Below are 72,089 nucleotides of genomic sequence, written 5' to 3' on the forward strand. Positions count from 1 at the left end.
AAGATGATCTTATGCTTTTGTCTTGCATTCTTTTAATATGGTGTATTACATTAATTAATCTTCAGGTATTAAACCAATCTTGCATTCCTGCAATAATCCCACTGGTCATGGTGTATAATCCTTTTTACATGTTGCTGCATTCAGCTTACCTATATTTTTGCTCTAATCTCTTAACTGGTTTGCCTCTTTCTACTGTACTCCATATAGTCTGTTCTCAGCCCTCTGGCTACAGTGTTGTGATTATGTCATTCTTTTCAAAATGCTCCAGGGACTTCTTTCCCACTCCAGAGTAAAAGCTAAAATCTTACAAGATCTGATATAAATGAGCCTCCCAATTCTTCTAGATCACATTTCCTGGCACTCTGTGCCTCATCTACTCTGCTCTTCCTATACTAGTCTCTTTGATATTTCTCAGAAATCCAAGAAAATTTGCACCTCAGGGCATTAGCACTTGCTGTATTCTCTTCCTTGGTTGTTTTCCTCCCATATGGCTTATTCTCTTACTTCCTTCCGGTCTCTGTTCAAATGTTGCCTCACTAGAGAAGCATTTTTTAATCACTTTATAAAATAACAATGCTTTTACCCCCAAGTATGGCATAGTATTCCCCATTCTCCTTACTTACTCTTTCTTGATAGCATATTTTACCATCTGACATTATATATATGTTTCTATGCTTACTTTGCTTACTATCTGTCTTTCCTCAAGTACAGCATAAGCCCAAGTAAGTATATTTATTGGACAGGTAGTATTGATTTATTACTATGGGCAATGTTCTAAGTGCTGGAGATAAAATGAAAAAAAAATCCAGATAAAATCCCTGCCCTATGGAGCTTATCTTTTAGTAGGAAGAGACATTCAATAAACAAATATAATTAAAATATGGAGTATGTCAGTAGTGATGAGTACATAGAGAAAGATTTTGCAAGAAATATGGAGGTCACTAATATTCTTGGTAAAAGCAGTTTTAATGGAAGATGGATATGAAATGCAATTGGAATTGGTTCAAGTATGAATGAGAGGAGAAAACTTAAAACAGATGGTACAGAAAATTATTTTAGGGATCTTACTACTAAGGTGAATAGAGAAATGGGGTATGAAGAAAGAACATATTTGTACATTGATCCAAACAATCCCAGTAGAGATAGAAAATAGGTATTATGGGAGACAGAAGAGAAAATTGCTGAGCTATGTCCTTTAGTAGTTCTTGAGAGAGGATGTAGTCTAGTTCCCTAGTGAAGGGACTGGACCAGGAATATGGACTATATGGAGATGATGTAGGTAGGTGGTATGTTTGTTAAATGAATGATTCACTGTTGATCATAATAGTAAAGTACTTGTCCCAGGAAATTCCAGCAAGTGGCCTCACATCGTGGAGCTTTCCCTGATCTCCTTTGTAAACTGAGATCATCTTTGTATGTGATATAGTCAACTAGGTTACAGTCCACAGTATTAAATCTGGGTTCAAGTGCTGACTTGTTCTCATTTTCTGAAGACTGGTGCAACAGTTCTTTTACTTGGAAGCATTTTAATGTGATGTATCAAAAACCAACTCAAACTATGTAAGTTTAAAAAACACATTCATGACTTTTACCAACATTTCCACTTCTAGGAATTTACCCTATAAATATACATGCACAAGTGTACAAGGTTATATATACAAGGAGGTTCACTGCAGCATTAATTGTAAAAGCAAAAAAAATGGAAATAACTCCAACATCAATCATTGGTTACATCAACTAGGGTACAGACATACCATGAAACTCTCTTCCTTTATTACAAAGAGTGAGTTACTTTGTCTAGAGGGTACCTCTGGCTTGAAAAGACTTCAAATTTTTACATCATAGAATTCTAATTATATACAATTCTTTTACAATAAGCATGTGTCAACATATTAACTTTACTGTTAAAAAATCCCATATACGACCCTTCAAAGATATGGTAATGTTTTCTTTTTAAACTGTGTGGTGGGGCCACGGGTGTTCATTGTATTAGAATTCTTCTTACCATACACATATTTGTAAATACCATTTTGTATCTATTCAATATTTAATAAAACATTATACCCATGATATCTGATTATTTTCTTGTTAATGATTTCTCTTTTGAAAAGGCTAGTGCAAATAAATCTTTGTCAAAGAGTTGGGGGTTCTACTAGCTGAGGTCAGTTCATTCAGCTTTCTCTATGTCTATCAAGAATTGCCCACATAGATTCTCTCGAACATGGGAAGAAAGAAATCAAACTTCTGGATATCACTGAATATTTGTTATAGATGGTAGCCTTAATTTTTTGGTTTACAAGGTTTATTGACTGCTAAGGACTGAATTGTGTCCTCCAAAAAAGATATGTTCAAGTCCTAGCCCCCTGTACCTCAGAATATGACCTTATTTGGAAATAAGGTTATTGCAGATGTAATTAGTTAAGACGAAGTCATCCTGGAGTCGCGTGGGCCCCTAATCCAATGCAACTCGTATCCTTATAAGAATATGGCCATGTGAAGATAGAGACATAGAAAGGATGCCATATGTTGACAAGGCAGAGACTGTAGTTGTATGGCTGCAAGCCAAAGAATGCCAAAGATTTCCAGCAAACCACAGAAGCTAGGGAGAGGCAAGGAAGGATTCCCCTACAGGTTTCAGAGGGAACATGGCCTCGCCAACACTTGAGTTTGGATTTCTAGCCTTCCAGACTGTGGGACAATACATTTCTGTTATTTCAAGCCACCTCAATGGTGCCATTTTGCTAAGAGCAGGACTAGCAAACTAATAAGCCTGCCCTATATTTATAGTTATTATCAATATTATTGTGACATCAGACCATAGTCATCAATCAGATTGAATGCATTTCACATCACGAAGCCAACAGACCCTTCTCTCGTTTGAGAGATCCTGTGAAATATAGCATTGGAAATGTCTGGAAGGACACTCTCCAAACTGTCAGCAGTGACAGTTCCCTATAAGGAAGGAAATCAGAGGCTTAGGTGCATAGAAATGAGGGACTTTTAACATATTGCCATCTTAAAAAACAAATATATTTGTTGCATCATTAAAAAGAAAAAAAGATTCCTATGCAGATTGGGAAGCCAATAGGAAAGGAGCAAAATATTGTGTGTACATTTCACATGCTACTAAAATACTTATTGTAAGTTAAGCTAGTCTTTGATAAAAAGTGAACATGTGTGATTTAGGGCTCAGAGACCATATATATTGTTTGTGACCATGTAATTATTGAAACACTGTCTTGGGGAACCTGGGTGGCTCAGTCGTTAAGCGTCTGCCTTCGGCTCAGGTCATGATCCCAGGATCCTGGGATCGAGCCCCGCGTCAGGCTCCCTGCTCAGTGGGAAGCCTGTTTCTCCCTCTGCCCACCCCCTGCTTGTGTTCCCTCTCTCACTGTGTCTCTCTCTGTCAAATACATAAATAAAATCTTTAAAAAAAAAAAGAAAAAGAAACACTGTCTTTCACTCTCAAAAGTGTTCCAGTTGGACAATAAATTATATGGTTACCTTACCTCTTTTCAGATCCTAGTTTCCCGTTCGAGTCACCAAGAAGGATTTTCATGTTCAAAGCCAAATACATCAGCTAAGAACAGCTCAGCAAACAGAGGTGCCAGGGAAAATTTTACTAGCAGAGAAAAGCAAACTCAGGAGAGCAAACACTGGGACTTTTGAAAGGTATGCACCAATGCAATTTTTCAATTTCTGTGAAATTGTATCTTTTATCTTTAAGATCAAGGAAATTTTGCATTCTCTAAATATTTATATATTTGGAACAGTAGAAAAATAATGCTTTTCTCACCATACAGCTGAATTACTTTATTTTTCCTTTCAAATCATCTTTAAGTAAAATTAGATTGGCAGTCCATGGATCTTATGCTCTCCCCCATCCCCAAATGCCTGAGATTCCTGCCTTCTCATCTGAGAGGTACAGCTCTAATCCTGGAGAATGCTTGAGCTCCTTTATTAAATGCCTGGGTGTTCAGTAGAAGACTTAACTGAACGTTTCACTGCTTTCTAGTTCAATCACATCATCTAATAAGGGGAGACCCCTCTGGATAAATGGCTCTTAGTAAATGAAGTGGTTGACTTTGCCCAACCTTTTATTTCACGTGAGCGAGGAAAACTCACAAACCCCTTTCACTTGCTTTAGACTAATACACGTAGAAAAACTGACTTAGTTATCAGGTAAACAGAGATATATATTTTATTCATTCATTCATTCATTCATTCATTCAGTTAATCAGTCAGTCCAAAGAGCACATCTCATAGCTCTGCACCTCCAGGCTTGGCCTAGCACCTGGCACAAGGGCAGTCCCTGAATATGAACTGAAGATCAGGCACAAGTGTCAAGAGAGAAAAAGAGCACGGACCTGGGAGTCAGGAGGCTGGATTCTAGTCCTACCTCTACCAGGAACCTGCTCTGCATGTCCTTAAGGAAAGGAATTCAACATCTTGCTTTTGTCCCTTGTGTCTGCTAAACTGCAGAAAGAGGAACACAGGATCTTCTGTTTCATCATAACACAAAGACTTAGAATTCAGACCTATTCCCTTAAAATTATGTGCCAGTACTATAAGGTTATACAAGACTTATATCAAGAGTTTCTTGGGGCGCCTGGGTGAGCTCAGTGGGTTAAGTGTCGGACTCTTGATTCCAGCTCAGGTCACGATCTCAGGGTCCTGAGATCGAGCCCCACATCCAGCTCCGTGCTGAGTGTGGAGCCTGCTTGAGATTCACTCTCTTCCTCTCCCTCTGCCCCTTCCCCTGCTTGTGCACTCTCTCTCTCAAAACAAATAAACAAACAAAAATAAAAATAAAAAAACAGAGTTTCTTATAGCAAGTGTTTCTGCCCTCATGGAGTCCGTTCTCTGCTGAGGAAAACAGACTAGTCAGTAGATGACTTCGGTCTAGCGGTAAAACACTAAAAGGGATAAAGAAGTAGAAAGCAGATGTTCCCCAAAAGGTATGGTGCAGTGAAGAGGGAAGCAGGGAGCCAGTGTAACTGACAAGAGTGGTAAACACACAGGCACACACACTCAAGGTTGTGAGCAATTTGACATCAGGGACTATGACTTATTCATCTTGTTTCTCCAGCAGTAAGAACACAGTAGGTTCACAAATCATTGAATTATGAACAAAAAAATTTTAAACATACTTGTGCTGACAAAGGACATATATTCATAAGCTTGCTTGTCGCTTCTCATTTCAACCAATCTGATCATCTTTTTTCTTCCATTTGCTCCCTTAAAGAAAAGCAGACGTTTTATTATAATTTTATATGCTTTAAAACTTAAAGAATTTATTAATATTCTACCAGTTTGGAGTTAAGATAGTTTGGACAGAGATTAGACTACAGTTACCTTTCTGTTATATGAAACCAGGATTTGTAGTGAAAATTAAAATGCAACTCCGAGTTTCTTTTAGGTACTTAAAGAACAACTTTTTAGTGTCCTTCAGATAGTTTGGCAATACTTATCAGAATTGCAAATGCATGAAACCTTTGATTCAACAATTCTACTTTTATAAATGTATTGTATATACTTCCTTGATCTTGGAGCTACTTTCTTACAGCAAGAGATAACAAAATAACCTAAATTAATGAGGAGGATCTTTATTTTCTGATCTGAAACTATCTTCAAGATACATTGTGTAAATTGCTAAGTAAAACAAACAAAGGGTAGGACACAGTATGCACACACACACTTGGCTTGTATGTGTACAAACTATTTGTGGAAAGATACACAAAAAACTGGTAGCTTTGATTGACTTTGGAGATGGAACCAACTGTGAGAAGGGGATTATTTATACCTTTTGTTCCTTTAAATTTTTAAATATTTAAAAAACATGTTGTAATTCTGAATTTTATTTTAAAGATTTAAAACACTTCTTAATTAAAAATGTAAAATGCTTTCAAATCTACCATTTGCTTCAAAGGAGAGAAATTGAATATCTAATTATCAGGGGAGCCAGGGAGAATTACTTTTCATCGTCTACATTTTTGCCCCTTTTAAATTTTGTACCATGCATATTTAGGGGAAAAAAAGGAAGTACCTTTGAACATGTTAGAACTTCCATATCACTTTGTTAATTAAGTGATTATATAAATTCCTAAATACAGTCAAACTAAACTTAAAAATCATATAAACCTTCATAATTATATATTCTAAATTTATTATAATTCAAACCGACCATCTACATTCATATCTTTGGGGTTTTATGGTTTTGCTACTGATAGTAATTTTTCAAAACTGTCACTCATAGCTCTATACTTCTAGATATTAATATACTTAAGATAGTAAAAGCTTATTTTAAAATCATATGTCTCTTATTTAACCTTTAGGAGTAAATTGTAGAAGCCACAGAATTAAGGTTGACATGATGTTCTCTGAAATAAAATTAATGAAATAGTAAATCTATTACCTGACAAGCCAGCTGTTGAATATATTCAACGTGCTCATTGTATGATCACTTCTGATTGTCTTTCTAATCTCTACACATCCCATTTGTCCAGAAGTTCAAGCCCAGAGGCCTTTCATGAATAATAGCTTGGGTATCAGTATGCCAATCCCAACCACTCACTAAAATTCAGTCTTAGAGTTTACCAGGATTTATATGGCCCAAATAAAATTGCCAAAGTGATTTTTCATGGTTATATTATGCAGAGAGATAAGCTGTTCCTATGATGTATCCATGAAATGATGTTGAACTCTTCATCAGTTCATATATGAGATCTAAATGAGATCGTCTTTCAATATTTAAAGCAATCGCTTAGGCCCTCCTATTCAGATTGGCAACACTCACTGTTTCCTCAGTCTGTCTATCTTGGATCACTCACGAATCCTAGGCTCAGGCTTCTCCCTTCCAAATAGACAGTCCTGTCAACACCACCAGAAGAACTGATGAATCTGATCATTTCTGACTACACAGAATTTTCTGCTGCTGCTATTTCCATTATGGCCACAGGGTGACACTGTTGAGAACTGGTGGTCATACTCATCCAAAGCTAGGATGCCACCATGTAATGCTACCAGTATCTCAATGTCTTAATAAAAATAGCTTACACTTAATTGGAACTCACTATGGGCCTATGCTGTATTATGTCTAATCACATCATCTTATTTAAATCTCACAATATGCCTGTGACTGTTATTATTATCCTTCTTTTATAGATGCAAAAACAGATGTAGAAAGATTAAGTAAAATGACCAAGATCACAAAGTAGTAACTCTAACCCAGGCTTTTGTTTGTTTGGTTTTCGTTTTCCTTTTTTTTCTTCTAACCCAGGTTTGACTGACTTTCTAGTCACCATGATTATAAGTCCATCCCCTCAATATGTTCATGCTTGTTGACCTTGTAATTCCACTTCTAGGATTAGAGAGGCACATAAAAGTTTATGTTAAATGCAGTATATAATGTAGGGATATTATTGGAGACAATCTAAAGGTTCAACAAGGAGACACTAGTTAATTTATAATCCATCCACAGATTAGAATATTAATAGATTAATTTATTAAGTGAATTAAGCTAGTCATGGTTCTAAACATTTTGCTTCTTGACTCAGTCAACCCCCCACAAAACCCTAGAATAGAGCTATTATTATCATATTTCATCTAGTCTAAGATACCATCATTATAAAACACTCCCTTATTTTATGCGCCACTAACAAAAATGCTGCCAATTAATCTAGGATACAATGCTTTCTCATCATCATGGTGAAGTACACTTTGATTTCAGAGATTTTAAAATTTGGGGAAAATGTTTATCTTAGATTCGATAAAATAAGCTATTATCATGTCTCATTTTATGGGTGAGGAAACTGAGGCACAGCAAAATTAAATAATTTGCCTGAGGTTAAAAAAAAAAAAAAGGCTGTAAGTAAAGGTAGAATAGTGATCGGGGTGACCCACAGTCCCAGTTTGGTCGATCACTGTGTGTCTCTCTCCTCCTCTGTCTGAAGGAAAAATATAATATTTTAACAATATTAAAAAAAAAAAAAACAACCCAGGGATGCCTGGGTGGCTGAGTTGCTCAAGTGTCTGCCTTCGGCTCAGGTCATGATCCCAGGGTCCCGGCATCAAGTCCTGTGTGAGGCTCCTTGCTAAGCAGGCACCTGCTTCACCCTCTGCCTGCCACTCCCCCTGCTTGTGCTCTCTCTCTCTCTAACAAATAAATAAAATCTTAAAAAAATAAAAAATAACCACCCCCCCCCAAAAAAAACCTACCAAGATCCTCAAAGAGAGTAATTCAGGCACCTTAGAATACACAGAGGACTTTTGGACAAGCCTGAAATCATAGGAAACATTTCCATCAGGGCTATAAGAACGCCTTCTATTTGGTGAATTACCTAGAGCTCTGAGCTACAGAGTTGCCTTCAGGGAAAGAGCTCTGTATCTTCTTCACTACCCTCTGAAATGTTTTATGTAAATGAGTAGCATTGACAACTTTTCTCTTTCCTGTAAGATTTTTTTTTTTTCTAAGTGATCACTGCTCTTTTGGGAACATGAATGGTCAATTAGATTTAACCTCACATACCAGGGCTTGCAAACAAATGTTTTGAAAATGTGTGAACACCAGCTTTTGTGACTGCAGTTTGACTTCGTATATTCTAGCCTGAGTGTTTTTTCTCTTTTTGGGAGGCTAGGCTTTCTAAAGTTGGTCCAGGGACCTGACTCTTTCCTGAGAAGCATTTGGCGAGATATTACAATACAAGAGTTCTGGGCTTTACCTGCCCACTTATTGAATCGGACTATGCAGGGGTGGGATTCAGGAATCCGCCTCTTTTACAAGCCGTTCGGTGTGCTATAACTGGGGAACCTCCCCCGAAGACGATCACCATGTGTGTGTGATCCCATGGAAGTCTACACTTTTCTGAAGAAGTTGTTTTACCCCATGAAAAACACGTCACGTGATCTAGTCATTGCTAGAGTTACTTTTCTCCCCAGAGAACAGGTTAGTGCTTTTTTGCCGTATTCAGAATAATAATTATAATGATGATGATAATAATAATAATAGCTATATTTGTTAAATTTGCTTATACTTTTTTTTTTTTTACTTAGGTTACAGAGTTCTATGGATTCACGTATATGTGAATTTTGATTGTGGAGCCAACTTTAATACTGAGTTCTATGACCTTAGACCCTAACAGGCCCACATACTCAGACACATAGTCACCGGTGTAGAGATACTCATTTCCCTTCTTGCCACATTTAATACTAACTCATATCTTCTTTTCCTTAAAAAAGGAAAGGAAGAAAGAAGAAAAAAAAGATCCTTTGAAGAGGCAAGAGGGAAGGGAGATGGTTTTGCCATGTTTCTTTCCTCTGGGTGTTGCTCCCTCTCAGGGCCTGGGTCACTGGTCCCTTTGCCCACGCCCCTGGAAATGCCACTGCCACCAAGCTATAGGAAGACTGTCTTCTTATGGGCAGAAACATCTTCCCCGGGGCTGCAAGACAGAAGAAACCAGCCTCTAGTGGAAGACTGGTATCTGGGAACAGAATGATCCTACCCCTCTGGATGGAGCCAGCATTTTCTCCCCAGATCAAGCCACTTCTGCTTGGTCTGCAGCCACCCAGCTGGGTTAGAAAAAGAGAAGCCTGCCTGATGAGCCTCATAGCTAAAGGCTCCAAGACGTCAAAAATTAAGCTTATTCCAGGGGCGCCCATGTGGCTCAGTCGGTTAAGCATCAGCCTTTGACTCAGGTCATGGTCCTGGGATTTGGGGATTGAGGCCCACATCAGGCTCTCTGCTCATATACCTCTCCCTCTGCTCCTCCGCCTACTTGTGCTCTCTCTCTCTCTCTCTCAAATAAATAAATAAATAAATAAAATCTTTAAAAAAAATTAGGCTTATTCCAGTCTGTTCCAGTGTTCTAAAAAATAAGTACTCCATGCAGTTCCCTGAAACATAGAATAAGCCTTTAAATTGACCTTTCCAAAGAGACAGTTAAGACCTTCCTAAAACCTCTACAAGCTATGGAAAACTTTCAGTAATTTCTTAGTTGGGTTTTTCTTTAAAAATGTCCTGTTTCTTATCAGTTTTAGATATTTTTCCAAGAACCCCAGGGAGATTTGCAGTGGGATAATCCAGTTTACATGGTAAAAATGAAACCACAACCACGTAGCTTATGATGCAACAAATAAAGTATAATAAAAGAAGCGCTGAAGAACACCGGAAGGTTTGGTATCTTAAGAAGAAAAACCACAGCAAGATGGCTTTGACCCGCTGACATCGTTCCTCAGGTTTCTCCACGCACTGACCCGGGGTTTCTGTTTCTAATCAGAGCCCTATTCAGGTGAAAGAAAAACCCAACCACCACCAAATTCTACTCTACACCCCATGCCTAGAAGATGTGAAATTTTATCACTGGATGTGCCATTTTTCCCCTGTACTCTCTTACTACTTTCTCCATTCAAACATTGGAATAATAGCCATATTTACTAAGCATCCTCACTTCCTAAATAAGGCAACTACAGCTCAGAAGGATTAAGCAGCTTTTCCAAATCACACAAGTGAAAGGAGGAAAAAAAAAGACATCTGGACATCACATAACACTAAAACATGTTCTTTCTTTCGCCCTAGACTTGCATCAGGAAAAAAAAAAAAAAAGATCATGCAGGTGATTATATTTGATTACAATGTATTTATGGGAACTACATAGAGCAACATTTCTTTATATTACTCTCCTCTAAAAGGAGCTGTGTGTTACAATGATAAGAGACAGGATCTGTGGGTCAAAAAAGCTAGCCTCTGAACATGGTTCTGTTATTTGCCAGTAACGTGACTCTGGCTAAGTCACTCCCTTGACCTCATTTTCATCATTTATAAGTTGAAGGTGTTGGATGAAATCACCTCTAGGATCTTTGCTTACTTTGAGAATCTATCCATGTCAACTAATAATACAACTGAAGCATGGATTTAAGTGACAAACAGCTATTCCTACACAGCAACTCTGGATGTGTACCAGGTTGCATTAGACATCATTCTCTTTATGTGAGGGCTACATTCTCAGAAAAGTCCTCTCTGACCTACGCAAGGTCTAGTCCATAAGCATCCCTCACACCCTCTAACTTCCTCCACTCTGTTCGTTTCCTACAGGGCGCTTGTCACAAACTATACTCCTGTATGTGCCTCTTTCTCACCGAGCTGTAGGCTCCCTGAAGGCCACTGAGTTTGTCCACTGCTATTTCCCAGAAGCCAGAACTGCATAAACACACACTCAAGGATGTTCACATGATAATTGATTTAACTTTTCTCCTAATGTCAAAGCTGTGGGTTGTTATCAGCCTTTGAAATTGTAAAAAGTCAGTCATTAAAAAGTAAAATGAAAACAAAGTAGCTTTTGTTTTCCTTTCCATAAAACAAAAAACAAAACAAACAAAAAAAAACAAAAACCAAGGCTCCATGAATTTAAGTGATTAGCACTGGGTCACATGGACAGAAAATGACAAAGCAGAGGTTTGAATCTCAAAAGTGCTCTTTCTACTTGCCCAGTATTTCCCAGTAACATTCTCCTGGAGTTTTCTGAAATTCAGATCTTAGGGCCATCATCTACTGAATGAGACTTCCCCAGGTAATTCCTATAGGCCAATGTGGAGCCCGGATTCCAAACCCAGCCAAGGTCTGCAGGGGAGTTCAGATTAGGAGTGAAAGTGTCTCCCCCCACTGCCCACTGCTGGGTGGCCAGGTTCACTGTGCCCCGTGCCCCAGGGGCCTGATGGCCACTGATGCCCTTCTCCCCTTCCTGGCTCTGCTGTTAGAATAGGGATGGAGCTGGACAGGAAAGCCTCTACTCACAGCAGGTGGACGCCTGTCGTCAGCCTACATCATTGAAGATTTTGCTACTTGGGTGGAAATGAGGTATTTAGATGTATCATGAAATATTAGGAAAGCGAGGGTAGGGTGCAAAAACAAAGTCAACAACCTCAAATGTGTCGAAAGTACCTGAAAACATTAAATTTATCTATAGGCCCTGGTGTGCTGCTAACTATTTAACAACCAGCCTTCTCAAAACCCTGCCCCGGTTTGTAGCATTTGCTGGTTTCTGTGGTGTGACTACTCCCACCGTGGCCTATTTTAAGCTACCAATGTGAGGCCACCGACTGCAGAGTTGCAAAGTGTAGTATTTCCACCACACACACACATAATAGACGTGAGTAACCTCGGGAGCCTGGGAAATGATAAAATGCAACAAAATAATCAGAGGTAAGTTTTCAGTATTTATTTTGGTATTTATTACCTTCGTCTTTAATATCTATTTTACTTACTTGTGATTCCATACAATTTTATTTTTCATAATGACTGTTTAGCAAGCAGCTCTCACAGATCCTGCAAAGTTCAACACTGGCTCCGTGAGCTGGTAAAAACTGGCTCCATCCATCATGTTACTGCCTGTAGGGGTGTGGGCAAAGGACTCTTGTTTTGGGGGACAGTGCTGGCCTGGGGACTAAGTATCTGTGCCAGAGGTGGGTGGGTGAGTGGGAACAGTGCTCACCCGCCTTAAGAACATCTTAGACCCCAGCAGCACCTACACAAGCCTACGTTCCACCAGCACCGGGGTGAGAGGCTCAGGAAGTCCCTCTGGGTTCCTGCAGACCCCAAGAGGAATTAAAGCCAGTTTACCATAAGGATAAGCAAAACTGGTGTTCTACTTTGGAGGCTTCCTGGGGCTCAGCATTCCCCCTCATCTCGACTCCTGGAATATCACTGAAATTCCTTCGAACCTCTCCACTCCCAATGAGAGATCAAAGATTAAAAATATAAACACCTGGCTGAGGTATGCCTGAAATCCACTCATGTCATGAGGAAGGGGGCCAGAGGTGAAAGGAAAGGAGAGGCCAGGATGGGAAAGCAATCTGGGGCATTTCACAATTGGCCTATGGTCAGTCCTGTTTTCCTCCAATGCCAGACATGCACTGAGCTGCTTTTGCCGTGGGAGGCATCCACGTGCGGGGTGGTGCAGGAAGTTATTATTTGGGCTTGGGGTCAGGCAGGCATGGATTAGAATCCAGTTTCCTTAGACACACTACTTAAGCTCTTTAAACACAGGTAACCCCCCCCCCCCCCCCCCCCCCCAACCACCAAACCCCCCCCCAGCACTGTTGTGAAGTAATCTGGCTAAAGGGAGTGCCTGGGTCATGGTAAATCCTTAAAACATAGTAGCTATCACTGTTATTTTAATATGGTCCAAGTGTACAGTGATGCTTGGTTATTATGAAATGCATCCATCAGAGCATCTTGATACTAAGAAAAAAAGTTGTGATGAACAGTAATCCATGGCTTTAATTAAGAAAGGAAAGAGTCAACCCCCTCCTCCAACACACACACACTAAAAAGATGGAGTCTGGGGGCACCTGGGTGGCTCAATGGGTTAAGCGTCTGCATTTGGTTCAGGTCATGATCCTGGGATGGAGCCCCGTGTCAGGCTCCCTGCTCAGCTGGGAGCCTGCTTCTCCCTCTCCCGCTGTCCCACCTGCCCAACCCCCCCCCCCCACTGTGCTCTCTCTTGCTCTGCTCTCTCTCTCTCTCAAATAAATACAGTCTTTAAAAAATAAAAAATTTAAAAAATTAAAAGATGGAATCTGTTGGCAATTGTTTCTAGCACTGTAACATAACCATAAGGGCAAACCGCAAAATGTGCTTGACTCACTTGACTTAAAACAAATCACATGAAGATAAGCACGCCATGACTTTTATAGGCTGCTGAAATAATGTGACCTGTTGCCCCACATGTTGTGTGTGAAGAATACCATCTCAAAGGAGAAGAGTTAAGGTCATTATTTGGGGAGGGTGTGCTATTCTAGTGTGATTTTTCCCCCTACTATCCATTTACATTTGCAGTTATCTATTTTTTATTTTTTAATTCCAGCATATATTTTTTAAAGATTTTATTTATTTATTTGACAGAGAGAGAGACAGGGAGAGCAGGAACACAAGCAGGGGGAGTGGGAGAGGGAGAAGCAGGCCTCCTGCTGAGCAGGGAGCCCAATGCCGGGCTCGATCCCAGGACCCCGGGATCATGACCCGAGCTGAAGGCAGACGCTTAACGACTGAGCCACCGAGGCACCCAATTCCAGCATATTTAAAGAAAAAAATTTAATTGCAGTATAACTAGTGTACAGTGTTACATTAGCATCAAGCGTACAAGGCAGTGATTCAGCAATTCTGTGCATTGCTCAGTGCCTGTCACTGTACTTAACTTTTTGCAGCAATGCCTCCCCTCAGCAAACAATACCTTGCCAATACTTACTTCCCTCCCATCCTGGGCAGTCCCTTTTCCATGCACAACTGGCATGTGATTGCACAGTACTGGGGTGGGGGGCTGAGGTTAATCAGGAGTGACAGGAGGTACCTGAGGTTGCACATGAATAAGCTCCACAAATTCATGTGGGACTGCTCCAGGCAATTTGGGGGAGCCCCACTGCTGGGCCTTTCTCCTTCTCTGAAAATGTGAAAAATGAAAGCACTTGCCCAGGGGCACCTGGGTGGCTCAGTCGTTGAGCGTCTGCCTTCGGCGATCCCGGGGTCCTGGGATCGAGCCCCGCATCGGGCTCCCTGCTCCACAGGAAGCCTGCTTCTCCCTCTCCCACTCACCCGGCTTGTGTTCCCTCTCTTGCTGTGTGTCTCTCTGTCAAATAAATAAATAAAATCTTAAAAAAAAAAAGAATAAATTGGTGATTTAAAAAAAAAAAAAAAAGAAAGCACTTGCCCAGGCCCCAGGCCAGAGCCTTGCACAGTTTCTGGGGGGCAGCCTGAGCCGTGTGGCAATTTTGGAAGCCCAAGATTAAGAAATGCTGTACCAGGCAGGACTTTCTATTTAGGAGGTGGAAGAGAGAAGCATAGAGTAGTTTCTGTTTTCAGAGGGTGGCTCAAGGACCTCAAATTTGAGGAAGTCATAGCACAGAGTAATTAATAAAAACATCATAGAGATCACACAGAGCAGTGCAATTTAGGCACTTTGAAAGACCTACGTTTTAGCTCTCTGCACATGAGAACAGGAGATCTCTGATTTGCATACAGGCCCAATTGACACACAGCCCTCCTAGATAAACAGTGGCCACAGTCGAGAGTATTCCGGAACTTCCCCTCCCTTCCCAAGGCTTCCAGGGGATTTTTCTCCCCTTCCCCCCACGTGAGGATTCCATCTCTGCCTCAGGCCCCATTTCCCTTGTTCAGTTGCTGTTCCCACTTTGCATAGTGCTGACAAAAGTTTATGAGTACAGTGTCACAAAAGGTGAGGCGAAGGCAAAAGGAAGGAGGAGGACAGAGAAATTGTCCCTTTCATCCTTGGCTGCACCCCTCAGCCAACAGTTCTAGGGAGCATCTGAAGTGGCGAGGGCTGCAGGAGCTGAGGGCATAGTCTTGCACACAGATGTTCTAGGAGGGCATTATAGAGACTCACCCTTATTCCTTAAGGCAATCAGGTGGGGCCAGGGGCTCTAGGGCCTGTCCCCTCTGCAATCTCATCTGGGATGGGTGCCGCTAGGGCAGAGCAGAATTTAATGATATACCATGTGGTCTCTACAGATCTAAGGGACATCCCTAATCCACCTCCAGATGTTGAGTGAGGCCAAGCAGGTCCATCAGCCAGCAGCTGCCATGACCCAGGCCCTGCTGGAGGAAAGGGTTTGTTTCAGGTACCAGAGGAGCATGGCCCAAGGTCACGGAGAATTAGCAGTGGGGGTGAGGCACGAGGGAGGCCTGGTGGTCCCTGAGCAGGGGGAGTCCGCCCTGAATCTCCTCCTCCACTGGATACTTCATCCTCTGGGCTAATGTGTCTTTTTAGTGTTGTCCAAGCTAACTGCTATAACAGTACATGCATGTTCTGCAAATTAAAGCTTTGTCATTTTGAAAGACTTAAATATGAAAAAGTCTGATTGTAATTGAAACCCACATACATTAGCATAAGAAACTTAAGTGTGCCCGTGAAAGAAAAGAGCTACTGGATTTTCTAAACAGCATTTCAACTTTAAAAAATTTTAAAGATTATAATAATGATTCTAAATTTATTACCCACATGTCTACCTGTACAGTGTCTCATCTGAAGGTTATTATCAGAAGTTTGGACAGATCATTATTCAAATATCTTAACTGGTAGATATGTGTAATTGTTACAACAAACACCTGCAGAAAAAAGTTATGCTCATGAAATCAGCCTCAAGTTCCTCTTAACTTTAAAAATATCTTATTTAGGGGTGCCTGGGTGGCTCAGTCAGTTAGTGTCTAACTCTTGATTTCTGCTCAGGTCATGATCTACGGGTTTTGAGATTGAGCCCCTGCTTAAGATTCTCCCTCTGCAAGCCCCCCATTGTGCATGCTCTCTCTCTCTCTCTCTAAACAAAACAAAACGAAACTTATTTAAAGCTTTATTCAAATTCAGTATTTAATTATCATCTTCAAATACTTCAAATACTTCATATTTTACTGTTATTTAAGAAAACAAAACACATTTTTCACCAAGCTACATACAGGTATCTCCCAGCTTATTCCAGTTTATTCCAGTATTCTCTAAGCATCATTTTTTTTTAAAGATTTTATTTATTTATTTGACAGAGAGAGATAGCGAGAGAAGGAACACAAGCAGGGGGAGTGGGAGAGGGAGAAGCAGGCTCCCCGCAGAGCAGGGAGCCTGATGCGGTGCTGGATCCCAGGACCCTGGGATCATGACCTGAGCCAAACGCAGACGCTTAAAGACTGAGCCACCCAGGCGCCCCTAAGCATCATATTTTATGAACACAAAAAAACATTGGAAAACAGCGTCTCATATTCTGTTCATTAGTGTGGAGCCCCATTTGGGGTTACATAAGATCAATGTTCTGCCCCCTGACCTACCCATTATTAATTATTTTGTTTCCATGAGTAAATGAGTTCTGATTTGCAAACTACAGTTTACAAACCCACTATTGTGCCAAGCTCTAGGTGGAGAAAACCTCAAGTAAACTGCAACCGGTTGCAACTCAACTTTAAAGGGCATTTTGTTGGCTGCCAACAGCTTCCAAAGAGCTGTTTTGTAATGTACATCATAATGGCTTCTTGAGTAACTCCCCTATGGTTGTGCACTGGCGCTGTCTCAGGTGGTTTCTCCTTGGCAAGCTGAAACCTCACTTTCCCAGCAAGCTCCTAAAAAAGCAGGATTGCTTTTTGCAAGTCTGTTGCAACAGTCCTGACCAAGAAAAAGGCAAGCAGTCTGCAAACTTTTTCATGCCTGTTCACTCGTTCTCCAATGTCCAGCCTCTTCCAGGACACCAGATCCAATCTTTGTTAGACTTTCAAAAATGCTTTTAAGTCAAACTTCCTCTTAATTCACCCCCCCCGCCCCAGATGAAATCTGTTCTCCTATATGTCATGAACAGCCAGAGCACCCTGCTGGGGCAGCCATCTCACCAGCTCCCTAAAATGCAGCTGTATTTGGGAGCCCTCTCTGTAGGAAGTAAGGCTAATACTTAGTTCCCAGAAGATGAGGTGTGGTTTTAATGAGCTCATTCAACGGGGTGGAAGCGGGAGTGGTTCCATGTTTCTATTTTTAAAATACTTATAAAGATCATCCCTTGTTGCTCAAAGACAACAGAGGAAGGAGAGAAGTCTCTCACGTTACCATTAGAGATAACAAGGGCGACAACCTGGTTCCCAGAAAAAAAGCTACAGCCCTAAAGGACTTCAGTTTTCTGCACACGTTGCCTCTCCCCAGTCAGAGCGGCAAAGGCAAAGTTGGTCCCTCCCTCCACGACCAGAAAAGCCCCGGCGCCCAGAAGGGCTTCTCCTCCGACCGCTGGGGACCCCTTCACCGCCCGAGACCACCTGGGCGGTTCCAGGGGTTGGCACGCATCCCGCGTTATTCATGTCACAGCACTCCGGGAACTAAAATAATGGGGGGGGGGGGGGGGGAGGGGATAGGGATTTAGTGCCGACATAGTCCGTCAGCCCTGGCTGTTTATTTGCTAGTTCGGCTCACTTTTACTGATGGGCTCAGCTACTTGTCAATCACTTTTTCAGCCTCATCCCTGCCTGACCGGAAGCACAAAGAAATGATAGGAGTTAAGGTCCTACGAAGGCCTTGCTTCTCACCTACGCTAGCCTAGGTCCGTCAGCAATTTTCAATAGGACTCCTCTGGATCGGAACAGCAACTCACTTTCCACAGAAGAAACGTGGAAAGCTCTAGAGTGGGTCCGACGCCGTTTTGAAAGCGCGGGGGTAGAATGAGAGTGGGTACTGGAAAAGACCGGGCGTGGACTCAGAGTCGTGGGGCTTTTGAATGTGGGCTCTATGCCTGGGACGCCCAACATCCTGGTCGGTAAGACCCAGAGAATATCCACCTTACATTCTCTCTCTTTCTCCGGGCCGTCTTGCAAAATGTCTGGTTTATGGTGGGTGCTTGATACTAGGGAAGTACTGAGAGGCGAGGGGGTAGTGAGTTGCGACTCAGGTATTGGGAATGCCCTGCAGAGTGGATTTCGTGGATAGAGGCGCTATTTTCCCTAGAACTCGCTTCCCGCTTCACCTGGAGGAAACAATTTCCACTCTGCAAGGAAGAATACTATGAACACACTTTGATCTTCCCAAGCTGTACAGAAAACCCCAGACTCGCAGCCGGGGTTAGGAGGGGGCGATCAGTACAGGTACATTTCGTAATGGGACGGTGCCGCCAAACAACCCGTTCCAAGAAAGGCTGCAGAGAACGAAACCAGGTTTTGCTGGCGGAGGACACCGGCCCCTCTCCACGTGCTACACCACCAGGTTCTGGCCCACCTTGCGGCAACCTCTGCCAAATCTTTATACGGGGGGCCGTGCGTGCGGACCACGGATCCTGGCACTCACTGTGCGTGGCCGTGAACCGAAACCTGGCAGGGCGAACGGCGCTACCCGCTGTCGGGTGCACGGACCCGGTTCTGAGAGAAGGCCAGAAGCCCACTGCGCCTCGGTCCTCCGGAGCGTGCGGGTGGGCGCAGGAAAGGGCCAGGGCCGCTCGCCCTCCCCGCCGCGGCCCAGGACACCGGAGTAGCGCGGAGGGCGCCAGCACATTAGGGACACGATCTTCTTTCCGGGACTAGGAAGGGGTGCAGAGGCGCGGTCGCGGGGCGCCTTACACCACCAGGTTGTCGGGTCCCCAGGTCCGAGGGAAAATCCCTAGGTGTCCCAGGCCCTGGACTGGAGCCGCGGCTGCTGTCCCGGGGCCCCTCGGGTGGCGTGGCGAGTAGCCACTCCAGCCCTCGGCCGGCGCCCCTCCCAGCGCCGCGCTCCGCCTCTCCCTCGTCCAGCCTTCCGCTCCGCCCGGGCGCCCCGAGGACAAACGGCGGGGGGGGGGAGGGGGGGACGGGACGACGGAATTTCCCAGAGAGGGGGCTCCGGCTTCCCCGCAACGCGGCAGTCTGTTTCTGTTTACGGAGTGAAAGGGGAAATGGAAAAGGCGGGGAGGCGGCGGCTGGCGTCCGCTGCGCCGCCCCTCGGCCGGCTCAGACGCCGTGAGTCAGGGGCGGACAAGGGCGACCCGGGAGGACAGCCTGGGCTGGAGGTCCCGCGCTCACTGGTGCGCTCGGGTCGGGACGACGCGCCACGCTCCGGGATCGGTCGCCCTGGCTCCAGCTTCCGCTGCCGCCGGACCTCGCCGTCCCCGCGCGCTCTACTCCGGGGGGGTGGGCCACCGGAGGCGCACCGAGCCGTCTGGGGGCCGCGGCTGCAGCGCTCCGCCCGCCAGGTAACCCTCCGTTCGGCGACTTCTGGGTGTCTTTGTGGTGGCAGCCCTCCAGGGAGCCCCGACGGTCGAGCGCGGGTGCCCCAGCCCGAGGGGCGAACTCCCGGGCTCCCGGAGGTGGGGGCGTACCCGCCGGAACGCGCTACTGCGCTTCCGCGGTTCTCTCCCGTCGCGGCTGCCGCCGGCACAGCTGCAAAGCACCTTGCGCAAGGGTCTCACGGGGTGCAGACTCCGACTCCTCCCCCTTCCTCCTCCTTCCCGGATCCCTAACGCGCGAGCAGTGCCGGTCTGGGCAGTGCGCGGGGACACAGAGACCCTCTGTCACCGCGCCTCCCGCCGAATACACCGCCCGGCCTGCTGCACTCTCCCCGCCGACGCCGGTGAGTGCGCCTCGGAGGCTGGGGACCCGGCTGCCGCCCGCCCAAATCGTGGGGGCTTTTTATAATTTACAAGCCCTTGGTAGGCTTCCCCGGCTTTAAAGAATAGGAGGAGGGGAGTGGGGGCGGCGGTTGACGGAGCAGAGAACTTTTTGAATAGCTGAAACTTAATTTCATGCTTATGTAACCCGGATGCTATTCTGTGACTAAAGGGTCGTTATAGAAGAACGTGAATGCTGGGCTTTCGGTCTAAGAAGAAATGTTGAGGGGAGGGTCGTAATGTGATATCAGGACTCCAAAATTCTTTTAGTTCTGAGCGGAGAACGACGATTAGAAAGAAGAACGGCGTGCACAGAGATTGCCCCAAAAGTTAATAAGGAAGGCCAGGAGCTGCCTTTAAGAGAAACGGCTGTTTCACTTTTGGAAAGACATTTTGGCACGGAATAAAGAACTCCTACTAAAAACAGGGAAAGAAACACGACTACAGTTGCATTAGGTATCTGTGGCCTGTGTCTCATGTATTTGCCAAGTAGAATATAATCTGAATCCAGCAGACGCCCCCAACTCTCTGATGGATTGAGGTTTGTATGCAGTACTTGCGACAGCTGGCCCTTAAGGCCTTTTTCTTACAAGGAAAATTGGATAGTTGAGGTGTCTAGAGGTTTTGAAGCAGAGTGGCTGTGCTCCTATATAGCTAGAATGTGTAATTCTGGGGCTTTTGGAGAAAAAATATAATAAGAGATATGCCCTGAGGGGCAACGTACTATTTTGGCAGTAAAATCTTTTAAATGGGAAGTAACCAAAGGTATAATTATCCTTTGTTAGGCAGAGGTTTATATCTATAATCTTGGCCTTTTTTCGTTCACACTTGCTAGGAATTTCTCCACTTTTGTTTATGTAAATGGAAGTAGCCAAGAGTGTAACATTAATGAATAAGAATAGGATTTCCTCTTGGTGTTATTGCTGATTTCTGAAATAACTCGAAGCAAATCATTTTGACAATATCTGCCCATTTCTCCATTTCTAAGATGGTTGTAGTTGTCTACTCCATTGTCAAGTGGGGATTTTATGAGGATTTTTATAGTAAACTACGTGGGGAAGAGTCTTTATTGGTAAAGAAGAATACCTTCACAATCCAGTTTTTCTAGATGGCTACTGATCTGTATAACTCGGAAATCACTAGCATGTTGTCTGCTTAATGAAGGCCTGAAAGTGCTGAGGCTTTTTGCAGGGGCATTTAGCAGGCTGACTGGTCATCAGGGTTGCTGGGGTGTACTGATTTGCGTGACAGGAGCCCTGCTGTTGCTAAGGAATTACCCCTGGCATCAGTGTCCTACACTGCCCTCCCTCCCCTCTCCCCTCTCCCCTCTTCCCTCTCCTCCTCCCTTCCTCCCTTCCTCCGCCTCTCCCTCAGCACATAACTTAGGGGTGTGTGTGTTCAGACCTCTTAGGCTTCACACATAAATGCTCCAGACTTTCTGCAGAACTTGAAAATCAAAACCTGTCTTTACTCACTGGATCAGCTGACTGACTTGTAAACTGTGTGGACTTTTTTTCTTTCTTTCTTGAGTCATGTTACTCCTGGGAACTTTATTTTCTCTCCAGCCAGCCATTAGCTAAGTCCTGGAGCCTTGGAACTTTTCAGCCACTGGGGTCCTCCGTCTGGCTGGTTTTGTTTTAACTTCCTTTCCTCAGTAAATTCTACAAGCAGAAACTGCAACTGAATGGCCCAGTGAAATCAGAGTCGAATGTTCCTCCGTGAACCTAAGCAGTTCCTTTCCTAACTCAAGACTCCAGGAGCCTGAATCAGTCTTCCTCAAAGACACAGGAGATCTGTGAGGGGAGCTTCCTTCGCTCTCTAGATGTGACCATGGCTAACAGCTATCAAAGCATTTCAGAGGTTTTTGCTTTTTTGTCTTTGTCTCTTGTTCTAGATACAGCATTTAAAACCTTACTGTGAAGAAACCCAGGGAACAGGTAGCCACATCCCATTTGCAGATAAGAAAGGAGGCCTAAGCAGTATCTGCAAAGCCGGGACTTCTCTGTGTTGTGCACATACCAGCAACTACAGAAGGCAGAGCTCTTTGACTCTGCACCAGACACCTTACACACCTGAACTTCTTTAAACCTCACAACCGCCCTATGAGGTAGGTGCTGTTATGCCTCCATTTCACAGACAGGGGAAGTAGAGGTGCAGAGTGGGTAAGGTGCCTGCCTAGGAACGTGTAGGCAGGAGTCCAGCCCAAGCATCCTGAGTCCAGGTGGAATATCAGACTGCAGGATGCGAGATAGCATGCTTTCTGCAGAGAATGCTTGCACATCAGAAAATGGTCATCAAGTAAGTGAATAGCGTCCCTGGATTGCCTTGGTCTTTTCTCAAATGAAATTGGCTCAGAGACCAAAAGTGGAGTGGTAGTCACGAGAGCTATAGGTGCTCCCCCCCAACCCCCCAGGTGGAACATTTCCTGGAGCTTTGTACTTGAGCTCCTCAGATGGAGGCCTGTGGCTTTTAGCACTGAGTATTGAATGTGTTAAAGGTTTGTGCTTTCAGGAACCAGAAGCATCTTTCAGAGAGGCTTTCAGGAGCACAATAGTTTAAGTAGATGTTCATGCCTCTAAATTCTCTTAGATGTCTTAAATCCTTTTATCTTTAATCCTCTGGAATGGAATTGTTCTAAAATCCTGAGCAACAGCATCATTTTTTTTTTTTTAATCCTGGGTTTACCTTCTTTTTCTCATTTACAGATCCCAAGATGTAGCACCTGATTTGCATACAAGAACTAAAATACAGTATTGGCTAATGTAGTTAGCTTAGCTGGCCTTACCTGTGTCTTGCTTAGGATAGATTCGGCTGTCCTGGCCTCTTTGTAATGCCACAGCTTCTAGAGGGTGATTGATCTAAATATTACATTAACTTTCTTGGGTCATTGAGATACATGCTTTGTACAATTAAAGAATTCTGGTCTCAAGAGGAGACAGCTGATTCACAGCTAAAAGAATCTTCCCCTTTCTCATAGGTCGTTGGCAGGAGGATTTGAGGCTTGTGGTCCCCAGTCTAAATGAGCTGTTTATTTGCATCAGCATTATTCCTGAAACTTGATCTATCATCATCAGTTTGCTTAGATTCTAATCCATTTTACAGGCTTTTGGCTCCACGGCCTGAATTTTATTTGCCAAGTTGGCTCCTGAATTTGATAAGATAGTTCTTTTTCTTTCTTTAAGAAAAAAAAAGGTTTTTTTTTTAAGATTTTGTTTATTTATTTCAGAGAAAGCATGAGTGGTGGGGAGGGGCAGAGGCAGAGGGAGAAGCAGACTCCCCACTGAACAGGGAGCCTGATGTGGGACTGGATCCCAGGACCCCGGGATCATGACCTGAGCTGAAGGCAGCCGCTTACCTGACTGAGCCACCCAGGTGCTCCAATAAGATAGTTCTTTTTCTTTAAAGTCACCAGGGCATGGAAGCCACAGAGGTCTGTGTGGGGAGGGTTGCTCTCTTGGAGGAACAGTAGGGTTGGAAGCTGTCAAGGGCCAGGAGCCTCAGCTCCTCAGGTTTCTGAGCCGCGCTTATTCGTGTTTATGTTTAGTGAAATTTTCAGTGGCTGTAACTCATGCCACCAGCTCAGTGAGTGAGTGAGTAAGGAGTAAGCTCTCTGGATCTCAAGTTTCCCTTCTGCAAAGTGAACGGCCGGACTTAAAGGTTATCTAAGGTCCCTTTCTTCACCATCTGTCAACTTGAATTTACACACACTGTTGACACAGAGCCCTCATTTTATAAACCGAGGCATATGGAAGCTGTTCCCAATCCTTTGATGTCATTTTTCCATTGATCTTAAAGGCAAATACAAATATGGTAACTGTCTTTTCTTTTGCAGACTCTCTAGAAAGCATAACAGTGATGGAGTACATGAGCACTGGAAGTGACAATAAAGAAGAGATCGATTTATTAATTAAACACTTGAACGTGTCCGATGTAATAGACATTATGGAAAATCTTTACACAAGTGAAGAGCCAGCAGTTTATGAACCCAGTCTCATGACCATGTGTCAAGATAGTAATCAAAATGAGGAGCGTTCAGAATCTCTGCTGCTCAGTGGCCAAGAGGTGCCTTGGCTGTCATCGGTCAGTTATGGAACTGTGGAGGATTTGCTTGCCTTTGCAAACCACATATCCAACACCGCAAAGCGTTTTTATGGACACCGACCTCAGGAATCTGGGATTTTATTAAATATGGTATGTTTTTTTCCTGATCAGTTGAGTGCTGTGTGTTCAGCTTTACTCTTGCAGCTTCGTGTAAGGCAGAGGGGCAGCTAAACTTGGTTTAGACTGGCTACCATGTACGACTTTTAAAAACATAATATCTGTAAGAATCATCTCCATGTTAAAGATGCAAAAAAGGTCTTCATTCAAAGTTCCACTTAATCTTTTCCATGTGTCAGTGACAGTCGTACAAATAGGTCATTAAGAAGAATGTCTTTTAACTTAACAATTCATTAGAAAGCTCATTCATCAGGTAGGCAGAAGAAGACTTAATGAGAATTCTTCATCTGAGGGGAATCAATACTTTATCTTTAATTAATATTTTTGAAAACTGGATTTTTTTGCTCCTCTCTTGTCACATCTTGGAATGTCACAATATTAATACTGGTTAACTTCAGTTCTTGCAGAAATATAGTTTGCAGGCAATAAATAGCAATGCACAGATTCACTCTCTTTAACTGGCAAAGTATGAATGACAAATGAGATATTTCCTTAGTCATACCAAGTATGCAAATAATCCAAAATATTGTGACAACACGTTGTCACAATAGTTGATCAGATGATGTGTTTGGGTGTGCCTGGGATTCTGGCAGTCTTAGTGTGTCAGAGGTGAATGTAGGTGTTGGCTAGAGGTCATCTAATCTTTTAAAAAGGACATTTTACAAAGGAGTAGGTAGTAACTTGCAAAATGTGCATATTGACGGAAGTGACTCCTTTTCCTTTGGTGCTAGTTCTATGTGGCAAAATGGCTAATGTAGGGGGAGGGTCAGTGTTGAATGATTGGAGTCTGGACAGAGTACTTAACTTTTTTTTTTAAGTAGTACATTCATTCAATTGAAAACAACACAGTAATTTAGGTCAGCTATGTAGTAAATTGTTTTGTTAGAAACCAGTTGTGTTTAGCTCCAGCTCAGTTTGGAGCAAGATTACTTTTTGCATAGTTGCATGACTTGCTTTGGTCTGGATATACCAAACTGTGTTTAATAGTTGACTAAGTACTTTACCTTGAGAATACTATTTCTTTTTATACATGGAAGTAATATCGAACTAGGAGCACTACCTAATTTTCTTAACATTAGGACTACCTAATTTTCTTAACATTGTCATAAACAAAATATTTTTGCTTATAAATATGTAGAAACTTGCATTCATTTCTCCTGGCCCATCAGACTGAAGAGAGGTGGGCCATAGAACTTTATTGGGAATGTACAGAAGAGAGTTCAGGAAAATTATAAGGAATACAAAGAAATTGCTTCCTAAAGGTTTTGGAGTGGAAAAAAAAAAAAAAAGCCAATGCAGAAAAGGAGAGAAACAAAGACATTACAAGGAAGTGCAAATTTTATCAGCAAAGGCTAGGAGTAAAATGTTGTCAGTCCCCGCTGTGGAGTCTATGCTCAATAAGTGAACAAATGTGTATTCAGGAGAAAATTTAAGAATAAGACATATCATAAAAGGAGGGATCTTTAAAACTTTAAAAAGATTTTTAATTTAAAAATGATCAAGAATATAAAGCAAGAAGATTTAAAACCAGAGTGGAATAACAGGAGAACCTCAAAATCTGCAGGAATGCAGACCATGCCTCACTGGGAAAATCATCCCAGTGGTCGATGACTCTCGGGGCTGTGGTTGACTTTTCTGTCACTAAGTTAAGAATCGTATACATCCTATGACTGCTAGTAACCAATGCCAGGTCCGTGCTTTATAAATAATGGCATAGGAATCATGACTTGCCATGCTTGATCTTTGGCAGTTTGAGACAAGATGATGAAGGAGGCACGGTTTGCTTTTGGCTCCCACTCATCCTTATATGGTGCTCTCCTTGGAACCATCCTGTGTTTGAGATCTTTGTCTTCTTGAGGCCCTCCCCCTAAGACCCTATCAAAACTTTTCCATTCTGGGCTTCACTTGCTTTAATAAATGATCACTCATTATCTAACAGACAGACAGGCTGGTTCCAAGGTAAATTTCATCTATAAAGTGTATCTGCATATAGACCAAATGCCTTCATTCAAGTATTCATCCATTCACTTGCTAGACATAGGTCAGATATCGACAATGTATCAAGTACTTTTCCAGGTGCTACAGATCCAGTATGGAAGAGTCTGGGTTCTCTGGTAGCTTACTGCCTGGTGAAGGCCTGAGGTAAGTAGAACAGGTGATTATAATGCCGTGTGCTTCTTCCCGATACAACTACACCCTGATTGCTGTGGGGATGCTCAGACAGGACACCTCACGTGGCCACAAGGGAAGAGAGACTGCCAGAGATGCTTCTAAAAGGAACTGATGCCTAAACTGTTGAGTTGGAATCCGCCAGATAAAGGGGATGGAGAGTGGAGAGTGTTCCAGATGAGAATAGCATGTCCAAAGGCCCAGGGGCATAGAGACATGGTGTGTTCCTGGCAGCCAACAACCATAAAGCCCATGGAGTTAATTAGACAGGGTGGAGGATCAGGAATTACAAAAATATCCTGCAACAGAGGCACGTAAAATGTTGGTCTGCGCGTGTATGCAAATGTGTGCTCTTTTTCTAAAAATATTTGATAAAGATTCTACCGACATCCAGCAGGACCTGGGGAAGAAACTTTAGGAGACCAACCTAGGCGTTGCTTGGTATGAGAGTGCTATGAGTTATTTACACTCTAGGCCAATTCATAACCTGAGTGGGGAATGAATAACTGAAAATGGGTTGCAAAGACTGAACTCATTGGTGATTAGATGGAGAGCCGAAGGGCCCCAAAGGGTTCGCTCATAGATACGGGTGTGAGATGTGGGAATGCTGTTCCTCAGGGGTTAGTCATGGAGTCCTGGCTTCTCAGGGTTGGAAAAACCTTAAAGATACTTGAGTCAAGCCCTCTGTCTGATGCTTACATCACCCTGGTCATCATATCCAATAATTGTTGGAACATTTTGGTCTGTGCCTGAAAATCTCCTTTGACAAAGTTTATCACATACTGGGGCATTTAATTTCATATTTAGCCAATTCTGATTGTAGGGAAGTCCTCCCTCGTAATGCATTAAAGTCCGTCTCTGACTCTTCTTAGCCCTAGTCCTACTTTTTGGCCATAAAAAAGGTATAGATGTCGAGTAGTGTGAGGATGAAGGCCCATGAATTACAGTGCCTGGGTATGTATTTCAGCTCTGAGATGGATTAGCTGTGTGACTTTGGGCTAGTAACCCCTCCACGGCTCAGTTTACTCATCTGTAAAATGGGTCACATCATAGCACTCACTCTGTGGGGCTGTTGTGTGGGACAAATAAGGAATGCACAGGACCTGTTTACACAGAGTGAGTGTTGAAAGAGTGCAAGCCATTGTGGTAGTTGCTGTTGCAAATAATTATTACTCTCTTTCTTTAGGACGGTCTTTCCAATACTTTAAAACTTGCATGTTCCCCACATCTTCTCGCTTCTGTCACAAACACTTCTCATTGTGTCTGCTACTTGTCACTTACTGGAGGGTTACTTTCATCCTCAACCTGGGCTGCACCCTTAGAACTCAAGCCCGGGTCAGTGCCTGCCTTACAGCCCTGAACTTGAACATGGCAGTCCATTGAGTAGGAAAGAGCCACCTTTGCCTTTGTTCTAGATAATATGCCTCTAGATAATAGCCCAAGGTTGTATTTGTGTCCTATCAGCCATATCCTACAGGTTCTTTATGGAATTTATTCCTATTAAAGTACTTAAGAATTTTTCTCAAGGCCTGCTGCTGGGCCCAGCATTGTTTAGTGTCACTAGTCTGGAGAAGGAACTCAAAAGCATGCTTATAACATCTGCACTTGATGGTGGCTTTGGTTAAGCTGAAGAATTGGCAGACATGAGCAGCATAGAGTTCCATAGGATTATTTGGTAGGGTCCCTAAAAAAAGGAGAAGCGGGGAAAAAAAAAAAAACCATTGCAAACCCAAAGAGGGAAGGTCTAGGGCCAGGAGAAGAACCGGGGACTTTGCAGAAGTGCTGACTAGTCTGTGCTCGCCTATCACACTGAATGTGTCAGGGCCTATCATCAAAGGAGAACCTGCCTTTGGAGGCATGTCCCCGGAACATGGGAGCTTGTAAAACAGGGATGAAGGAACGTGCAGTATTCTATCTAAAAAGGCGAAGGCTGAGGTGCTCAGTGACTCGTAAATGTAGGCTTTTAGTAACTGGCTTTTGATCCTGGCTGAGCTTTAATTCCTGTCTTCTGGAAGATAGAAGGCACACAGGAGCTCTGGCTTTGGGGTCAGACAGACCTGAGTTCCAATCCTGACTTTGTCATGGCCTAATGAGTTACTTAACCTCTTGAAACCAGTTTCCTCATCTGTAAAGTGGAGATAAAAATAGTACTTACCTCCCAGGATGGCTGGGAGATCTAGATGAGAGCTGAGCACAGTGCCCTCCTTATAATTAGCACTCATTGCATGGCTGCAATGAGTCTTCTTCATCCCTTGGGTCAAACTGGGCTATCACAGATTGAGCTGGACAAGAGTAAAACTTGCACGAATGAAACCCTGAGTGGATAGCTGGAGCCGAAGTGAAACAGGAAACATAAATACTTAATAACAAGAACGAGGCAATGAGCAAGTACGGTTGAGTGCCGTGGGTATGGTTCTGTCTACATGTGGCAAGGGACTACATTTATCATGTCCTTAGCATGTTGTAAAAAGAGGACTTCAGTAACTTGAGGTGACACACTTCTTGAAAGGAGGTCATATTTCAAACAAGGCAAGACCCTGGGCTGTGGTGCTTCTTCATTTTCCTGCTAGGGCTCCACTCGGGGGCTGGCTCAGGGGAGTGCTCAGGAAATACTTCATTTTAAATGTAGTGACTTCACATCTCGAAGGATTGGAGTCGTCCTCCTTTTCATTCCCTGACTAAGAGCACATGCATCCATTTGTGGGGTACAGCTAAGATGAGCAGTAATGGAGTCTGAATGAATAACCCTGGGATTATTACAACTATTCTCTTGGCAGTGGCCTGCTGAGGGGCCCGCGCATCTGCCGATGAATCAGGTGTTCATTCTTTTCCCATGTGGTCTGCATTCCCCTTCAGCCTCTTCTGCACTTGAAATAACTTAATGTCATTTGGATAGTTTCACGCTTCCTGAATTCATAATCTGAAGTCGTGAAGTTGCTAATTACACAGAGGCAAACCTTGTATTTTTGAGACCCTGTTCCCCTCAAGAGAACATGGTAAACATATTGTAGGCATGTGCTCCAGGTCATAACTCAAAATAACATATCTTATTAATTTATTTTCATATTTATCATTATAATTCTTCCTCCTTTTATTTATTTATTTATTTATTTTTACTCTTAAAATTGAGATATACTTTATATGCAGTGAAATACACAGACCTTAAATGTCTGGTTTGTTGAGATTTGACAAAAGCATCCACACTGCTCCCAGGATATATGTCTTTTAATTTTTGAGTCAACTGGTTTTGAAACCACTTGTTCCCAGTGTTGGCCTGTTCAGGAGCTCTCGGAGGTTAAGGGTCATCTCTCTCGTTCACAGCTGCCCTCCTCGGCGCCAAACACAGTGCCTGGTGCTTTTTATGCACTCAGTAAATACTAAGTGAGCAAGTAGATGAGAAGTAATTCTGTCCCTTGTTGATTTATGCAGCACTGTCAACTCATAGCTCTGGCATAACACCTTATTTTCCAGAATCCTCTACGATCATCAGTTTATTTCCATGCTCTCTCTCCGTATGCGTCATGTGTGAGTAATAGCTATGCGGACTAACAGGTTAGCACATTATAGTTGGAAACGAGTCAACTTGCAGGCACAGTTTATATTTATGCAATCTTTATTTTCAGCCTTTTGGTCACAATAGTCATGTTCCCTTAGATAAATAATTTTTAAAATTTTGACAATTAATTACTCACCAGGAGGTGGAATACGATCAGGTCTGACCAGGGACATGTTTCTGTTACATGCTTTCTCTGGCTTGCTGAAGCTCTAAGTATAGTCTCCCTACACTGTTAGGATTACACAACAGTGACATTAATTTCAAACACTGCGTAGGAATGCAATTTAAAGTAACCAGTTTCTAAAGGTGTGTCTTTTTGATCTAAAGTAGCCAGTTTCTAAAGGGTGTGTCTTAGAAAAGGAGTCTGCTGGAATTCTCACCCTCCTGCCTGTTTGTTTTGTTGTAGGTAATCACTCCCCAGAATGGACGCTATCAAATAGACTCTGATGTTCTCCTCATCCCTTGGAAGCTGACTTATAGGAATATTGGCTCTGATTTCATACCTCGGGGGGCCTTTGGAAAAGTGTACTTAGCACAAGATATAAAGACTAAGAAAAGAATGGCGTGTAAATTGGTATGTACTTTATAACCAGATATCCTGCGCCGTATGTATGTTTAGCATTGTGGCTCTTGTTTGCTTGCATTACTCAAAGGTTGTTGCCATTTGATTGGATCTTATGTAAGGGCGCAGTGTCCGAAAACATCCTTCTTCTTTTTTTTTTCTTTTTGGACTTGCTTGCTCCCTGGGGTTCAGTCCCTAAGTCTGTTTAAGTGCATAGTTTGTTTTAATCTAGTTTGCACTGATAAAAAAGAAAACACTGCTGGCTTCTATAGCAGGACCTTGGATAACGTCATCCCTCTGTGGTAGGGTGGAGTGGAGGGGAGCTCTCCTGCAGGAGCAAATCTGTGTGCTGCTCCTTTAATCCCACCCACAAGGAAGGGAACCAGGCAGGGAAGCCAAGCTGGGAAAGCCGCAAGGCTTCGCAAGACTGTAGATTAAAGGATTGAATATAAATAGACCAATTATTGCAAAGACCCTGTCTCTTCTTAAGTAGCCATTGCTGAGGCGTCCCTGCTTTGGAAGACTGCCGAAGCTGGACACATACACACCCTATGACCCAGCAATTCTACTCCTATAGGCACACACCCAAGAGGCATGTGCACTTGCTCACCAAAAGCCATGCACTAGACTGTTCATCATAGCACTCTTTGTAATAGTCCCAAACTGGAAATTCTCCAGATGTCACAGTGTGGTATATTTACACAGTGGGATACTGTACAGTGAAGAGAGCAAATGGTTTACAACTGTAATAATGTGGAGGAATCTCATCACCATATGTTAAGCCCGAACAGCCAGATACCAAGTAAGATCTACTCTATGATATTCCACTTCTATACAGGCCAAAAATAGGCTAAACAAATCCGTGCTGTTGGAAGTCAGGATAGTGGGTGCCCTTGAGGGGCAGTGACTGGCAGAGGTCAGGAAAGGGTTTCTGGGGCGCTGGTAGAGTTCTGTTTCTTAATCTACATGGTGGTGACATGGGTGTGTTCAGTTGAAAATTCCTTGAGTTTGATACATAACCAGTTTTATGCATTTTGGTATGTCTGTTTCACTTTAAAAGTTTTTAAGAGTGCTCAAAAACTAATGATGTACTGTATGGTGATGAAGATAACATAATAAAATAAAAAAGTGATCCATATCCATAAAAAAAATAAAGTTTTTAAGAGTTCAATAAAATAAACTCCTTTTTGATTTGCTGAATCTGGCCATAGTCTATCTTATTGTAATTAAAAAAAAAAAAAGACCAACAATATATTGGCCTCATTTGTTCCTTCATAAAGATTTGCTAGAGTATCTGTTATCAAAAGAAAAGGAGATATTATAATAAGCCATTTGAAGCTTGCATTTAGAAGAGACACGTTCCAATTCTTTTAAGAGACTCTAGTGACATTTTAGAAAGGTCTTAGAACCAAAATGTCCTGTTTTACAGTTTCATCACAAAAGGCATGAAAAAATAGCTTTGCAGGTTTGTTTTCCCTAGAGTACTTACATTTAATTTTTAAGCTGTATTTTTTTCTTAAAAGGAAAACCATGTAAGATGATTAACAACACTTAGAAGATTCAAAAGAATGTAGGTTGAAGAATGAGATCTCTTTCCTTGAGGCAACTACTGTGAATGAGTTCTTATACATCTTTCCAGAAAATTTCTATGGACATGTGTCATGTATAGCTTAAGAGATTTTTACAAATGGGAGCATAATACATGTACTTGCGTGTCTTGCTTTCTTCATCCGACACTGTATTTTGGAGACATTACGTATCTATCTGCACTGAAAGATCTACTTTTTTCTTTATTAATGACTTTTGATTTTCCTTAGAATAGATTTTAAATGCATTGCCAGAGCATGAACTGTGGGTTCAAAGACATTATATTATTTCATAACAAGTGGAAATATTGAAAAGACAACCTAAAATCTAGGTGCCATAGAAAGTACATGCAAAATAGATGGGAAATTATCTCTCTTTTGATTCAATTGTAAATAATTCTTTGGTTGGATTGCTACATTCTAAATGAAAATAATATTTTACATTTTGTTCTTATTTTCTTATTTTGAACTGTTTACCTAAAGCTGACGTCATGTAAAAGCAGGTTTGAACATTATTTTAACTTGGCAGTATAACTTCATGCAGATCATGATCTCCTTGAAGGCATTTATTTGCCCTCTGGATTGTGAGTTGACCTATCTTGTATATATTTTTGTCTAGAATCTTACTGGTATTTTTGTGTTCTAGATCCCAGTAGATCAATTTAAGCCATCTGATGTGGAAATCCAGGCCTGTTTCCGGCACGAGAACATCGCTGAGTTATATGGCGCGGTGCTCTGGGGTGAAACTGTGCACCTCTTTATGGAAGCAGGCGAGGGAGGGTCTGTTCTTGAGAAACTGGAGAGCTGTGGACCAATGAGAGAATTTGAAATTATTTGGGTGACAAAGCATGTTCTCAAAGGACTCGATTTTCTACACTCAAAGAAAGTAATTCATCATGATATTAAACGTGAGTTACATTTGGATGTGTAACCTCTTTGGCTTAGAGATGAGTTGGACAGGAGGCAGATGGGCTCCTCTCTTCGGTCTAAAGATCCTCGGTGGTGGGGAGGAGAGCTGCCCTCGAGGGCTTTTCACCTTCCTCCCCTGTGCTCCTGCAACATGTTTTAGCACCAAATGGGATCACTAAAGCTTTCAAAGTCATGAGGAAGGATGATTATCCAATTGTGGAAGATTATGGCCACACGTCTATTAAGTACTGGCTATGCCCTTGTTGATAAGGCTTTAAAAAATAGTAATGTACTTTAAACACACACAGAGTTACATAGTTCTTGAGAAACAAATAGCTTTTTAATTCTGAACACGATTTTGGTAATAATTCATTAAACAAGCCTTCACTGACTGCTTTCTAGGAGTAAGAGATGGTGGGAAATGCACAACAAAGACCCACTATCAACCCTTAATATTTAATGCTACATTGAACTAACAAAACTTTTACTTTAAAAAAAATGGGTATTTTATTTTTTCATTTTAGGAAAGTGGCATGATAATGATATGCTTATATCTTAGGATTTGAAAGTCCAGCTCTCGAGCATTATTTTATTTTTCCAGCTTTATTGAGATATAACTGGCATAACATTGTGTAAGCTTAAGGTATATGATGGAATGATTTGCTATATGTATATATTGCAAAAAGATTACCCCAATAGGCTTAGTTAACACATCCATCACCTCACATAGTTAAAACCGTGTGTGTGTGGTGAGAACTTTTAAAATCTACTCTCTCAGTTACTTTCAAATATATAATACAGCATTATTAACTATAGTCACCATGCTGTGTATTACATCCCCCAAAACTTGTTCATCTTATCACTGGCAGTTTGTACGCTTTGACCGCCTTCACCCATTTCCCCCACCCCCGTACCCCTGGCAACTGCGATCTGTTCTCTCTTTCTATGAGTTCATTTGTTTTAGATTGCACAGACTAGTGAGATTCGTACAGTATTCATCTTTGTCTGACTTATCTCAGTGATTTCACTTAGATCTTCAAGGTTTCATCCATGTTGTTGCAAAAGGCAGAATTCCATCCTTTTTTGTGGCGGAATAATATTCTATTATATATGCATATACACACACGTCATATTTTCTTTATCCACTCATCCATCGTGGACCCTTAGGTTGCTTCCATGACTTGGCCATTGTATCTTGAGCGTTATTAGTGTGTTCAACCATTTACTCCCACGTTGGCTGCACTCTTGGCACATATGAAATGATTTTCACTTGAATTCTCACCTGGATTTATCCTCCTCTTTTGAATATAATATAGTCATCTCAGTAGGGAGCACATTTCAGTCTATTCTGATTTGGGACTCATCGTTTCAGATGATGTTTTTATTTTATTTATGGGTATACAGACAATTTTATACTAAAAAATGTCCTCTTTTTATAGCTAGCAACATTGTCTTCATGTCTACAAAAGCTGTTTTGGTGGATTTTGGCCTAAGTGTTCAAATGACTGAAGATATCTATTTTCCTAAGGACCTTCGTGGAACAGAGGTAATTCTATTCCCACAGGAAAAGTCAATACCTTTTTAAGAGTAAAATTTAAAAATGTTCTGGTGTTATTGCAGAAAGGACAAAAAAGGGGAGGAAAAACATTGCATCAAATGTTATTATCATTGAAACATATTTAATGAGCAGTTGCTCTGTGCCAAGTACTAATTTTAGCATTTTATTTATTTTTTATTTTTTTTTTAAGATTTTATTTATTTATTTGACAGAGAGAGGCAGCGAGAGAGGGAACACAAGCAGGGGGAGTGGGAGAGGGAGAAGCAGGCTTCCTGCTGAGCAGGGAGCCTGATGCGGGGCTCGATCTCAGGACCCTGGGATCATGACCTGAGCTGAAGGCAGACGCTTAACGACTGAGCCACCCAGGGGCCCCTAATTTTAGCATTTTAAATTAATTATATTATTTAATCCTTGTTACAATGCTATTATTAGTAAATACTGTTATTGTAGGCAAATACTATTATTTACAATAAGGGAATAAGCTTGAAGAAGTTAAAATAAATTGCCCAAAGTTACTCAGCTAGTGACAGATCTGGGACTTAAACCAATTTTTTTTGGAGTCTAAATTCTAACTACTATGTAACTTTTTAATATAACTAATGTATATATTCTTAGTATAACATGTATATATATATATATATATATTCTTGGTATAACTAAGTATTATTGTTTTGGTTCAATTATAGTCATAATTGTCATAGTCGTTAATAATATATATTGAGGAACAACAATATTTTAGGCTTATCTTTAATTCTAGAGAGCCTATAATAAACATCAAATTTATTATAGCACAAATAAATTGTATTTAGAGATATAAACTAGCTCTAATATTTATTTCATTTGTGAAGCAAAAGCAAAACCAAACCACAAACTTTTCTGAATGTAAATGAGGTTGTGAGGAATGCATTCATGGGTTTTCAAATAATATATTTAATTTAACATATACATGATTGGGCTGAAGAGTGGATTCATGTGGAAGCATCTATTGAGCATCGCTATGCGTCAGGCTGTTGTGGGTATCAGGAGCACTGGCCAGGGGTCAACAAGGACTGTGGACTTGGTGGTACTGCAGCAACCCCCACTCTTTGCTGAGAGGACCTATTTTAAATTTACCTGAATTATTAAAAAAGCAACAGTTTAGTTCATAGTAGATTATGATGGGCGTGGGGTTGGATGAAACTGGGAAGGTAAATGGGAGTGGAAGCTGCCTCCCTGGCCCATGCTTAACTATCAGACCCTCCCAGCCCCATGCCCTCTCTCTGCTCTAAGTGCCCTCAGCAAATGGAGAGAGGGCACTTGGCTGCGCCTTTGCCTTAAGATTACTAGGTCAGGGGTCGGCTCGGCTCATGACCTCAGGGTCCTGGGATCGGGTCCCAAGTTGGGCTCTGCGCTCAGTGAGGAGTCTGCTTGTCCCCCTCTGCCCCTACGGCCCTCTCAATTAAATAAATAAAATCTTCTAAAAAAAAAAAAGATTACCAGGTCAGTCTTAGTGTTCAACCAAATGACAGCCCTTAGTCTAGCTCGTAGATATATTGCACTGAACCCAATTGCAGTGCAAAAACAAGCAAACAAATAATCATCGTCTGAAACCAAGATTGTATTAGTTTTTCCTTAATTCTCTCAAAGCAACAACTCTCCTGGGAAGCAGAAGAAATTGCTGGTATTACTGAAGTTATTCTGTAAAAAAACTTGAGGAAGGATCCTCGATAGTTGTCTTTGAGCAGAATGATATTTAGAAGAGAAAACTGTAGACTTCTTTAAAAGAATGTTTTAGTCCCCAGATCTTAAGAATACTTCACCGAAGCACAAAATCTAATAAGACTTAATGCTTATGACATGTTTTTTTTGGAGAATGTTTCAGCATATTTTGGCATTAGTCAGAAGTTCAGATATGTGACATTCTACCCTTTTTCCTGGAGCCAGTTTGAGAAACAAACTATTTATGGTATTAAAGATAGAAAATACCTTTCTCTTCCCGGCAGTGTGATCAGATTGAACATTTTGCAATGGCTGGACAAAGAAATGTCTTCCCTGGGATTCTCTAACAGAAAGAGAGTGTGTGCTTGAACATGAGATAATAACATAGTGTTTACTCTAAATAGTATTTTGGATTGAGTTATTTTCAGCAAATGTAAATTGCTTTTTACAAAGCACTAAACTGACTTTGATGTTGAGAGTTATAAACTTTCTTCAAATCAGCCTGCATTTACTATCTGTATGGTGCTCACCAGTCAAAGTTTGATAATGGTGTGAAATCACCATTGAAAGCTTTCAGGGAGCTTATTTTAACTCTTCCTAGTTAAAGAGCCAATAAGATGTTGTTAGTCAAAATCAACCATGTAGACTTACTTTCCTTTGGAACTTGATCACTTGACTGCTGAATAGCTGTAGATGATTGCTGATCCCTGCAGTGTAGCTGGTCTGTGTTTGATCTCTCCCAGCATTCATATTCAGAACATTATACTGTAACCATAAAATATAAGCACAGGGTTAATCTGGCATATATTTAATTTACTGTTTTTTAATTATATCATACAGAGAAAAATAATGAATGTAAATAGCTAATTAGAATTACCTTTTTTTTTTTAAGAGAGGGAGGGAGTGGGGATAGAGGGGGAGATGGAGAGGGAGAGAGAGAGAATCTTAAGTAGGCTCCATACCCAGCACAGAGCCTAACGTGGGGCTTGATCTCACGACCCTGAGATCATGACCTGAGCTGAAATCAAGAGTCGGTTGCTTAATCGACTGAGCCACCCATGTGCCCCTAGAATTACTTTTATAGCGTGATTCTTTTTTAAAAGTTCTTATTTTCTTCTGAGTCTGTGTTTGGGCTTACTTGATGTAAGTTAACGTGTCATCATCACTTGCACGCGCGCGCTCGCGCACACACACACGTGACACATTTCTAATAAATGTGTTGAGAGGTGAAGGCCTCGACCCCCGGACATATAGGTTCCCTTGCTCCAGTGCCCATGCCTAAGGCTGTGCAGGTCTCAGAGAGCCTTCATGGTTCCCACCGGGTCTGTTTCATGCTTGCAGTCAGCCAGCCTGAAGAGTCCTCGAACACCATGCCCCGTTGCTCTGCCTCAGGTAGGGGCTGCGGAAGCAGGAGCTCTGAGCCATGGAACGCTGGGGGATCTGCCTGGGGGGGGAGCAGCTACGTCACCAGGTGGAGAGAATGCTGCATCCCCAAATGTGACATCCCCGGGGGCCTCCAGAGCCCCGTATACAGAGCCGCTGTGGGTTACACCAACAGTAAATACTTTGCCTGATCTTTGCTTAGGAGGGCAAACAAGGGGAGAGGAGATAGACATCCTCTATGGACAGATAATCCTTCCCACTGCATGTGTTTAACTTTGTAATTTTATTTAGTAAGAAAGTCTGTGGGGATCCAAATGCTCTGCCTTCACTTCAGGAAATGTTTGAACTGAACAAGGAGCTCAGTTTAGCCTGTTCGTTGAGACAGACAGACAGACAGAATGAGCAAGGGAACAAAAGCAAGCCAGCCAGGAAGTGTGTTGTAGGATGGTGTTGAATATGGTTAGGATGGGGAAACTGGGAAATTTTCCCAGTTTTTGTAAGCCAGTTTTTTGTTTTTTTTTTTTACTTACTGTCTCTGAAATATATTCCAGGAACACTTACCCCTTTCTCCATATTCAGATGATGGGCAGCATAAACATTTCTTAATGTTAAATATTGATAATTAAGATTTTAACTACGGTATCTGTATCCGCCATAAATACAGATCATTGGTCACCAGCATTTGCTTGCTTTTTCTTTCTTTTTAAAATTTATAAGCAGAGACTTCTTAGAAGAACTGTTTCTGAAACTAGCCCTGCTTTTCCAGCCTGAAACCAATTTTAAAATGGCATGCATTTAATATTTAGTCACCAGGCTACGTGGTGGTAGAAATAAGAAGTAGTTTGTATAAATGACCAATTAGGACCACTTTTACAACATTACACTCGAAGTGCTTCTCTCCCATGTGATTGGTGTTAATACCCAATGGATCTCTGCCACCTTTTATCACGGCAGATAAGTAGAGGTTTGGCAATTTAATGACAAACGTGAAGACACGTATTTGTAGTATCCATTTAAATATTGAAAGGAATTTTTTTTTAAGATTTTATTTATTTATTTTTTGCTTGTGCGTGAGAGAGTATGCGTGTGTGGGCGCATGAGTGGGGGGGGAGGGGCAGAGGGAGAAGCAGGCTCCCCAGTGAGTAGGGAGCCCGATACAGAACTTGATCCCAGAACCCTGGGATCATGACCTGAGCTGAAGGCAGACACTTAACTGACTGAGCCACCCAGGCGCCCAGAATTGGTGTTTTAATAGAGAAGTTAAGCATCGGTCAGTGCCTTCCAGAACCTTGATGAGTGGGTGTCCCAGATGGGTTCTTGGCTGCAGGCCCATGGCTGCCAGGTCTACCTGTGTGTTCAGTATGTGGAAAAAGAGTGTTCTTCATTAGGCTGCAGGGACACCTCAGGCCAAAGCTGCCTGACCCCCCTCCACCCCCCAAGGGTGTCCCTCTCCCTAGCTTCAGGGAGCACAGCCGTGACATGCTCTTCTGGAGGGCTGAAACGTGCAGTAAATATGGTAAAGGTGGATGAGCCAGCTTCCAGAAATGGTTGAGGGAAATGGACACCCCAGGAAATGGGGGAGAGTCAGACTGATGTTTTCTCCTTCTTTTTTAGATTTACATGAGCCCAGAGGTGATCCTATGCAGAGGCCATTCAACCAAAGCAGACATCTACAGCCTGGGAGCCACACTCATCCATATGCAGACGGGCACCCCGCCTTGGGTGAAGCGCTACCCTCGCTCAGCCTATCCCTCCTACCTGTACATAGTAAGTGGGGATCAGCCAGGGCTGAGGGTGCAGGGGAGGTCCACCTGCTCAGGAGAGCTGCTGTCCCTCTTGTAACACACCCGAGTGGGATGATGTGAACTAGTAACTCAGGAGGCGAAGCTGAAAGTTCTTCCTACATGGAAGAAAGTCCCATTCCCGCAAAGAAGGCATTGCTATTGCAGTGGGAATTGGCTGAAATGTGCGTTGGGCATAAATTATATGCTATTCTGTTATTCATGACTCATAAAATGCCACTTAGGAGAGTCTGAGTAGCGTAGATCTCTGAGCCAAAGAAACTGTGTCTATGTGCTTTGAACACTTTCGTAGAAGAGAGATGAGATTATAGATCCCCAAGCCAGCATGGACATAATGAAACATGCCACTTCCATTTTACCACTGAGAGATCACAGAGCGGATCCTTCCCCTTTACAGCACAGTGACCCTTGAACTTCATTCACCCAAAGGATGGGTTTAACTCGGGGTGATTACGGAATTAAAGGGAAACTCGTCTAAGGGCATGACTGTATTCGCTGCAGGGCATGTAGTGGGAAACAAATAACTTTCCAGGTCTTGTTCACTAGAACACTTGAACTGTTGAGGGTGTCTTTTCATACCGTTGGTGCTAAGAGAGCTGGTGTGTTGCTAGATCCACAAGCAGGCACCTCCGTTGGAAGATATTTCGGATGATTGCAGCCCTGGCATGAGATTGCTGATAGAAGCCGCCTTGGAGAGGAACCCCAATCACCGCCCGAGGGCAGCAGACCTACTCAAACACGACGCCCTGAACCCCCCCAGAGAGGATCAGCCACGCTGTCAGAGTCTGGACTCTGCCCTCTTTGAGCGGAAGAGGCTGCTGAGTAGGAAGGAGTTGGAGCTTCCTGAGAACATTGCGGGTATGGACACCTGCTGTGTGCAGTGCCCCTTGCTTCCCTTCTTTCTCTGTCTACCTCAGACTGCCGACGTTGTTCACGAAAGCAGTGGAAAGAAAATGCAGTGACTTCTTGGGTGCCGTAAGTTGTCTAAGAAGTCTCAGCAAGAATGTTATTTAGCAAAAGCATTAAAAAAAAATTGGCTAAATGACCAGCAAATCATAACATGTTTCAGCACAAATGTAGGTAACAACAGTCCTTGAGAATCGCCTCTGACTTGCTTTTTTGCACTAGGGAGTATCATTTGCCTTTAAAAACAAATCAAGCCTGGCAGTCTTGCTTGTTGGTTCTGAACAGGGTTCTATTTCATGCAATTACGGTAAGCCACGCCAGTCCTTGGTTGGAGACATCAGGGCACTGCTCCTGTACAGATAAAATATTGAGTTTGAAGTCAACTTGCATTTTTGTCTTCCTCTGCTTAAAATCTCCTTGCCAGCTATGAATCTTTCCCACTTAGCAAAGTCAGTACACATTCCAGGGACATTAAATATGCACGGAGAGGGTTTCTATTTTTATTACTGAAATCTGTGGCATTCTTAATCCATTTAGGTCCAAACCCAGATGTCAAGCCTGGAATGTTTATTTGCATTTCATCCTCTTCTTGTCTGACTTTTCTGTATTTAAAGAGAGCCATCTGGGGTGTTGGAAAACATGCCAGAATTTCTAGCTAATTTCTTGTCCTCATTGACTCTTTTTCGAACCCTTTTGTCTATGTCATATTACATAAACTAGCCCACAGTCTATAACTCCAAGTCTGTAGGTTTTTAATTAAACCATAGCTTGAATGCTGTTTGATTAGGGCCAAGTGTTCGTTGTTGTTTTTTTTTCCCCAGAAAAAAACAAGTATTTATTGTTGAGCATGTCACCTGGTCATTAATTTTAGTTTTTTCAATGTTTCCCTTTCCAGATTCATCATGCACAGGAAGCACTGAGGAATCTGAGATGCTAAAGAGGCAGCGTTCTCTCTACATAGACCTTGGGGCCCTGGCTGGCTATTTCAACCTTGTACGGGGTCCACCAACACTAGAATATGGCTGATCGGTGGCATCATTTGCTCTAAATAATTAAGACTCATCACTGGGCTCCTGGAAGCTGGTTCTGCTGACTCCACACCGGGGCTCTGTATAGGGAATCGGCCTCTGTATAGGGAAGCGGATATGGGCTCCCTGTGACTCATGAATGTGACTCCACGTGGCTCCCATGGGTTTGATTCGTGAAGCTGCCTTGGTAGCCCCCAGTCTAAAGGTTCTCATGTCTCAGGTGGTGTAACTCAAAGGAAGTTGAGAGTTCGTAGAAGGATCATTTCTGGTGACTGATTGCATTCACTGTGCACTTTGCTCAAAATGTTAAAAATACTGAGGATATCACGAGGATAATGTCTTAGCCTGAAATTACTATTCTTGGTTCTAATTTAAGGATGAGAACTTCATTTAACTCAGAATAGTTGTTTTGTATATATTGGTGTATATTATATGATAACTCCTTGAGCCTTTGTAGGTAGGTTCTAGTATAAATTAAAGTCATTGTATTTTGGGTGAATAGAACAACTTGAATATTATAGCAATAAGCTGGACTAGTGTCTTAAAAATGGCTGATTATTTAGGAGCCATCTGACAGCAGACCACTAGTGACAGGTTCTGTTATGTTCCTATGGAAACATTTTGTACTGTATATGCTATGCTTAAAACATTTAAAACATGATGTTTTGAATGTGGATAAAACTGTGTAAACCACATAATTTCTGTACATCCCAAAGGATGAGAATGTGACCTTTAAGAAAAATGGAAACATTTCTAAAGTCTTAATAATGCTACTTTTGTAACTCTTCTGACTCTACTTTCTTCTAAGCATTTGTGTATTAAAATAGCATACTGTGTATGTTTTATATCAAATACCTCCATGAATCTTTCTTACCTATACATATATTTTTACCATTGTTAATATGTGAGTATTCCCACTTAAAGTATGTTTTTACATCATGCAAATGAAACCAACACTTTTATCCAGTATAATTGGTCAAATCAACCGAATAAACTCAGTATTTTACCTTAATTCTTGGAAAGAGTGTGATTCTCAACTAGGACTGGGGGTGGGTTATGGGGTTTGGGATATAGGTTGGAGGAGAACGTGTATCCTGAGGCAGCAAAGAACACCTGAGAGGTTTGCAAATTATTTATAAGCCCCTCTTCTATTGTTGCAGCCTTAAGCCATTGTTGTTGTCTGGATTACGCCATGTCCCTCCCGCGCATGGGGCAGAAAAAGAATCGTCAGTCACTGGTTCAGGCTAAGTGTGGTTCTGTTTTGCATCTTGTTTTTATACATTTATACTACCTTTGAATACATGCTTGTCGGTGCTGTGTCTGTTGTTTGTCAAGTTAATAACTAATTTGTCTTGGGGGCACCTGGGTGGTTCAGTTGGTTAAGCGTCAGGACAGTGGTTTATAGCTCAGGTGGATCTCATGGGTTGTGAAATGGAGCCCCGCATTGGGCTCCGCACTCAGCGTGGAGCCTCGTTAAGATTCTCTCTCCCTCTCCCTCTGACCGCCACCCTGGCTGTTTGTGCACTCTCTCTCTCAAAAAATGAAATGAAATGAAATAAATAAAATAACTAACTTGCCTTGTATAAGGTAAATTTTAATCCTGAACACAAATTCTGATGAAAATTGTTGGATGGGAGTTGGATTCACTCATTCTCTGAGCAAACCATATGACGCACTTCTATGTGTGTTGTTACCTAAAGCCATCCTTGGAATCCTCACAGCACATGCATGAAAGATGGACCATTGCCTCCGGGTTTTTTTCAGAGGGGGAAGTGAAGCACAGTGAGGTAGGTCACTTTATGCTTCAGATCACAGAGCAGGTAAAGAGACAGAGCTGGTCGTGGAAGCCAGGCCTTTCTACTTCTAGTTCGCCTTTTCTTCCTCTTTGTGCTCCTGGCAGGTGATAGACCATCGTAGGTGATGGATTGCCTTGCTGCAGAAAGCCCTGTGCTCTCGCTGGGATTCAGATCTCCAAATAAGGGCAGAGGTGGCTTCACCACCAACCTAATGAAGCTTTAGCCTCAGGGCCCCTCGCTTGCCTGGGTGCCCCCATGGCCCTGTGCCTGCTTCTATATTATCCTACATCAGGTCCAACAAAACCTGGACCTGTCCCTGGGCCAAGGTGTACAACCTTTGATGATTTTCATGAAAAACCGAAACAGTCAATATGAATTGTCTAGTTAACAAATTCCACTGGGAGAAAAAGCATGCCTTTTAAATAAATTGGAGCTCTCATGGAAAGATCTGGGAATGTTTGCCAAAAGATCATCAGGTGGGGGCCGAGAAAGCAGTCTTGAGGGCTAGCAGGGCACGTTCAGGGCTGGCATCTGTGCACGGGGCACCTGCGGAGCTGTTGACCTAAGAAGCCAAGACCTGCAGCCTGGGGTGGGCCAGCAGACAGAGTCAGATTAAGAGAAGAAGGAGGCCCTGAGTTGGCCCTGAGGGAATCCATCATTTGCTTCCTGAGAAGGCAAGCAGGGGGGCTGTCAGGCTTGAGTGTAGCTGGGACAGAATGATCACACCCTGAAACCTACTTCTTGCCCCCTTGATAAATCATGCCTCAGGCAACAAGGCTTCCGATTATGTGCGGACGTTGAAATGCTTTGTGGAAGACAGACTGGACCTTTCCCGCTTGGGTCTGGAGATCACCGTGTCTAAGCCCCTTGTTGGATAGGGTGGTCTATAGATAAACTTGCTGGTCCTCACGTGGCACATGCTGGAGCCATGCCTTCTGATTATCACTCCCCACCTTGTGCTTGCCTGGGGGTCTGCACAATAACCTGAAACAGGTCAGGAAGACTGCCTACCAGGAATTTGCTGGCCCTAGTGGCGATTTGCCCAGCCTTGGACAGACAGCTCTCATTGGGGGTCAGCCAGCGCATCCACACCTCTGGAGTGAAGTTTCCACCAGGTGTCTGCCACGGTGCCAAGCGCTGCAGTCGGACTTGAAGTCCGCGGCATGGATTCCCGTCAGCCCCTGTGTTCCTCCCTAGTGCATGCCCGTTATCAGACCGACTGAGCCAATCCATCTTTTCTTGATAGCAGATGTCAGTCTCGTACCTCAATACGAAAGCCAGTGGTTGTGTACAGACTTGCTGTGATTTCAAATCCATGTTTAGAAAGCTCCTTATGGACAACGTTGTTTGTGGTTTGAACTTGTTTTGAGTAACTTGTTTTGATCAAATGGTTTTGAAATTGGATATTAGGACTTTGTTCTCGAACTCTCACACCTGGAGCGTAAAGGACCATTGTGTTACAGACACCACAGTAATGGCTGTGGTGTCCTCACTCGATGGACTTTTAAGCTGCAAAACCAAGAGCTTTGACCAGCAATTCGAGAGGCATCCGGCTAGATAAGACTCCTCTTTGCTGATCTAAAGAGCTCTCCAGAGATCTTGAGACGCCTGCTTCTGCCGTGGCCGGGATATTCTCGGTCAGGAGGGCTGACAGTCTCAGGAAGAAGAGGGGACGTCTATTCCTACCTTGGCGAGCCCACTCCTTGTAGCCCGTGGTGCAAACCGTGGAACAGTCTCTGGACCAATAACCTTCGGAGCAGCCCACCTTGCCTTCCAACGACGGCGCCATCGCCCGCCAGCTCCAGGCCCCAGCAGTGAGGGACCTACGCCGGCAGCTGATAGCCGGCTTTTAGTTGGAAGGACTGACTACTCCGCTGAGAGCCAACGTGTACAAAGGTACCCCTCAACGAAATTTGGACTTTATTTCTTTCACCTTCCCTTTGCCTGGAACAATAGTGTAATTTATCTGTCATTGGTTTGGAGTGTGTTATTCCTTTATTGGCTTATTAAGAGGCATTATCTGGTATGCTATTGGCTTGTGAAATATTATTATTATGAATTTTAATTCCCGTAATGAGTCTGTGTCAAATAAATGATTGGCAAAGAATCTCAGTCTCTGAGCTTAATTTGCCCTGAACAAAACACCAGTGTTTTCTGAAGGGCTTGGGGGGATTTTTTTTTGTAGGTCTGCAGTGTGATTGGGAGTAAAGATTGCTTGATGCCACAGGTCCACGGCCAACCCCTCAAGGGCAGCCAGGAGGGAATGCACCCAGGGGAGAGCAGACCTTGTTAGTGGAGAGCAGGCCAGCTCTGGTGGAGAGCTGAAGCCTTATTGGAGACCTACGTTGTGCCAAGAACTGTGCTGGCCCCTGCAGGGTAGAGAAGTAGGAGAGGGCCCAGCCCCTCAAGTATCCAGTCCCCGCTGAAAGGACACGCCTTCTATGTTGCAATTGTTAGGAGACTATTTTGACGCACATCCCCGCTGTTTCAACAAAGACTTCTTTGGCCAAGCATTTACTTGTAGTTTTACCTTCTGCCTGTGAGCTAGATTTTTAAATGTCGATCTAATCTCAAATGCACAAGAAAACCATGATTACAATAACATGGTTTCAAAGCGCACCCTGGGCCAGAGAGAGGAGAGATGCAAAGTAGCTATGGACAAAGCACTTTTGTACTCATCGGTATGCACCCTCAGTGGGATTTTTGATGGGCTCTCGGGAGGGCGTGCAGGACAGAGCGAAGAGGGAGAGAGCATGGGACAGCCAGCAATCCCGCTTCCTACTCTGCTGCTCCCTACTCAGCTGCTCCTCAACAGCTGGAGCTTGGCTCGTCCCTCTACACAGACTACAATCTCCCCCCATGTTACCCATAGTTAACCCAGATGTGGGGAATCTGTTTTGTCTCCCTCCAGAATCAGTTAGACGTGACCGCTCGGAGCGATCCCATCTGAGAGCAGAGCGCATGCTTCACTTATTTTCAGGGTTAGTTTAAAGTTCTGGGTACTTAGGAAATTCAGAGATACCTGTTGCATCCAAAATGCCACGAGATAAAAGCTGGTTATGGGGCTGCCCAGCGCGCAGTAGCTGGTTTCAGGAGATCCCGTTCATTCTGGTGAGCAGACGACGGAAGCCCACTGGAAGTGCGGATCAGAGAGGCGGCAGCTAGAGAGCACAGCATCCTCTCATCACAGCTCCGCGGGGAGGTGCCCTGAGCCCGCCTATCACTATATCATCGCACGAATACCACTAACGATTACGGGAGTTACAGCATTGCTGTACCCATGTTGGCTCTTATTATTTTCTTTAACTCATGCTAGATTTTCTCTCTGTGTGGAACATGCGAGTCCTTGCCAGGGCCAGCGAGCCAAAAAGGCCCAGTTGTTTCTATCTTAATTAAGTTACATAGGAAAGGAAGAGAATGAACGAGGTAATTAATTCAGATTTTCTCACTGAAACCCAAAGTTTCTTTTTTCGTCTGGCCGGCAGGCAAGAGCAAACAGAAAAGATTTGGCAAGTGCTTTCATCACTCACCATTTCAGCCTGACCTCTCGAGCCTGACACCCACTCCCCTCCCAATTCCCCAGGCCAGCTCTCCAGAAGAAATTGCTGCTAGCAAAGATATTCTATGCATATATAAACAAGTGATTCTGCAACACCCTTCTTTGTAAAACAACAATAAAATGTACACCTGCTAGCATGATTTATACATAGCTTTATGTCTTGTTTTTTTGACAGAATATTTCCCATTATGGAAGGAAGTGTTTTATAATAAGAGTAATCTTACTTAACATAAGTCTTACATCTGTCTTACACAAAGCTTTTACCAACCACTTCTTCCGTAAAGCGGGAGGCTCGAATCTGGCTCTCCTTCTGCTCTTCTTTCCTCCTCTGGGAATGAGGCATGGAACTAGATGACCTCTCAGTTTGCTTCCAGACATTAAAATCTTTAAAATTTAGTTTAGGGACACCTGGGTGGCTCAACCGGTTAAGCATCTGACTCTTGATTTCGGCCCAGGTCATGATCGCTGGGTCGTGAGGTTGAGCCCTGCGTCGGGCGTGGAGCCTGCTTGGGATTTTCTCTCTCTCTCTGCCTCCCCCTGCCTCCCTCCACCCCCTAGCCCCATACTCTCTCTGGGTTTTGTTTTTTTTTGGTTTTTTTTACTTTATAGGAAGGGAAATGGAATGGTAACAAGTTTACGGATCTAAGGTCTGAATCTAATTGTGCACAGAGCAGGGATGGGGATCAAAGTCCTTCTCTTCTACATCAGGACCTTGACACAAGAGCACACAGCTGTCTGCCATTCACGGCTGCCTTCAGGCTATCGAAGGCCCAGGGAATCCTAGAGCCGAACAAAGCAAGATAGCAGTTTATACTCATGTAAGCTTTGGGGTGTGGGGAATTGATAGGAACTACGTGGCTAGACTGATCAAGTTTCCTTTGTCCTGATACCAAGAGGCTGGATCTTATCTCTGGTTGATGTCATGGGATGTGATCTATGTGGATGAGAATAGGTTCTGGGGTAAAGGATGCAGGGGAGAAAAGGTTCTACACATGGAGGCAGATTCAAGGTGATGGTGACAGGGGAATAACTGATGGTGTTTGGTATAGAAAACAAAGCCAAGAGCTGCTCATTAAAGTTAACGATGACAAAGGGTGTTGCTAAGTGCGAGCTGCGCGCTCAAGATCTGGGGATGTAGCTGTAGCTATAGTCATATTCTAATGAATACCTCTGTGGGAATCAAACTCCTTCCATGTAAATCACACTGTAGTTTTGGCATTTAACCAGATTCTAGTCACCAATTCGATGTAGAGGGTGGTTTCCCCATACCACCACCAATTCTGAGATACCTGCGGTGTTCCCTATAATTCAACTCGATTCTGACACCGCCTTCCTGGAGACAGCATCAGTTCCCACAGGCTAAGGGTTCAGTTCCACGAAACTGCCCCCCGCCCCCACAAACACACTTCAGATGCCAATCACAAGTCTGAGTTGTCACCCAGACTGCTGACTCACTGGCTATCCATCAGAGGTCCCCATGACTTCCTCCTTGGGTTTGATTGATAGAGTGACTCAAAAAACTCAGAGAAACATTTTATTTACTAGATTGCCAGTGTATTACAAAGGATATTAAAGGATAGGAATCAACAGCCAGAGGAAGAGATACATATGGCGAGATTCTGAACAAAGGAGCTTTAATCCTCATGGAGTTTGGGGCCTGGCGTGGTGGTACCTCACGTGTCCTGGGTCACCAACATGGAAGCTCTCCAAACCCCATCCTTTTGGGTTTTTATAGAGGCTTTATTACAGAAGTTCAATTGGTTAAATCACTGGCCATTGGTGATTGATTCAGCCCTCAGCCCCTCTCCCCTCCTGAAGGTTAGGGGAGTGGGACTGAAACTTCCAATCCTCTAATCACATGGTGGATTTCTTGGCATCTGGTCTCCATCCTTAGGTGCTTTCCAAAAGTGACCTCATTAACATAAACTCAGGTGCGATCAAGAAGAGTTCGTTATGAAGATCAAGACCCCTTTAATCACTTTTATAAATTCGAAGTGTTTTACGATGGGACACGGGGACAAAGGCCAAATATATATTTCTTATTATAAACAACAGTATTACAGCATTATTATTTCTGTTTAGAATCAATAGAATCACAGAATCAATCCAATCAATTGTGAATTCAGCAAGTGATGCCAAATGTCCTAAAAGCAAAGCTCTTCCAAACTAACCTTAACCTTAGAGTTGGCAGGTATGGCGGGGAGTGCTAGTCTCTTTTGTCACATAGCTCGGTGGCTGAGACTCAGAAGGCCGAGGCCAGAGTGGATCCTGTTTGCCTCCTGTAAGCCAGAGCCCTGGCCTGGGCAGGGGAAGGCTGCGTTCAGGATTTCCAGAGTCTGTTTCCTTAGATGTGGCCAACCTGTCACTGAGCCATTGTTATGTGAGGTTTCATACTGTCAAGCAAGGGAATAGCCTCAGAAGAAATGAGCCTGACATTTACTGAGTGCAGGCATTGCGGCTGACATTTGGGACATTATGTATATTACTAAACCAGGGAACCGAGACTCTGGGAGTTTGAGTGAGTCATGTGAGGATATATTCCCAGTACATGGCAGACCTGAGATTTGAACCCAGGTCCATGTGATTCCAAAGTTCATGCCCTTCTCACTACAGTCAACTGCTTCCCCATGTCACTGGGGAAAGAAATTACCTACCAAACCTCATTAAGGTAAGAATCCAAATCCCCTGACTGCTACCTTATGCCTACCTCTAGAAATAGTTGCTTGAATTATTGTAATATTTGTTACTGGGACACAACCTCTTCTCCAGTACAAACAGAACTGTATAGAATGTGGTCTTAGCTCCTAAAAAATTTACAGTCTGGCTGTCCAATTAGACCAAAACCCATAAACAAAGCAACCAGGTCACTCCATGTAATTCAGGATATAATGGCATGGCACAGTGTTGTGTAGAGTACACAGAGAATATAAAGTTGAAAGAGGAAGAGCTAGGAAGGGGTCTGCTTCAGTTAGGGTCTTTCTTAGACAGGGCTCCCCAGAAGAGAGAGCATGAGCCCAAGTTTACGTGCTGATGTTTCATAGGATGTACAATCCTAGAGCCGTGAGAGGGAGGGAGGAGGGAAGAGAAGGAAGAAGGAAGTGAGACAGGAAAGGATGGGAAGCAAATGAACAGTAATACTACTGAACAGGCCACAGCTTTAGGAAAAGACACACAGCTGGTTGCTTCATCACACCAAATATCTTCAGAGGGGCCATATAGAAAGAACACTGTGTCCCAGAACAGCCTCCTGATGGGATGAAGAGAGAGAGACTCATTCTCTCCCCCTCCTATCTCCTCTTTCATTGGTTGAGCTTCCTGCATGAATGTTAGCCTCCCTACAATCTGGGTTGTGTCTCCAGACACCTTGGCGCAGTTCCTGGGAAGCCAGTTTCCATGTGCTGTAGCTTATCACTTCATCCAAATCCGTAAGTGACGGGAGGGCCTGTCAGGCCTGGGCATCTAACTGCTGGGGCTCCCACCGGAGCATGAGCAACAGAGACCATGTTGGCACTTCAGTGGAGACTTGGAGAGGGTCAGTGTTGGCAGCTGTGGCAATGGGCAGTTGGTGGGGGGAGTCCCCATGAGTAAGCAAACCAAGGGCACTGGAGACAAGCGGGGTCAAGCGCATCTGAGGAGGTGTGTAAATTGCATCTGATACAGTGTTCCCCGAGAAGAGAGATGGGGCATTCAAGAGATAGGATATTCTGGAGTATCCTATTCAAGAGATAAGGTAATCCGAGAAAACTGTATTCACAGTGACACTCTTCCAGAGATAGCAATGTAGGGGAAGCTCGGGGGAATATTCGATAGCTTTAGGCTAGTAGCAGCAGAACTGTTACCAATGCCAGGCTGGAGGGAATTAGGGGAGAGAGCAGTTACTGAACTCAGAAAGACAGTCATGTAGAAGAAGTCGCCTCGAAAGGCGCAGTGACCTTTGGTCAATGGACATGGCCAACCCCAGGGCAATAGCACAAAGGAGTTAGAAGGTATCTATCTGTTCCCATCAGAAACCAGAGAGTAAGAGTCTACTGAGGTAGCCATGGGGGGGGTCACCCCCTGGGCTAAAAGCTGGTGGAGAATGAGGAGGTCCGATCTGGAGCGGCATTTGGCAGATCTCTGGCACAGGGTCTCAGAGAGCACCTAGTTTAGGTCTTTCTCACTCCAGCCATTTTTTCTTTCTTTTTTAATTAGATGAGAGATGATATAGCTTGCTGGAGGCTATAGCCCTGGGAGAGACCTGTGAGTAGGATATGGCTGGGCGTAGGGAAGCTTACCACAGGCAAAGAAAGCGGAGTGAACAAATACCCAGGGGCAGGAATGAGCAAGACAAATTTGTGGAGCACCAGTGGGGTCATCCTGACCCAACAGAAGTTGAAGGATTGTGAGAAATACTGGCAAATGGGTGGGATCATCTTTTGAAGGGCATTGAGAACAGGCAGGTCCATTTCCCCTTGGTGTGGCCGGAAAGAGGTTGTTATTGAAGGTTTTGAGATGAAAGCAGCACTCAGGCACTTCAGCTGAGGCAGAAACAATAAATCCATTTCAAAAGAAAGGGGAATTGGATCCAGGGAGTCTGGCTGGGAAACTGTTATATATTTACTTAATACTTAATGCAAGCCTGGATCTGAATATGGTAGAGGATATATCATAAGACGTGCTTCAAAGGGAAAATGGGTAGGAGTTGTGTATTGCTGGATGTGGAGGTGAAGGAAAGGAATGAGCCCATGAACATAAACGTTTAAGTCTGGGGGACTGAAATTACATGGCTCTTGACCGAGAGAGGAAAGTGAGATGGGTGGTCCTCTAGGGCAAGGGTGGGGACTGAGGTGATGACCGGCTCAGCTGGGACGTGTTGAGATTGGGAAACCCACCACGTAATCATCTCTTCCTCTTGACATGTGCAACCAGGGTTATTATCAAGGAAAGGACAGAACGGTGGTGCACCAAGCCTGGGGCAGTGGGAGCTGTCCTCCAGAGCTCAGGGGACAAGGACGTGTGTTGTCTATAGGGAACTCACAATCATGAAATCAACTAGAAGTCAATGTGCTTTTGATTATTACTATGCCCTAGTCAGTGATAAAATGCTGCTTCCTGAAAGAACTCTTTTGTTGCTCTAAATTCTAAACAATTGACTTTTAACAATACAGACATGCTTAAAGTTACCACATTTTAATTACCCGTTCCTTTTTTTTAAACTAGTTATTTTTTCTAAAAACTGTGATAAAATATACCACATTAAATATAAAATTTACCATTTTAACCACTTTTAAGAGTACAGGTCAGTGGCATTAAGCATTTCAAGGTTGTGTGACCTTCACCACCAGCCATCCGCAGAACTTTTTTCATCTTGTAAAACTGAAACTCTGTCCCCGTTAAACAGTAACATTAAACAAAGTTCCCGTTGCCCCTCCCCACCAGCCCCTGGTGACCACCATTCTGCTTTCTGTCTCTATGAATTTTACTACCCTAAGTGCCTCCCAAGAGTGGAACCATTACTTATCTTTCACTAAACATCAGGTGGTAGCTACTTTGGGGAACTAGTTATAAAGTTACCCCCACAGAGAACTCAGCCACATGTATGCGTTTCAAGAGTAAGTTTTTAATATCACAGAATGAAGTTCACCCAGGTGTGGTTGGGGTCTCTAGCCCCGTGATCTCACAGATCCCTATGTTTATTTTATTTTTTAAAGATTTTATTTATTTATTTGCGAGAGAGAGAATGAGAGACAGAGAGCACGAGAGGGAGGAGGGTCAGAGGGAGAAGCAGACTCCCCGCTGAGCAGGGAGCCCGATGCGAGACTCGATCCCGGGACTCCAGGATCATGACCTGAGCCGAAGGCAGTCGCTTAACCGACTGAGCCACCCAGGCACCCCAGATCCCTAGGTTTAAACAGGAGATTCACAATGAACAATGATTGATAGCCCAGTGGTTTTAGAGAAGAAGCAACAGAATTTATATCATTTTAATTCAGTCACTCTATGTGACCATTTGGAATTCTTATTTGTGTTTTAAAATTTAAAATGGTAAAATAGAGTGCACACTGTGAGGCAAAGTATTTTTGGTTGGTAAGTGTAAAATTTGGTTCATACAGGACATATTTTAAATTTAAATAACATCTTTAAAATTAAAATCATTGTGTGGTTCCTACTTGTTGGTTTCATTTTTTTATTGAACTGTCATTGACACATAGTGTTACATTAGTAATTGTTGGTTTTAAAGCTAAAAAATAGATCAAAAACCTTTTTGGGGGGAGGGCAATACCATTTGAAGAATAACCTGGTGCAGAGGAAAAATGAGCCTCTCACAATAAAGATGGTTCCTTCTCTGCTGTTCCACAAAAAGGAGAAAAGTATGAAACAGAGAGTTGACATCTGACAACTTCATGGTTTTGTAAGTATCTCCCAAGTGCCCAAACTGCAGAGAATATAGATGGTTTACTACAATTTTAAAAATGTGTTTTGTTTCTGTTGAAGACTGCTTGCTGATGAGATTTAAAAAAATGGAACATTCAATTTTGTGTCTGGCTTTAAAACCTGAAGAAATTTGATCTTCAAGTCCGTGAATGCGAGATAGCTGCATCACATCTCTCTTGCTACAGAAAACCCTGGCAACGGAATGCAAACTCTTAAAAATTATGATCAGATCTATCAAGTGAAAATAGATGAGGAAAGAGAAAAGCGTGAGAAATCTTATATCATCATTTGAACCTAACTGTGTTTTTAGCCCAGCTGAACTTCTCTGTGGTTAAGGAGCAGATACATCATTCTGAATCAAAGGAAATTTGTTGGCACTGGTGAATATTTCCAGTCTCAAACTGCAGTCCAGTTTTGAAGGAACATTTTGTAAAAATTAAGCATACTATTCTCTTAGAGGAGAGTTTTATTTCATGCACATTTCCAAAATATTCAAAATTCATTTATTCAACTGAGAAATTACATCAAATTGAAAATAGTGGTAGAGGTTTAAAAAAGCAGAATACAGGGGCATCTGGGTGGCTCAGTCGTTGAGCGTCTACCTTCGGCTCAGGTCATGATCCCAGGGTCCTGGGATCGAGCCCCGCATCGGGCTCCCTGCTCAGCGGGAAGCCTGCTTCTCCTTCTCCCACTCCCCCTGCTTGTGTTCCCTCTCTCGCTGTGTCTCTCTCTGTCAAATAAATAAATAAAATCTTAAAAAAAAAAAAAGCAGAATACACTGGCATTCTTTTTCTTGCACTCCTGATATTTCTCACAGTTATTTAATATTTGAAGTGATTAGGTGTGTCCTTATGGAAGATGGTCAATTAAAATAATCAGTTTTGGACATCTTTTGTATTTCAGGGAAGATTGCTGCCAAATGCATCAAAGAAATCTTGGAACAATTGGATATGGCTGAACATACCCAATTTGGTGCCGGTGTCCAACAAAGACCAAAGAGATAGATCACGTTCTTATTTGTGTCTTCTGCAAATCATTCTCACTTTTGGACATGTTTATTTCATGTGTGATTTTTTTGGAATTATGGGAAATTGTATTTATTCTTTGTCATCTCACCTCATCAATTAAAAATGACCATAGATTGTAGGTAACAAACCCAAAGCCTTTCCCAGAGAAATGGAGTGTTCAGTATGAAGCTGTGCAGACCACAAAGACTAATTGGGAAAAAGTAATCCCAACTCTGAAGTTGGGAGGATCAGCTTAGATTTTATGGAGAAGGCCTTTGACTCTGCAGCCACAAAATATTGAACAAGGACTGTTGACATAGAAAATAGAATTAAATTTTGAAGAAGAATATGGAGAAATGACAAAAGATGCTGGCCTTCCATTGCCAGAAGAAACCCAAAGTGCAATGTTTGAATGCCCCAGTTGTTGTCCCCAAGAACTAGACACTAAAGGAATAGGTCAGGGGTGCCTGGGTGGCTCAGTTGGTTAAGTGTCTGCCTTCAGCTCAGGTCATGATCCCAGGGTCCTGGGATTGAGCCTTGCGTCGAGCTCCCCGATCAGCTGGGGGGGGTCTGCTCCTCCCTCTCCCTCTACCTGCCGCTCCCCTGTTTCTGCTCTCTCTCTCTGTCAAATAAATAAATAAAATCTTTTTTAAAAATTTAAAAATAAAGGAATAGGTCAAATAATGTCAGTGTTCACGCTCTGATTTTTGCAGAAGAAGGAAAACTGTGGAAGTTTTTAGCAAATATAGAGAAAACTCTACAGTGAATTTTCTGGAGAAAATATTTACAAGATAATGGAAATTTTTTTAATGCGAAGACTTTTGAAAGCCACTGGGATCAACCCCCAAGAAACGAAAACATTGACAGTATTCCGATTTCTTATTGTGAAGTGCCATTTATATGAATCTCTGTTAACTATATTCTTTTTGTAACTATGTGTATATCTGTTGTCTCATGTGGAAGAAACGCTTTGTAATTAAAATTCATAAACATTGCTCTTCAATCAATCAACTTCACTTCTGTAAGTGAAGAAAGATGTACACATCTGACCTTGCTATAGAGTGTACTGCACATGCATATGCAGAGAAGATTGACCAAAGATCAGTCTGTCATCGACAGATTTGCATGAGTAACAGCTGGAAACCAGAAACTATAATTTATTCTTTACTGCAACAGAAAAGAAATAGTTTTTTCCTCTCTCAAAAACACATTCATGCAATTAAAAATATTAATCTTTCACATTCTTCTCTTTTTTTAAAATTTTTGCTTTTTTAAAAATCAGTTTCACAAGTAGGATTTAGTGATTCATCAGCTGCATATAACACCCAGTGCTCATTACATCAAGTGCCCTCCTTAACGCCCATCACCCAGCTACCCCATCTCCCCACCCACCTCCCTTCCAGCAACCCTCAGTTTGTTTCCTGTAGTTAAGGGTCACTTATGGTTTGCCTCCCTCTCTGTTTTTGTCTTATTTTATTTTTCCTTCCCTTCCCCTATGGTCATCTGTTTTGTTTCTTAAATTCCACATATGAGTGAAATCATATGGTGTTTGTCTTTCTCTGACTGACTTATTTCACTCAGCATAATATCCTTTAGTTCCATCCACGTTGTTGCAAATGGCAACATTTCATTCTTTTTGATGGTTGAGTAATATTCCATTGTACATATACCACCACATCTTCTTTATCCATTCCTCTGTCGATGGACATCTGGGCCCTTTCCAGTTTGGCTATTGTGGACATTGCTGCTATAAACATTGGGGTGCAGATGGCCCTTCAGATCACTACATTTTATCTTTTGGATAAATACCTAGTAGTGCAATTGCTGGGTCATAGGGTAGTTCTATTTCTAACTTTTTGAGGAACCTCCATACTCTTTTCCAGAGTGGCTGCACCAGCTTGCATTCCCACCAACAGTGTAGGAGGGTTCCCCTTTCTCTGCATCCTCACCAACATCTGTTGTTTCCTGACTTGTTAATTTTAGCCATTCTGACAGGTGTGAGGTGGTATCTCATTGATTTGTATTTCCCTGATGACAAGGGATTCATGTGTCTGTTGGCCACTTGTATGCTTTCTTTGGAGAAATATCTGTTCAGTCTTCTGCCCACTTCTTGATTGGATTTTTTGTTTTTTGGTGTAGAGTTTGATAAGTTCCTTATAGACTTTGGATACTAGCCCTTTATCTTTTAAATGTAGTTATTTCTGTTTATTTATTTATTTATTTTTACTGGCATGGTTATATAGTTGAAGTTCAGTAAGAAACTATTTTCATTGTCTGGGCTTATTTTCTGGTCACAACTATAATTTACTTCATTTTATGATTACAATCGAAAGCGATTTTGTCCTATAGAGGAGGTGAGTATTAAAGAGTGATCTACTCCAGGGGTTATGGTAGGTCTGCTACTGTGATAGAGTCATCTTTGCAAGTTATACAAAGAGGTCCTTTTTTGTAAGGTATTCAGAACAGAGAATAACTTCTTAACTCTTTAGTTTGTTTTCTTTTTAAGATTTTATTTATTTATTTTAGAGAATGAGAGAGAGAGAGCATGAGCAAGGGGAGGGGCAGAGGGAGATGGAGAGAGAGAATCCTCAAGCAGACTCCCTGCTGAGCATGGAGCCTGATACGGGGCCTGATCTCATGGCCCTGAGATCATGAACTGAGTCAAAATCAAGAGTGGGATGCTCAACCAACTGAGCCACCCAGACACCCCTAACTTCTCAACTCTTGATTGAATTTTGACACTAGGGCTGGGACTTAGATCCTGTTTCACTATAGCCAGATTGTGGTAGATGAGAGGGTGTATCACAAAGTTTACGCATAGTAGGTGCTTTAATAAACATCTCTTGAACACATGAGTGAATGGAAAAGTGAATGAAGAAGTGAATGAAGCACCCTTCTATCTGGCAATCCCTGTTCTGCACAAAGGAACATGTGGAATCTTAATAGGGCTTGGAAGGGATTTGAAAATACCCTCAAAAGATACCAAGGATGAGATAGTTTATTAGTGAAGGGGCTCCAGAAGTTTTATGAACTTTGGCATGGCTTTTAATATCTTGGTTGTACACAGCCTAGTTAGCAAAAAATTATGAACTATAAAAAAACCCAAAAAATTATGAACCATAAAAACCAAAAAATTATGAACCATTTCCTTAATGAATTAAAATTTAACTTGAGAGGAAGCTAAGTGGTCAAAAAAGGGCAAAATAACAGAAAGTTTGCATGAGTAGGAAATAACATGGAGGGGAGGGATCCCACTGTACCTAAATAGTTATAGCCAACACATGTTTTGGCTCTTTGACACCCAAACTGGAGAAGTGAGGTTTAGTAATTTACAACACTGGTGTGAAACTTAATAAGACTTTTAGTTCAAAGCTTTAATTGTGGATTCCTCACGTTAGACCTAAAATAGCCCAACTACTCAAGAAGGGTGGTATTTGCTTCCTTCCCCTTCTACTCTCACTGATGGTAATTAAGAACTAAACTGGGATAACTAAAAAAAGGTCCCACCCCCCCAAAAAGAGGAAGTGTGTGAAAAGGGTTGGTGTGAGTTTTCAGTACATCTTTGGTCAGTGTGTACACTGTCAACTTATCACTATGCTTTCTCCCTACTCCAACTCCCGACCCCTTTCAAAAGCACATGCAGGGGCGCTTGGGTGGCTCAGTCGGTTAAGCATCTACCTTTGGCTCAGATCATGATCCCAGGGTCCTGGGATCGAGCCCCACGACCAGCTCTCTGCTTGGCGGGGAGCCTGCTTCTCCCTCTGCCTGACACTCCCCCTGCTTCTGCTCTCTGACAAGTAAGTAAAATCTTAAAAAGAAAACAACTATATCTTCTAAACAACAGGAAGGACATACCACACAACAAAATGTTAATATTTTATTTATTTATTTTTAAAGATTTTATTTATTTATTTGACAGAGAGAGAGACAGCGAGAGAGGGAACACAAGCAGGGGGAGTGGGCAAGGGAGAAGCAGGCTTCCCGCAGAGCAGGGAGCCCGATGCGGGGCTCGATCCCAGGACCCCGGGGATCATGACCTGAGCCGAAGGCAGACGCTTAACGACTGAGCCCCCCAGGCGCCCCTAAAATGTTAATATTTTAATTGCTACATTTTGATTGCAACTATGTGTTATTTTTACAATGACAAAGAATCACACTTTGTGATTTTTAAAATGCAACAAAAAAGAGGAAACTCTGAATTCAACCATGCAGTTGAGAGTAGTGTTTCAAGCGTAGTGCCAACAACTGGGATTTGACTTAAAAAAAACAACAAAGCACCTGGGGTAACCTTGGGGTGAAGGGAAGTTTACATTTGTATAAACTACCCATGTGCTGGCTGCAGCAAAGGTGGGCCCAGAGTGAGAAGGGAAATAAAACACAGGGCTGGTAGCACGTGCCCAGAGGGTAGGCCAGATGCCAGACAGCAGAGCCTGCCAGAACGTTTTTAGGCAGGAATGAGGGATGTCCCAGAGGATGCTGAAGAAAGGCGAAGGGAAGCTGGGGAATGACCTGAAGAAGCCACAGGACACTGCCTGGAGCCGATCAGCCCCACGGGCACAACGATGGCCTTGCTTGGTTTAGGTCCCTAAAGAGGGAAACAGGGAGGGACAGAGGGGAATCTGAGCGAGTTGAGTGGTGGTGGTGTGTGCGTGTGTGTGTGTGGTGGGGACTGTGTGTGTGTGTATCACAAGGCCCATGGGCAACAGGGCCCTCAGAAAAGACCCCTGGAGAAATTCAAAGAAGGGTACATGCAGCTTGACAAAAGGGAACACCAGATTCTATCTACCAAAAAAAGTGCAAGGTGCCAGAAGGAAAGGTGTCAAAGGTGAAGAACACTTGGGACGGGAGCAAAGATGAGTAAATCACCATGAGGTGACACTCAGCGAGGAGCCCGGCAGGCGAGGGCAGGAACTGGAGGGGTGAGCCAGGGCGAGGAAGTCAGGGCTTGTTTGTTGTGCTGGAGGAGTCTGGGTGGAGGGGAGTGTCGGGGATGGTTTCTGGCTTGTTTGGTGGCAGGCCGGGGCAATCATGTAATGACAGCTTATAGGGACCTTCCTAAAATAACAACCTCGGCAGCAGCTGACAACAACAAATAAAGTAAAACAACAACACAAAAGGAAGCTTGCCTGGGTTTTTCTGAGGGTGTGTTTCACGCTGGGCGGGAGAAGGCACGCCCTCGGGGGTGGGGGTATGAGAAGTGGGGCGATGAGAAGAGGGACTTCCCCAGCTGAGGTGGGCAGTGCCAGGGGTCCAGGAGACTCATCGTCCAGGAGCCTCTGGACCTCTCTGCCTGGCAAATCCATCCTCCTGGAAATGCCCCTCCACCCTTCTCGCTCCAGCTCTGGCTGATTCGCTTAGGTATGCAAAGTCGGATCTTGGGACTGGATACCCAATGCCGTGATCTTAATGTTGACCTCTGGGTCAAAAGCACTAATGCGTGTCAAACATTCACCAAGGACATCAGTTAAACAAAATTAGTTCTTCCTTCCCCAGGTATCAACAAAACTTGGCAGAAGAATCTGAGAATGTAAGCGACATCACCAGTGTCCATACACCACCAATAAACCTATTTCTTGCAGAGGCCTTAATAACCAAGCAGTTAGGAAGTCTCTCCCCTGTGTCCAAGCAGAGATCTCATCGATCCTCCTGAGAGGAGACTGAGAGGAGATATGCCTACACGCGCTGGGTCCTCTCAGGGGTTCCTGGTTGTCCTGCCCCAAGTTCATACCTAGGAATTGATGGAACTATTCCCGTGGCCATACACACATGCACACACACACACACACAACACACACATACACCCCACCAAGGTGCAAAACTTGGGAGCTCAGAAACCACATTTCCTGGCATATGGTAATGCTAACCATCAAAGAGAGACACTCAAGCTGATGCCCCCAAATAGGACCAGAGCTACAGATGGAGTCCAGGTGGCACTCAGATCTCTGGTTCTAAGCTTTCCTCCAGGCCCGCTGCATCCCTGTCCTTCCTACTTAGATCCTTGAATCAATAAATTCCCCTTTGGGGCTAAACTAGCTTGCCTTGGGTGTCTATCCCTTACCGTTGACATGGTGAGGTTACTGAAACACATGTGGCACGTGCCAGAAGGTATCTGGCTGCCGAGGAAGAAGGGCACAGACCTCACAGCAGAAGCAGGCTGGTTATGGTCTGGGGATTCGTGAGCCACAAGTTCTTGCTCGTGACTTTGGGAATGTCCTGCTGGATGTTGCTGTAGGTGCCTGGAAAGCTGGGGCAAGATGGATAAGGGAAGTAGCATAAAAACTTGGGGGAGGGGAAGGGGAAAGGGGGGAGGAAAGACCAGGCAGCAGATGCCCCTGTTATTGCAACTACAACTTCAATGACTATGACCGTGAATATGACAGTGGGTTTAGCCACCCATTTGGGGAGCTTGTCATTCAGAGGACAGTCTGAGACGTGCAAGACGTGACTCAAGAAACCATACACTCAGGAGTAGTGACTCAAATCTGCAGGATTAGGACATACACGCATCTCATAAAAGAAAATTCTATGAAATCTCAGCAGTTTGGCAGGTCATAGGTCTACAAACACTGGGTTGACCATAAAACCCCATTTGGGACAGTCCTGGTTTATACCTCTTGTTTTGGTGTGCTGACTGACAGCACCCTCTTTCGTACTCAAAGTATCCTGGTTTGAATGATAAATTCTGTGGTGGCCCCAGCGAACAGCTAACTTGCCAGTGTGTCACGATGGAAGTGAGGGTTGGGTTTCAAGGTCCCAACATGGCAGTTAATGGTAACTTCTGCCCAAAGGAATGCAGGGAAGCCACAGGGAACAGTGAGAGGGCAGGGGAGGAGGGAAGGAGCAGCTTTGGGAAGAAAGGGAAAAAAAATGAAGCTACTACCCACTGTTGGTCAGAAAAAAGAGGAAGGTAGAAAGAATAAACAAAATGATATGGGACAAAATCAGCAGCCAGAAGAAAATTGTTGAGGACAGAACAGGTGGAGCCACTGAGGAGATATGATGAGCTCAGAACCACAAGGACACGTGATCCTGGGCACAGCGTGGATGACCTTGGAGAATACTGAAGTGTCACAGATGGAGATGAATGAGTCATGGGGGTAGAACCAGACGGGGCAGAATCCCGGGGATGAGTAATTTGCTGCAGGCAGTTGGGTCGGCGTGTGTCACTGCCAGGGCCCAGAGTGGTGCAGAGCTGAGGACAAACAGGTTCGGGACTAACTAAGGTCAAGGACAGAAAACAGACACCGTGAGCCCTCCGAGCAGGCTGTTGCTCTGAGTTCTCCGGAGGATTCAAGCTTTTTACTCTGAAAAGTCCAGGGTGACTGGGCGACGCTGCCTCTGGGATAGACATTGAATCCTAAAAAGATGAACATCTAAGATCCACCCCTTAACTCAGGCAGGCAATGTAAAGGAGATCCCTGGGAGTTAGGCATCTTGCAGTGTCCACACCGAATTTAAATTCAAGAGGTAAAGCTGCAGTGGCCTGATTCTCAGGGCAGGGCTTAGGTGTATTTTGAAGAACTCACCGGCCCATGCTATGCTACCAAGAAGCCCCCTCTTTTGGAAATTAACCATGTACACTAGAATAGTAAAGGGCTTCACAAACCTTGAAGTGAAAAAGCAATTTAACCCAGGACTTTTGGAACTTATTTGACTCTGGTACCCACTTTTTTTTTTTTTTTTTCTTAATGTAACACAGAGCTTCTTTTTGAGACATACATCTAAGAAAATGCTTTGGAAATGAGACCCATCTAGGCTTTGACTGCTTAGAACAGACCCGATTTCTCCAGGGCTGAGGGTCCCTCTTTGCCTTTGCCTCCAGGAGCCTTTGCACTATGGGTGTGAGCCAACAGCCATGCTCTTTTGGTTGATAGGAGTTTCAAGTGGGAGATGCCAGTGTGTGTGTGTGTGTGTGTGTGTGTGTGTGTGTGTGTTGTTGGGTTCTATAGTCCTTATGTTGTGCATTCTCCATCCACCACTCCAGGTCTGCCCGCACCTTCTCCCCCTGCCCTCCACTAAGAGGGTTGACCTGTACAACCACATTAGCGTGCTGGGGATCCCTTGTCACCCTCCCTCCTGGCTACTAGTTGTATCTGGATGAGAAGGGCCAGTAGGATAGGAGGAGAAGCATGAGGTTAGGCACTTAGTTCCTTGCTTTTCCTCTGTAACAAGATCCCAGGTGCTGCCATATGACCCTCTCTTGCTCTCTCTCCTGGCTCTGGTGACCCCTTCCTCCATGCTCCTTGGGCCTTGGGATGGTAATGGAGCCCCCACTGCTCCTCGCCCAGTGGACTGCACTATACCTTCTGGTTTCTCCTCACTCTCCCACATCTGACAAGCAGTCCCTTTACTAAATTCTCCTCAATTTAAGTTCATCATTGCTTCCCGTGGGGGCCTTGCTGATACGGTCCTCTTTTGCGGAGACTTTGGATTCATTATTCACTCGTTTATTTGGCAGATGCTGATGCAGGCCTGTAGGGAGCCAGGCACTGCCCTGGGCGCTGGGCTACAACGGTGAACAAGTCAGAGCAGAGCCCTGCCGGCATGAAGCTGGGTGAGGGAAAGACAATGACATCACTACATGACTGACCACAGGCGGCCCTGAGTACTAGGAAGGGAATAAGCATGGCTCTATTAGAATACGGGTACACCTGTCCCGCCCAGAAGGCCAGGGAAGTCCTCTCTGAAGAGACCTGAGGAACCAAGTGGTGGAAAGCCAAAGGACAATTTTCCAGGCAGAGGACATAATAAGCACCGGGTCCCTCGGGTGGGAGAGACTTTGGCGTGTTGGCCATGCTGTTCTGCTCTGTTTTCCATGATGGGAAATCTGTTATGGCAGCATCTGCACAGCACTCTGCCCGGAAGGAAAAGGAGCCAGCACGACATGGCAGGCAGCGAACAGGTCGTGAGGGGTGAAGCCTTCACATGGCTGCCATGCTTTACCGGGGACCACACAGCTCTAGACCACCTTCTCCTCTGCCCTCCTCCGCAAACCGTCCCGTCCTGAGGGGGCTTGGCCACCAGGGGTCCATGTCGCTCTCGGCCTCTCGAACTCCGTGTGGTCCCCGCCCCCTCACCATGTGCCAGTGCCCGCGGGCCTTGCACCAGAACGTGACCTTGACCTGCTCCAGATGCGAGAATCGCCCCTGGATGGCTGCGCTCTTGCTGATGAAGGTGGGGGTCATTTTTAGCCCCCCCAGGGGTAGGACGTCACAGACAGCTATTCTCACTTTATTGGGGGCTCACCCAACAAAAGAGCTGCTGTCCTTGTTGTGGACATCAAGCATCTGCTCATCCACTTCCTTCACGTGCATGTGGCCCCTGACACGGAGGCCACGGTCAGGCGGCAGCCATGGGACTCCTGGCGTCCGATGTGCTGGGTGAGCTGGGGCACGTCAGGGGCTTCTACTGCTGGTCATGCCAGGCTGGCAAGAAATGGCAGGGGCCCCTTTGGTGGTCCTGTCAGGAGGAGTCAGGGTGGGTAGCGGCCAGGTTACCCACGGCTACGAGCTCCAGAGAGACGAGCCCTTGGTTTACCTTCTCTGCACCCACCCACCTCCGCCCCATCCTGGAGACCTCAGTGGGTCCCTCCAGCCCAGACTCCCCCTGCCCAAGCTCCATTCACCCCCATCTGGATCATCATACAAGTCAGGGCTGGGTCAGGAGGAAACTTTCCTCCTATTCTCCTGGGCCCACTCCTCCCACATCTTTGGGACTCTCGTTACTATGCACCCCGTTCGTTGCCTTTGCTGGAATTCTGAGAGCTGTTCTGCATTGTCCCCTCTTTGCACCTTCCACTTGCTCACTGAATCCTGTATCTTTTTTGTCTGAATTGTGTCCCCCACTCCCACATTGCAGCCTTTGTAACGTGCTCACACTCCCCTCTGCTTCCCTGCTCCTCCTGCCTAGGGACTCTGGACATGCCTCGTCACTCTACTACTTAAGCATAAGGGCTCTACATCCTTTTCACATAAAATTAAAATTCCTTAACCCTGCACATCATGCACAATTACCTTGCCTTGGCACTTCTCCAGGCCGGTTTCCTAACCTCCTCCCCCCCTCATGCCCTACCCATTCCAGCCCTACTCCTGGCAACCCCGGGCGCTGAGCCCATGGCCCACTCTGACAAATGTCCTTCCCACCTTCCAGCCCCATCTCTGCCTGCTTAACCAGTGGGGATTTAGGTTCTCAGGAATCAGCTCAAGTGTCAACTTCTCCAGGAAGGGTCCCTGCCACCTTCAGTCTCTCCTCCAGGCAGGGTTATTCCTTGTGCTATGTGACAAAGACTGGTTGATTCCTCTGTCACCCTCCACTGTGAGTCCCTTGAAGAAAGACTGCGCCTTTCATTTCTGTTTCCCCTGAATTTATTACCATGCCAAGTACATGCTGTGTGTTCAGTGAATTCATAAAGAAATGAAGGTTTCCGTAGGGAGAGAGGAAAGCAACAGTGAGAAATAGACACGTGGGACGTGGCGCGGACGCAGAGGAAAGAAGAAAGGACAGAAACATCAAACAAGGACCTAGGCAAAGAGGGAGGGAAGTGGAAAGAGGACCGTGAATGTACCATGAGGGCTAGAGGCGCGGGCTGCAGGGATCGAGACGCGAGAAACAGTACGGGAAACATTGTCGCTTACTGAACAGTGGGAATTCGAATAAATCAGTCGGTGAAGACTTCAGTGGGGTTAGTGAAGACAGCATCTTCATTCCATGTGTATAAAAGCAAACAGGAAAAGTCTGTTTCCTTTAGACGCCCAAACTACTATGGAAGACCAAGGAGTTGTGATCCTAGTGTATGATGTAATCAGCCACGTACGGTTAGAGCACTTATAAATGAAATGGCAACAGAAATATTTGCAATAATAAGTGATCTAGAGAGAAGTGAGCTCCATCCCAGTGCCTTCCGTATAAGATACGTTTTAACCTGCTTGTTCTGCTGACTTTCTTTAACCCCCACCTCCAGTTAAACTGGAAGCCGGAAGCAGCCCAGCCTGTGTTGAACAGGTGCCGATTTCTTATGAACTTTATTTGGAATTTCTGGTCATTTGGACATGAAAGCTACCCTGTGAGGAAATCTAACTGTGTGGGAATGAATTAATTCAGTAGAAACACTGAAGCACTAGGGAAAGAAGGAAGGAACGTTTATTTGCTGAACACTTAGTAAGTGACCAGAACCATGCGGAACCATGCGAGAGGCTCTACTGTTTTTTTCATCTGGCATCTTTCCTTTGCCATATTGTTTTCAAACCTAGGCCATCTTCGGAATATGCTTTAATGATTCAAGAAAACACACCCATGATCTCAGATTTTCCCTTGCAGTGGGAGGAAAGTGTGTGGCATAGAGATGGGGCTGGTTCCAGGCACATCTGTGAAGTTAGGAGGTTTTCCCCTAGTAAGACACCACCTCCCCCTCCTATCTGACCTCTGTCCCCTCTGGCCTTCCTTGCTTCACAGTACCATGTAGTAGACTTCTTCATGGTAAAGTACCAGCGAGTGAGCCTGGTCTATTTCCCGGGTATTTATAATTTGAATGAAAACTGGAGAGAGGGCAGTGCTTGACTAAGAGAACAAATGACAGGTGGTGAAATTCCAGGCATTGTAAAGAAGACTGTTCTGTAGGAAGGACCGGGGAAGAGTTATCCTTCCCAAGCCCTTCAAAGCACACGGTGTAGGCAGCCGGATCCCCACCCACCTGCAAGGTCGATCCACCACGAAGGAGGTGCTGTGCGGTCTTGTTGTACCTCAGATCTCCCAGGCACCTCTAGGACCTCTAGGTACCAAAGAGACAGAGTGAGAGCAGATCTCCCTGGCCGCCTGATGTAAGCCAGTTGGTCAGTCAAGGCCCACAGCCAGGTCTCAGCCGAGGGTACCCCAGGGCACTTCCGGAAGAGGTGTCTAGGGGAATCACTCTAGCGTGCAGTTCTGTTTGCAGGGCCGAGGAGAGAAATTTCCCCAGACCTCACTGACCACTGTTTACCTCCTTGAGCACACTACAGGTACCTCACCTTTACCACTTCCTTCCCACACCTTCCCTTGCCTTCCCTCCCAATCGAAAAACGTTACAGTATTCGTACCTAAGTCTTTGGAGAGATGAGTTTTCCTAATCCAGAAAACAGTGTTGATTCAAAACGACTGCATTTAGAATTAGAATTAGAGGTATTTTGAACTCAAGAGAACAGTTTAGCACCTTTTTTAAAAGTCTTACGGCAACAAAACCCTGAAAAGTAAATAACACGAAAAGATCACTGAATTCCAGAGCAAAAAGAGACCTTAGAAAGGATGTAGTAGAATTCTGTTAATGCAGAGCTGCTGAGACAATCTTGCAAGAAGGGAAGCTGATGGTCTAAAAGACCCAGAGCTGCCAGGAGTCAAAACCAAAAGGAAAGCCTCAGGTTTATCTGACAACGGACCCTGTCCTACTTCTATGACAACAGGGTCCAAAAGACGGAAGAGAGAGGCCCATCATATCATAGTTTATAGTGCGAGGATGAGGCTGGATGGATTCAAATTGGAGATATTTTTCAAAGTGAGATGTAAGAAGTTTAAGGTGGTCAGTAATAGGAAAACCATGAAGCTTTCAGCCTGGTGAATTTATCTTCAAAATTTACCAGAATCTTCAATGGAAGCCCATTTGGCTGGAGAATATAAATTCTTTTTTTTTTTTTTTTTAAAGATTTTATTTATTTATTTCAGAGAGAGAGAATGAGAGACAGAGAGCACAAGAGGGAAGAGGGCAGAGGGAGAAGCAGACCCCCTGCTGAGCAGGGAGCCTGATGTGGGACTCGATCCCGGGACTCCAGGATCATGACCTGAGCCGAGGGGGGTCGCTTAACCAACTGAGCCACCCAGGCGCCCCGAGAATATAAATTCTTATGGGAAGAACACCGTCATCCAAGGGCGTTGTGTGCAGTTCCCGACATCAGAATGTGGACTCTTGAGCTCTTGCCGAGCAGTGGGCTATGATATCTAATGTCTATGACATGCTGATATCCTAATCCAGAATTTTTGAAAGATAGTACTCTACTTGGATTTGAACACAAGTATTCATTTGGAAGACAATGTTGTATAGAACAAAGAATTTCAATCTTTGAAATTGGACAAACATGAATCCATAACTCACTCCAGTGGGAACTTGAACCGTCTGAATCTCCAAGTCCTCACCTGTAAAGTGGGATTCAGAGTATTTACCCCACGGGTGTGAAGATAAGGTGAGATAATACATACAAAGTAAGTGGAATATAGTAAATGTCAATGCAAGATAATTCTCCAGCCTTTCAACATTTTAAGGAGTAGAAGGTGGCAAAGGAGAGATTGGATGAAACAGGCAATTGAAAATACATTCTTATCTGGAGTGCAAGCCAGTACTCAGTGCTAAGAGGAGATGAATAAGACAAGCAGGAACAGAGTACAGGGGAGACAACACAATTTTTAAGGTAATTTCCCTTAATTTATTATTCCCTTTGATAGAGACCAGTCTTGGTGCTGTTCTAATCTAGACTACATTAGATTTGATTTTACACAGTGGGTGGGGATAGGCTTGCTTTCAAAATGAGAAAAAAAAATTGGCCTTTCTAGTCTTTATTTGTAACAGCTCCAATTTTGCTCATAATAAGAGAATGCTCATGGTAAGAGAAGCTTAACAAAGCGTTCAAAGCCAGATATACAATTTTAATCCCTATGCACTTGAGATCCACCGTGAGTTAATGAGCACACTCTCAACAGATATTGTAGCTCAAGGAAGTGTTGAGATCTTAAAGAATCCATTTATCAAAGGAAGTAAAGAAGGAAGAGGGAGCAAAGAAAAGAAGGAAGGAGGGAAAAACATCAAGCAGGCAAGCCAGGAAAGAAGGAAGATGGCCTGTTTAATTTGTCCACGTGGAATTAATGAAGTGGTCCAATGAGAAGGGAATGGGAGAAAAAAGCCCTGGGGAGAGAAATAGGAGGTGGAAATGAAGAATAGGTAGGCTTTGCTCAGGAAACAGCTGCAGCCGGAATGATCAAGCAACCTCTGCAGCTAGAAATGGATGGCTTAGGGGGTCCCCATGTTTCTGATGCATCGCCCTAAGCACGGTGTCATGTAGTATTTTTCACACTTTAGGGTTGTCTTAGTCTGCTAGGGTTACCAGAACAAAATACCGTAGACCGAGTGGCTGAAACAGCAGAAATCTATTTTCTCATTGTTTTGGGGGCTGGAAGTCTGAGATCAGGGTGCCAGCACAGTTGGTGTCTAGTCAAAGCTTTCTTCCTGGCTTGCAGAGGGGTGTGTTCTCACCTTCTAGCCGTGTGGTCACACGGCCTTTCCTATGTTTGTGTTTGTTGGGTGAGAGATGGGGGAGAGATCTCTTCTTCTTATAAGGCCACCAGTCCTATCGAATTGGAGCTCCACTCTGATGACCTCATTTAACCTTAATTACCATGTAAATACCCTATCTCTAAATACAATTGCATTGGGGGTTAGGGCTGCAACATCTGAATTTTGGTGTGTGTGTGTGGTGGTGGGGAGGACACAATCAGTACATTGCATGAGTTATGAAGTCAATTCAGTGGTTTGCAATGAACATTTACAAAAATTTAAATAGAAAAAAAGAGAACAAAGTGCACTGCACACAAAGCTGCCAGGTATGGTTGTCAGGTTGTGCACTACACACTTTAAGAATGTCATTTGCATTTTAGTTTATGTGGACGACAGCCCTAGTGTATTTTGTGCACCACCCACAGGTCATAAGGTGGTGGGTCTGATAAGTAATGATAAGTATCATATGAAACTTTTCTTTATATGCATGGGTATGAGTGTGTGTGTGTGTGTGTGTGTGTGTGCTGGTGTGTGCTGTAAGTGTGTTTCTTATTAGGAATTGTAGTCAAAAAAGTTTGAAACTTGTTATGGTGGTCATGTCATTTTTTGGTTGTCCATCATTGGAACACCCTTTCTGGTATTGAGGAATGCCCAATTGTATGACTCGAGGAAGACAAGACCCTACAGAATGCACATGGAAAAACATATTCTGTAGCCTCTCTCCCTGGAGTCCAGAGTAAGATCTCATTAGCAAGCTAGCACAACTGGATGTTCGTACCTAAAACCTTGAATTTTGAAGGGTTGAAGCAGAGACTCAGGGCAGGTAGAGATTACTACGGTGGCAGGATGGGGTTGAGTGGCAGAAGGATGGCCAATCAAAGATGGAAAGTGACTGGGATCTGGTAGCGAAGGCCAATGGCAGCATTCTAAGCAGCCTGACCTGTGGTATGCTCAGCCACCTGGCCTCCTTTGGCTGCTACCTGTTTTCTGTGCCCAAGCCATTCACTATGCTTCCAGTAAGTTTGGCATAAATTTACCGAAGACAATTTTTATCATTTGCCATCAAGGACTGTGATCAAAATACACAGATTTTTCCAGGTAGCTGAACTTTGGATGTGATTCACCCATCCCCTTCGCCTACATTTTCAAGCCACAGAAATAATGGAATGCAAATGAAGAAGTAAAGAAATAAATGAGAAGAGAAAAATATATATATTCCTTTATTTTTTTTCCTAAGCATTATTTAACAAGCATTGTTTTGGGAAAACAAAATAAAAGAAGTAAGCATTTCCTTTTAATTGCAGCATATGACCATACAAATGTGGCCTATGTGGTCAAAACCATTTTTCTGTGATTTTTCTGATACCCTATTTTTACTCCTACGAGTCAGCATTTATTAGTATGAAGCAGTCTTCTCCTGAGGCATTTACTATTTATTTACTATGCACGACAATCAGGACAATACGCAGAATCTATGCAGAATATACCCAGATGCCCCTTCCAAAGACCAGAAGCTTGTGCACACTCAGCTGTGTTGATTTTTTTTTTTCTGAAGGAAAATGTTATAATGCCTTCCAATCAGGTTTTTTTAAAATGTTGTTTTATTAAGACAGTGTGTAGAGAAAACAGCAATCGATAAGACTTTTTCCACAAAAGACTTATTATTTTCACACATTTCAAGTAGGTATTCCAATTTGGCATACTATTATTCGGTTACCCTTTCAAGAGGGCTTGTGTTTCTATTTTATGTTTTACCTGAGTAGAAAAACATCTCATTTCTCATACTTAGGAAGTGGTTTCAGCAGTTGGAAAAACCTAAGTCACAGAGGGTGATAAGTACAGATGGCAGAACGGGAGGTTCTGACAATATACACCCCAGGCTTCCCACTGATGGGAGGAACCATCCAGAAATGACACATGTCAGTGGCTAGGGTAAAGCAATGTGAGCATTTGCATCAATCTGACCAAATAGGTGACAAAAAAACAAAGAAATCACACAGGTTAGTTTTCATGCATCAAAAAACAAGCCCGTTGGTTACAACAGTTTTCCACCTATGAAGTTGGGTGTCAAACTCTCAGAAGTTTAGCTAATTTCCAATTTGTTGTCTTTTTTTCTTGTATTTTTTTTTCTTTTTCTGCATCATTTCAACCTTCTTCTTGCGCCCCAGGCTTTGTGACCAGCATCACGCTTGAGAGAGAGCGTGAGAGTCGTGAGAGAGAGAGAGGGAGAGAGTGTGTACAGAGGCAGAGGGAGAAGCAGATTCCCCACTGAGCAGGGAGCCCGACGCAGGGCTCCATCCCAGGACCCTGAGATCATCACCTGAGCCAAAGGCAGCCACTTAACTGACTAAGCCACCCAAGTGCCCCTAGGCCAGATCTCTCTGTTAAACCCATGACCTGTGATTCTAATTGTTTACTTGATGTCTTGACTTAGATTCAGGCAAACTTAAACCCATCGTCACCAAAACTGAAATTATCTCTGGTCCCACATCTGCCTCTCCTCAGTATATGCTTCATGTGCTTTCCTAGCAATTCACAGCCAACCCCCCCAAGGCCTCAAGGAAGACAACTGGCCATCATTCGGGACTGCACCCTCTTTCTCACCCTGCTGCTCTCCTCATCTCCCTCCAACACATTCTCAGCACCCTCGACCGTGACCTTAAACATGAATGTGAGACATCCTCCCACGGGAAAACTTTCAGAGTCTTCCCATGGCTCCTAAGATAAGGTCCTGAGATAATGCGGCTGACAAGGCCCTGTGTGTCCCCATCTGTGTGTCCAGGCTCCTCGCGTGCCTTTCTCCTCACTGCTCAGCCCACTCCAGCCATGCTGACCTCTAGTCCCTCTATTTCAGGCTCATCATAGGCTGCTGGTTCTAGCCCCCAGGCCTTTCCCACCCACCTCCCATGGCTCACTCTTTCCTCTCTTTCACCGTCTGCTTAGGTCCTTCCCCTTGCTTCACACTTAGTTTCCTTGCAATGCCTTCTTTTGTTTTGCAATGTATTTTTTGATGAAAGTTATAGTTGTGCATAGTTTAAGAGTTAAATTGTTCTTTATGGTTTTTAACCCCCCAAAAAACCCAGTTCCCTGAACTACCCCCTTCCATTATCTGCTCTTCAGGGGCAACTCCTTTCAATGATTCTGATTCTTTTCGTAACATTCACCTTATTTCACTATGTAACATACTTGCTGCTTCTTTATTTTCTTGTTGTAGGCATTATCTATTATTTTCTCAATATTAAAGGTGAAGATATATTTTTTATTTTTTTAAAGATTTTATTTATTTGAGAGAGAGAGAGAAAGAGAGAGCGCACAAGCAGGGGGGAGGGGCAGAGGGAGAGGGAGAAGCAGACTCCCCGCTGAGCATGAAGCCCCACACGGGGCTCAATCCCAGGACCCTGAGATCATGACTTGAGCTGAAGGCAGACGTTTAACCGACTGAGTCACCCAGGCGCCCAAAGGTGAAGATTTAATTCTCTTTCACACCCAACCACCTACCACATTCTTGGACACTTCCCATCTCTCTGTTTTTCCAACAGAGGGGGGGCTAA

The 72,089-nt window shown here is 43.6% G+C and overlaps 1 protein-coding gene across 3 annotated transcripts; it reads left to right on the plus strand.

The window, feature by feature from the left end:
• Window positions 1-18,691: 18,691 nt before the first annotated feature.
• Window positions 18,692-42,471, plus strand: MAP3K8 (mitogen-activated protein kinase kinase kinase 8). 3 transcript variants are annotated; one of them, XM_021686510.1, is made up of 9 exons: window positions 18,692-18,725; window positions 21,992-22,204; window positions 23,930-24,288; window positions 30,447-30,614; window positions 32,835-33,096; window positions 34,537-34,643; window positions 39,351-39,503; window positions 40,150-40,396; window positions 41,340-42,471. In XM_021686510.1, the coding sequence occupies exons 3-9, from the start codon at window positions 23,953-23,955 to the stop codon at window positions 41,468-41,470; spliced, it is 1,404 nt and encodes a 467-aa protein (XP_021542185.1). In that variant the 5' UTR covers window positions 18,692-18,725; window positions 21,992-22,204; window positions 23,930-23,952; the 3' UTR covers window positions 41,471-42,471. The 3 variants fall into 3 exon arrangements, with proteins under 3 accessions (XP_021542185.1, XP_021542186.1, XP_021542184.1); XM_021686511.2 differs by lacking the exon at window positions 18,692-18,725 and adding an exon at window positions 19,319-19,683; XM_021686509.1 differs by lacking the exon at window positions 18,692-18,725 and adding an exon at window positions 19,945-20,060.
• The last annotated feature ends 29,618 nt before the right edge of the window (window positions 42,472-72,089 follow it).

The sequence above is a fragment of the Neomonachus schauinslandi genome, chromosome 5 (assembly GCF_002201575.2).
Source record: "Neomonachus schauinslandi chromosome 5, ASM220157v2, whole genome shotgun sequence".
Lineage (NCBI taxonomy): Eukaryota > Metazoa > Chordata > Mammalia > Carnivora > Phocidae > Neomonachus > Neomonachus schauinslandi.

Coding starts and splice junctions, on each gene's coding strand:
- MAP3K8 (XM_021686510.1), top strand. CDS start 23,953: ATGGAGTACATGAGCACTGGAAGTGACAATAAAGAAGAGATCGATTTA. Junction 39,504..40,149: donor ATCCCTCCTACCTGTACATA/GTAAGTGGGGAT, acceptor GTGTGTTGCTAG/ATCCACAAGCAGGCACCTCC. Junction 40,397..41,339: donor GCTTCCTGAGAACATTGCGG/GTATGGACACCT, acceptor TTCCCTTTCCAG/ATTCATCATGCACAGGAAGC.